The sequence below is a fragment of the Phalacrocorax aristotelis genome, unplaced genomic scaffold (assembly GCF_949628215.1).
Source record: "Phalacrocorax aristotelis unplaced genomic scaffold, bGulAri2.1 scaffold_84, whole genome shotgun sequence".
Taxonomy (NCBI): domain Eukaryota; kingdom Metazoa; phylum Chordata; class Aves; order Suliformes; family Phalacrocoracidae; genus Phalacrocorax; species Phalacrocorax aristotelis.
Window position 1 is genome coordinate 30,429 of NW_027441219.1, and position 71,105 is coordinate 101,533.

Consider the following 71,105-nt stretch of genomic DNA (forward strand, 5'->3'; position numbering starts at 1 on the left):
AGAGAGGGAAGAAATAAAACATCGCAGCAAGGAGCTGGACAGAGAGAGATGAGGACAAACAAATAGCACGGGTCTACGTGACAGAGAACGTGGAATTAGAACACAGAGAGAGGGAGCCGGACAGAGAGAGAGGCCGAGAGAAAAACCTAGACGGGCTACAGCGGGCAGAGGCAGGGATTAAAACCTAGGGACAGGGAGCTGGACAGAGAGAGACGGAGGTCACAGGGAACAGCGGTGGCTGCAGGAAGAACAGGAATCCACAAATAGGGAAAGGGAGCTCGACAGAGAAGAACTCAGAAAGGCAAGAACAGTAGCAGGGTGCAGAGCAGAGCAGACGAATGAAAAAGCGCGGGGGGAGCGTTGAGGCAGACAGAGAGAGATTAAGAAAAAAGTCACGGGCTACGTGGCAAAGCAGGAGGAATTCAGAAACGGGGATGGCAACCAAGGGAGAGTGAGCTGGTGAAGGACAACGGGCATTCCAAGTGAGGGACGGGGAGCTGGGAAAAGCGAGGCAGAGAAAAACAGAATCACAGAGAGAATCACACAAAGCCAAAAAAGAAGAAACTGAACAACAGGAACAGGTGTAACCAAAGCGATGAAATCAGCCAACCAGAGACGGTGTTCCATTACGGGAACATGGAGCGTACGAATCAGCGCACCTGTTGATCTGCATTTTAGTCCCTAGGCGATCGTTAACGTCAGCAGAACAACAGACAACGTGCTTCTGTCAGAAAAGGATGACAAAACGCGGTTTCGTGGAGCGGACTGAGAAAACTAGCCAAGACTGCCAAGATTAACAGCCAAGAAGGTAAAAGGACAATCAGTAGACAGGACAATAATGAATGTGTATGAATACCTAAAATTTTGATCTACAAATTGAACGGGAAAGGTGCGTGAGGTACGCACGCCAGGAGGAGCGATCCCCCGTGCGTCTGGCGCCGTGAATAAACAACGCCTGCTCTTTAATACTAAATTGGTCTTGAGGAGTTGTTTCCGATTTTACCGCGTTTTTCGGTAACACAGGGAGTCAGACCAAGAGGGCCAGAGAAAGACAAAATACCGACAGGCTACAGGACAGAGCAGGAGGAATAAAAAAATAAAAACGGAGCCAGAGCCAGGCAGAGAGAGGCGGAGAAAGAACAAGTAGCCACAGGCTACAGGACAGAGAGAGGGAGGACTGAAAAGACGGGGAGGCAGGGAGCCACTCAGAGCGAGATGGAGAAAGAAGGTGCGGGGGGGGCCCAAAAGAAAAAAAAAAATAATTTTGCAGCAGGTAAGGAAAGAGAGGGGGCCGGGGGAGAGACAGGGAGGGCCCAGGACGCACAAGAGAGGCAACGGGGCCCCACTGGCCCAGGACTCACCGCGACTCTCGCTCTCAGCGCTGCTGGCACAATTTAGCCGTTCACATGCTTCTTTCCCCTCCTCTCCTCCCTGCCTCTTCTGCAGCTCCAGACTCTAGGCCGACCTCCACCTGAAGAGAACACGGGGGTGTCTTACAGCTCTTACGAGATGAGGCTTCCTCGGCACGTAGCCTAGCTCGCTCGTGCACTACACGCCCGTACCCAACTCCGGGTTACCGCGTACGGACCCTGCGGTGCACGTTGGTGGCCTGGCCCGGCCCGCTGCGGGCTATGAAGGGGGATCCTTCCTCCCCCACCTGCATGGACAGGCTCTCTCTTGCCTGCAGCAGGAAGGCAGCTGGCAGCCAGAGCGCCTTCAGTTTCTTCTGCTTTACCTTTCGTTGGCGTCTCCAGCTTCAGCCGAGGCAGCTCCTGTCCACAGCCGGGAAGGGCTCTGTGTGTCCCTTTTCGCCCCGGCGCCGCGAGGATGGCAAAGCCGGGCAGAGAGAAGCCACGCAAGCCTGAGACGGCCGCAGTCGACGGCGTCCCCGGGGGAAGGACAGACAACCACGTCCTCAGCACGGTCTCTGGGAGAGGGAAAGAAGAAACAGCGACCGTCATTACCGTCGATCGACCCTGACCAAAGCCTCTCCTTGCGCAGGGGCTTCCGGACACAGCGCCCCTTCCCCGCGCTACTGCTAAGGGCCCCTGCGCCGAGGGGGAATCCAGTGCGCTTGAGGGCCGGCTCGCTGCCTTCACGACAGGGCCTGGGGGCGGCCAAGGGCTACGCAGCACGCTTCAGGGGAGGTGCCGGGGCTGGGGGCAGGCGCACGGGGCAAGGGGGGGCCAGGGGAGGCTGAGCGGGAGCTCCGGCGAGCCGGGGAGGCGGCCATCATCTGCGCCCTGGGCAGGGGGAAAAGGTCCTCCTCCTTTCCCTCTTCCCTTCTGTCAGCTCCCGGGGAACTCACCGCTTCTCGGGGAGCGGCCGCACCCGCAAGCCCCCAGAAATCAACACGAATCCAACCCCAAAAATACACCGCGCCTACCGTACGCGGCACGGCCGCCCGGCACCCGAGCGCCGGAAGACCGCGCCTCCCGCCACGCCCCGGCGAACCACGTGACAGCGCCGGCAGCCACTGCGCCAGGACTACACCTCCCGGCATGCTCTGCGCCACAACACGGCCGCCCGGCAGCCGAGCGCCGCAAGGACTACACCTCCCGGCATGCTCTGCGCCACAACACGGCCGCCCGGCAGCTGCGCGCCGCAAGGACTACACCTCCCGGCATGCTCTGCGCCACAACACGGCCGCCCGGCAGCCGCGCGCCGCAAGGACTACACCTCCCGGCATGCTCTGCGCCACAACACGGCCGCCCGGCAGCCGCGCGCCCCAAGGACTACACCTCCCGGCATGCTCTGCGCCACAACACGGCCGCACGGCCACCCGGCAGGCGCACCACCACAGCTCCCGGCACGCCGCCAGCCCGCCCTCCCCGCTCTCGGACCCTGCGGGCCACCGTCCCGGCCGCCGATGCACCCGGAAGCCCCACCGAGCCCTCAGCACAGCCTCGCTCTCCCCACCGCCCGCTCCGACCCGGCGCTGCCCCGCCGCAGCCCTCCTCGGGGCTTGACCCGGGACGCAGCGCTCCACCACCCAGCCCCCGCTCACCTCCTCCCTCGCTACAGTCGCAGCCCACTGACGCTCGGCCACAGCTCCGCTCCGCCCTCGGCTCACACTGGCCCCCCGGAGCCGGGCACCACCCCTTTTCCAGGGAGGAGCCGGCACCGTCAGCCCCACCGCCCGCACCTGGGGCTCCTCCATCCAGACCCCGCCATCAGCTGAGGCGCAGCAGCAACGGGGGGCGCCCTCCCCTCACCCCCACAGTGCACCACCTCCTCCCCTGGGCTCCATCACAGCCCCTTGCCCCACGCAAAGGCAGCGCAAACGCAGCCCTGAGGGCAAAGGAGAGGGCAGGTGTTTGTGCAGGCGCGCACGTAACAAGTCCCAGGAGCCATTCGTGGGTCAGGGTCCCCAACGCTCCCCCCCTGCCCCAAGGCCACCTCGGCCGCCGTTGCCGCAGCCGCACGGAGCTGGTGTTGGCTGCGATAGTGCTCATTTTCTCCACAGTAGCTAGGAAGGGATACGTTTTGGATTTATGCTCAAAACACCGTTAATAATGTAGAGATGTTTTGGTTCTTGCTGAGCACTGCTTCCACAGTCAGGGCCTCTTCTGGTTCTCTCAGTGCCCCACCAGCAGGTAGGCTGGGAGAGGACACAGCTGGGAAAGCTTTCCCAGCTAACTGACCAAAGGGATATTCCATACCATTTGACATCATGCTCAGCACACGCAGCTGGGGGAAGAAGGGGGAGTCCTTGGGGGGGGGGGGGGAGGGAGGGCGGGGGCTACGGCATTTCTCTCCCTAAGTAACCATTACACATGACAGAGCCCTGCTTTCCCAGAGGTGGCTCAACACCTGCCCGCCGAAAAGGAGGAGTGAATTAATTCCTTGCTTTGCTTCCACGCACAGCTTTTGCTTTACCTATTAAACAGCCTTGATCTCAACCCATGATTTTTCTCACTCTTACCCTTCCAGCTCTCTCCCCCAGCCCACTGAGGGTGGAGTGAGCAAGCAGCTCCCTGGTGCAGAATAGCCAGCTGGGGCTAAGCCACAGCACGCGCTTGTCCCGGTTTGGCAGGGAACGGACCGTCCGTCGCCTGGCTCCTGGGGCGACGGGCTGCTGGGCAGAGGGGGAGGCCACCAAAGGTGAGGAGCAGGGCACGGGACAGTAGGAAGAGAGAAGAGAAGAGCGGCATCCGGCTGGACGGGGCGGGGGGGACGTGTGTGCGTGTAGTGAGAAGGCACGAGGCAGGGAACAGGACGGCCAGAGGAGGACAGGGAGCCTGACGGAGGTGGAGATAAAAGCAGCAGAGAGAGGGGAAGAGAGGCAGCAGAAAGAGGGAAGAGCAGGACACAGACCAACAAAGAAGGAAGAGGAGCAGGCTGGAGACGCACAAAGAACCTGGGGCAGGCAGCACGACAGCGAGGGAGGAAAGAAGAATAGGGGCAGGAAGCTGGACCGAGCGCGATGGAGAAAGACAAGATAAGCGACAAGAACAGGGCAGAAAGGGAAGAATGAAGCCACGGGGACAGGGAGCCGAGACAGCCAATGACGGAGGGAAGGGGCCGGGGAGGGAACACCACAAAACAAACCACGGGGCTACGTGGTACAGAGCATGAGAAGGCAGAGAATTAACAATTAGGGACAGGGAGCCAGAAAAACAACAACAAAACAACACCCAAAACAAAGGGAGATGGGGAGCAAAAGGAATCGCAATGCGTACAGAAAGAAGAGAGAAACAATTCTAAAAGAGGGTCACGGGGAAGCCAGAGACAGCAAGATGGAGAAAGGACAAAAGCTACAGGCTACAGGGCAGAGAGGGAAGAATTAATGGATAGACACAGAGAGCTGGGCAGAAAGAGGTGGAGAAAGGCTGACGATCACACGGCCAACAGGGAAGAGAGAAGAGAGGGAGGAATTTTAAAAACAGGGGCAAGAAGCCAGAGAGAGGGAAAGAGAGGCAACACTAAAATGGGGACAAGCCACAGGGCGGCGAGGAGGGAACCGATGAATAAGAACAGGAGACCAAAGAGAACACAACGTAGAATGGAAAAAAGGAACAGCGGCCCAACAGGGAAGGAGGAATTAAAGATCAGGCACTGGGAGGCAGACAGAGACAAACGAAGAAACAAGTGGGAAAAAAAAAAACAAAAACCAAAAACACAACAACAGCAACGGGCTACAAAGACAGAGAGAGAGGGAAGAAAGAAAACATAGCAGCAAGGAGCTGGACAGAGAGAGATGAGGACAAACAAATAGCACGGGTCTACGTGACAGAGAACGTGGAATTAGAACACAGAGAGAGGGAGCCGGACAGAGAGAGAGGCCGAGAGAAACATCTAGACGGGCTACAGCGGGCAGAGGCAGGAATTAAAACCTAGGGACAGGGAGCTGGACAGAGAGAGACGGAGGTCACAGGGAACAGCGGCGGGTGCAGGAAGAACAGGAATCCACAAATAGGGAAAGGGAGCTGGACAGAGAAGAACTCAGAAAGGCAAGAACAGTAGCAGGGTACAGAGCAGACGAATTAAAAAGCGCGGCGGGAGCGTTGAGGCAGACAGAGAGATTAAGAAAAAAGCCACGGGCTACGTGGCAAAGCAGGAGGAATTCAGAAACGGGGATGGCAACCAAGGGAGAGTGAGCTGGTGAAGGACAACGGGCATTCCAAGTGAGGGACGGGGAGCTGGGAAAAGCGAGGCAGAGAAAAACAGAATCACAGAGAGAATCAAACAAAGCCAAAAAAGAAGAAACTGAACAACAGGAACAGGTGTAACCAAAGCGATGAAATCAACCAACCAGAGACGGTGTTCCATTACGGGAACGTGGAGCGTACGAATCGGTGTGTCTGTCGATCTGCATTTTAGTCCCTAGGCGATCGTTAATGTCAACAGAACAACAGACAACGTGCTTCTGTCAGAAAAGGACGACAAAACGCGGTTTCGTGGAGCGGACTGAGAAAACTAGCCAAGAAGGTAAAAAGGTAATTCCGGCAGGGGGAGATCACGACCACCGACTCACAGACCACCACCGACCCAAGTAATACCACCTACTCAGAAGAGAACAACGGAAGAGGACAACCGAGCCTGCGCAGCGATTTACATACGGAACGAGCAAGTTTGTACCGATCAGCAGACAGGGCAATAATGAATATATATGAATACGTAAAATTTTGATCTACAAATTGTACGGGAAAGGTGTGTGAGGTACGCACGCCAGGAGGAGCGATCCCCCATGCATCTGGCGCCGTGAATAAAGAATGCCTGCTCTTTAATACTAAATTGGCGTTGAGGAGTCGTTTCCGATTTTACCGCGTTTTTCGGTAACACAGGGAGTCAGACCAAGAGGGCCAGAGAAAGACAAAATACCGACAGGCTACAGGACAGAGCAGGAGGAATAAAAAAACGGAGCCAGAGCCAGGCAGAGAGAGGCGGAGATAGAAAAAGGAGCCACAGGCTACAGGACAGAGAGAGGGAGGACTGAAAAAGACGGGGAGGCAGGGAGCCACTCAGAGCGAGATGGAGAAAGAAGGTGCGGGGGGGGCCCAAAAGAAAAAATAAAATTTTGCAGCAGGTAAGGAAAGAGAGGGGGCCGGGGGAGAGACAGGGAGGGCCCAGGACGCACAAGAGAGGCAACGGGGCCCCACTGGCCCAGGACTCACCGCGACTCTCGCTCTCAGCGCTGCTGGCACAATTTAGCCGTTCACATGCTTCTTTCCCCTTCTCTCCTCCCTGCCTCTTCTGCAGCTCCAGACTCTAGGCCGTCCTCCACCTGAAGAGAACACATGGGTGTCTTACAGCTCTTACGAGATGAGGCTTCCTCGGCACGTAGCCTAGCTCGCTCGTGCTGGAGCTGGGAGCAGGCGCACTGGGCAAGGGGGGCCAGGGGAGGCTGAGGGCGAGCTCTGGTGAGCTGGAGAGTCGGCCATCTTCTGCACCCTGGGCAGGGGGAAAAGGTCATCATCCTCCTCCTCCTTTCCTTCTTCCCTTCTATCAGCTCCCGAGTAACTCCTAGGGCTGCCCTCACCCACTCGCCTTTAGCATACCAGAAGCCTGCCTCGGCGGGTCGTTTGAAGCTTCCCATCCCACCAGCCCCAGTAGTGCAGGCACACAAGGAGACACCCCTGCACCCACCAAAGGCGCTCGCTCACCTCGCCGGCAGCCCTAGGCCTCACCCGACACAGGGAATCGTGTCCGACACACCACCACGCTGCAGCAGGAGCGGAGGAGGCCTTTCCTTACCAGGAAGCAGCAACGAGCACGGCGGCATCACCTCGCAGGCACCGCAGCATCGCAGGGCTGTTACCTGCGGAGAGAGCAATGGGGATCACAGGGACGCCACCGCGCGTGCGCGGCTCCCGGGCTCAGTACCCAATTCTGGTCGCTGGGCAGCAGCATTATCTGAATTACTCTTCTCGATTAATACCATCCAGAAACCATAACTTGGCTGCATCCACAGAGCTTCTATTCCTCTGCACCTTTCCCCCTCGCAGCCCCAGCAGCACCATTCATTGCCTCTGCACCAAACAGCAAAGCGTCTCGAGCATTTGTCCTTTCCTCTCGACCGCTTAAAAACGTCTGGTGCTTGCTACTGTCCATGCCACTGCCCCCCGCATGCCCGAGGGAGGAGAAGCAGCACAGCAAACCTGGGGAACAAGGTTGGGTTCCCCACCCCCGCAGAATAAGCCCCAGGAACTGCTGGTAGGCATGTGGCATCAGGGTTGTGATAGGGTTTTGTTTTGGTTTTCTTTTTTTCCCCGCCTTCTTTACATAATGTAATAATTGGGGTTGCTTTTCCAAACTACTGAGTTCTGTGGGGACTTTTTGTGCTTTTACCCTACAAAAAATGGTCATTTTCACTTTCGGTTTTGTGCATGAGAATGGTTGGTGGGTGCTTTTAGGTGGTTGTTCCTTCCCCACCACCACCCTTTTTTTCCTTTCCAGCTGCACAAATCCAGCTGGAGTTGGCTTTCCCAGAAGCCCCAAGTTGTTTTCTTTCCACCAGAATTCTTTCTGTTTTTTCACCCCCCATTGCAGACCCAGAGTAAGGGGTTTGAGGTATTTTTGTGCCCAGGCAGCAGCTCCCAGGCTGCATAAGCAGCCCCACAGGGGGAAGTCCCCGTTTGAGGGAATCGGCCCCAAATTGGGATGGGAAAGTGAAGAGAAGGAGAAAAAACCCTGAATAACCTGAAAAAGAACACCTACTCCAGCCCACCAAGCACCGGTCACCTTGCCTGACTCACCTCCAGGGCCCAGATCACGCTCGGCTCATCGCTTAGCACCCTCGGATCACAAAAAAAAAAAAAAGAGTAAAACCCATAATGGAGCCCTATAGCCATCAGTCACATCTTCCCTCCAGTACTACACAGACTCACCTTCTTACAGCGCTCCCCTGGGCCCTCCTCCGTTGCCCTGCACGACTCATCCATCTGCACCTGGAAAAACAGCGTTACTGAACAAGTCACCTGGAGGCACAGCAACAGCTTAACCATTCCACAGCTCCTGCGCCCACGTAGGAATACCATCTAGAGCCCAACTACAGCCTGCCGTTAAAGGAAATGCATTAAATCAAACGTTAAGCCCTCGCACGTGCAAGCCGGAACAGCAAAAACACGGCACGCTCGCGCACCCAGGGCGCAGCCCGACGGAGGTCCACGCGCACCTCGCCGGTTTGATGCAGAGCCACCCAGCATCCCTGCGAGCACAGCTGCAGGCGCAACAGCAGTTTCACCTACACCCATCTCGGCGCGCAGCGCTTCTGAAGCTTTAAACTGAAAGCCCTACCTTGACGCTTGGCCACACTAGAAGCGAGCCGTAGCTAGAACTCCACAGAAACACAGCAACACAAATTGCGCACCCACAGCGGCGACAGCTTCGCAGCTATTTAGACCTGGAACAACAGAGAAAAGTAAAACAGCTTCATCACCCGCACAGGAAAAGCGGCAGACGGAGACAAAGGGTCAGCATTCATAGCCCTTACAGAACACAGGCGTTCTCTCTCCTTCCATTCCTAAACCCATCTCTTAGGTCTAAATATCGCAGCCCTGCTGTGGCAATAGCGAGAGCAGGGAACAAGAGCCCTGCCGCCGGCCGTTTGTGCGGCAGGACACAAAAACAGAGGGACATGTTTTGCCACGCACAACCCTGAATCTCCTGAAAATTTATGTTTACTAAAAATAGCCATTGGGAACATATTCCCAAAAACATTCGGCAATGAAACTTTTATGTGTTTGACACCCGCACATTTTTTGGGAACTTGCTATTTGCTTCCTGGTTTTGCTGGTCTTCCCTCAGAAGTTCTACCTGCAGCCAAGTTATTCATTCCTACCCGCCCGACCGGTTCAAGCATTCACCTTCCTGGTATTACCAGCACATTGACACAGGCGAGCAACTTAACTGCTCTTCTAAAACTATCCAAATGACAATTACAGCCCTGAAAGAGGAGTGGAAGAGAAGAAAAGGAGAGATCAGGCAGCAAAAGTGCTCTGCAGGCTGCTGCCGGCCAACACTGCACTCTTTTGTTAAAGCCACCCCGCCCCCCCAAACGCAAACAAAAAAACCCCATGACTGTGGAATGCGTTTTTTTTCTTTTCAGCAGTCCTTTTGGAGCTCATCCCTGTCTCAGCATCTTGTCTTGTCAGAGCATGAAGTGCAGATGATCTGTATCCCGATGACATTTGCATGGGATGAATACATTTTCAGAAATAGACCAGATCCGTGAGACTCCTGTCACCTTTGTGGTTTTAACAATCGTAACTCAATTTTATTGACTGACACACTTATGAGAAAACTAATTAACTTTGAAACTTAGCCTCTCCTCGGGGAAAAAACATGTTAGACACCAAGTGAAACCGATTCAGAGCTCCGAACCACGATGGAGCCGACAGAGCTGTTGTGACTTAGTTTGTATGATTAATTAATTGGTTAATAACTATTCTAAGCAGCGCAGAAAGAAGAGCTGGACCCAAAGAGGGTGCGCTGCGCTGGATCCAAAAAGCACCCTTCCTCCAGAGACCCGCCTCAGGTGGCGAGTTCGCTCTGGTGCATGCCGGCCTCCCGAACTTCGGGGTCCGATGTGACCGGACCCCCACCTCCGGGGAGGGTCCTCGTACCCTGCCCAACCCCTGCTTTCCCCTGCAGCCCCCAATGCCCCCACCCCCCAGCCTGCACAAGCAGCCAAACCGGCTGCTGCTTTTGGCCCCCAAACCAGCTCACTTTGGGACCGGTTCTGAGCCAAAAAGCCCAGCTGCTGAGCCTGTTCTCAAGTCCCAAAAATGCAGCACTTGACCTCTGCTCCTCAGCCCAAAACCACACGACTTAGTCCCCTCGCTCAGGCCCTCAAAACGCACGACTCGATCTGTTTCAGGGCCCCGGCATCAGCCACAGGAGCCTGCTCTCAAGGCCCAGGAACAGAAGAGCTGTGCTCTCCCCGTTCAGGGACCAAACCAGCTGAGCCTGGCTGCGTCCCGGCCCCCTCCGCAGTCCCCACGGGCAACGCTCAGGGGCGCGGAGAGCGCAGCCACCCCACAGCCCTGCACCCCCACGGCCCACGCGGGCACTGTCGGGGAGGCCTTGGGAACTGAACTGCGCGGGCCCGGCCCCGCACCCCAGCGGGGCAGCCCAGCGCCGGCCCGGCAGCGCTTTCTTCCTGCTCTCGCAGGCCGCGTTTCCCCGGCAGCGCCGGGCCCGCACCCCAACCCCACAGGGGGCCGGGCCCAGCCCGCCTCCAGCAAACCGCGGCGGCAGCAGCCAGGGTCCTTGCCTGCCTCGCGGGCAAGGGGGGACCCGCCCGGCACCACAGGAGCCCCCGCCGGGGTCGCCGCCGCCGCCCGACCCCGACGAGGAGCAGCCGAGAGCCGGGTGGGGCTGCCCCTACTTCCCCACGGCCGGGCACGGGCTCGGCCCCAAAACACAACCACCGACCCACGAAAGCGCTCGGCCCGGGGCCACTGCTGCCCGCAACCCCCCCCCGGGGACTCCGCGGACCGGGAGACCCCACAGCCGAAACCCACCGACCCACAGCGCGCCCGGCCACGCGGCTCCTCACCTGCCCCCCGGCGCGGCTCCGGCTGCCCCACGGCCCGGCACGGAGCCGAACCCGGCCACCGGACCATCCGCCGCCCCCCCAACGCTCCGGGACGGTTCTCGTCCCTTTTCGCTCTGACGCCTCGAGCCGAGCCGGCCCCGCTCCTCCGAGCTACCGGCGGTGCCCGCTCGGCTGCTCGGGGCCAGGCCCTGTTCTCGCCCAGCCGCGAGAAGCCGCTCCGGGGTCTCCTCGGTGCGTCCAGCCCCGTGCCGTGCCGGAGCGGGGAGAGCCGGGTACGAGCGCGGAGCCCTGGGGCAGGGGTTGCCCCAGTGCCGCCGACTGTGTGGGGGTGTGTCGTCCCCCCCCGCCCCACGCGGGGGGCGCACACACGGTACACCCGCGGGGCAGGGGCATCCCCGGGGAGCCGTGCAGCCGGGCTGCGCCGTAGGAGGGAAGGGTGATGTTGGTTTCCCATTTTCCCCGCAGCCTGATCCTCCCCCTCCCCCGTACTGAGTCGCCCCCTCCCCGCGCGTTACAGCCCGCGAAAAAGCTTTTAACAACCCGATCAACAACACTCCCTTTATCCCTCTTCCAGCAGCAGCAGCGAGAGATTAAGCCAACTGCAGCACAGAGGAAGAAGGCAAGGAGAGCCTTTTCAAGCAAGGGCAGGACAAAAATGCACGGCGTGGACAGGCACAGGAGAGGCTGCATTATCTGGAAAGCACAACACCTCCCCAATGGCAGAAAATAAGGAACGAATCGTTTCCAAGGAGCTGCAGCAGACGAATCACCTTTTTCTTTATTGCTCTCCTGCCCTTTGTTATCCAAAGCGATAGGCTTCACCACCGGGCAGAAAATATCTGCCTAGATTTACACGGACAACCAGAAACAATCAAGCCACCCAGGAAAAAGTTCACAGCAGAGGTATAACACATCAGCAGCTAAAACATTTGTTACGCAGGCACAACTAGGCACTAAACAAAGGCTTTCCAACACTGGAGGTCTAGAACAGGTAGACATTAGCACAGAAGCACAAGGGGCTCTGTCACCCTGCACAAATCTCCCCGTGCCTACACACGTACACGTTCAGAAGTTATTTATCAGAAAACGCCCAACTGAGCCATTTGCCACAGTCACCAGACTCACGACGTGATAACACGACATGACACACGAGGTGGGCTCAGAGTTTTAAGGCAAAAATACCTCCCCCGCCCCCCACCCGAGATCTTTCAGGCTCCAGACCTGCCATCTCCCCGCACCAAACCTACCCGGCCAAAGGGTTTCAGGTGGCCCAAAACACAGTACACAGAAAATAGACGGGGAAAGCCCTACATTGTGCAAAAGCGAACGATGCCCGACCAGGGCTTCTCTGCGGGGCCCGGGCCCGGCACGGAGCCGCCCCCCCCCACCCCGGGGTCGGGCCCGGGCCCGGGCCCGGCACGGAGCCGCCCCCCCCCACCCCGGGGTCGGGCCCGGGCCCGGGCCCGGCACGGAGCCGCCCCCCCCCACCGCGGGGTCGGGCCCGGGCCCGGGCCCGGCACGGAGCCGCCCCCCCCCCACCGCGGGGTCGGGCCCGGGCCCGGCACGGAGCCGCCCCACCCCCACCCGGGCCCGGCAGGGAGCCGCCCCACCCCCACCCGGGCCCGGGCCCGGCCCGGAGCCGCCCCCCCCCACCCCCACCCCGGCCCGGAGCGGCCCGGGCCCGGGCCCGGCCCGGAGCCGCCCCCCCCACCCCCACCCCGGCCCGGAGCGGCCCGGGCCCGGGCCCGGCCCGGCGCCGCCCCCCCCCACCCCCACCCCGGCCCGGAGCGGCCCGGGCCCGGGCCCGGCCCGGCGCCGCCCCCCCCCCCCCACCCCGGCCCGGAGCGGCCCGGGCCCGGGCCCGGCACGGAGCCGCCCCCCCCCCCCCACCCCGGCCCGGAGCGGCCCGGGGTCGGGCCCGGCACGGAGCCGCCCCCCCCCACCCCGGCCCCGGCCCCGGGCCCGGCACGGAGCCGCCCCCCCCCACCCCGGCCCCGGGCCCGGGCCCGGCACGGAGCCGCCCCCCCCCCACCCCGGCCCCGGGCCCGGGCCCGGCACGGAGCCTCCACCGCTGCCCGAACTCACTCACCAGCGCTCTCCGGCCCCTGGCCACGGCCGCGCTGCTCTCCCAGGCGGCTGCCGCAGGCGAGGGTCGGGCGCTGCCAGGCCTCCAGGAGTCCTGAGGAGCTGGCGGCCACCGCAGGGGATGGCTGCCTGCGGTCGGACTGCCGCGGTGCTCCCCGCCCAGCTCCGAGCAGTCTCCGCCGGCCACGGGCTTCCCACGCCGGGCCGCAGAGGGGCCCCGGCACCGCAAAGAGACACCTCGCGGCGCAGCCGCCCCACGCACCCCCCCCCACCTCCGCTCCGCCGCGCTGCGCCACCGGAAGCCGGAGCCCCGCGGGGCGGCCCTTAGAGGGCGGCCGGAAGGACCGGCCCCCACCGGCCCCTCCCCCGCGCCGGACCGCCCCCGCGCCCAGCCGTTGAGCGCCAGCGCCCCCTGCTGGCCGGGCCGCGCTCAGCTCGCGAGGGCGCCGTGGGCCGGGCGGGGGGGGACGCGCCGGCTCGGGGCCAGCTCCTTTCGGGGCGAGCGAGCGGCGGGAAACCCCTGCGGGCCCCGGTCACGGCCGGGCGGAGCCGCGCGCCCTCCCAGAGCTGCTCAACGGGGCTGCCCCTCGTGACACATACCGAGCCGTCCGCGACGGGAGCGGGCAGAGGAGGAAGGGGCCGGCGGCCGCGGGGCCCTGGCCGCAGGCACGGCGAGGGGTGGGGGGCTGGGGCCCGTGGGGCCGCCCTGCTGGGTCACTGCCCTGCGCCGCACCGCGCTGGGGGCTGGGGCCCGACCGGCGCCGGGGGACCGGGGGCAGCCACGAGCAGAGGGCCTGAGCTTAGCCACGGCCAGCAGAACACCCCGAAGCGTGAGACGCTGCAAGGCCAAGGTGGTCCTTGGCAATGGGGGCGCCTGGGCTCGGCCTCCGCCTTACCCGTCCTGGGTCTGCGTGGCGTTCCAGGGGAATGGTGTTTTCCTTGTGCGGAAGGTGGGCTGGCCGGTCGGCCGTGCCCCGGCCGTTACCGATCCTGCCAAAGGCGCTCGCACGCTCTGGCCCATTACTGCTGCGGTGCCGCGCTGTAGCAGAAAGAAGAGGTGTTGTGTTATCTCACAAAAAGCCTCCTATGGTCAGTTGAAGAAATAACCTCTTTCCGTGGCACTGACTCTTTTCGTACAGTCCATAGCCGGCTTTCGGCTTTTGTCTTTACAGCATTCAGTTTGCTTTCTGCCAAGCTTTCTACCTGCTGTGAAACATTTGGATGGTTTTTTCTTTTTGGTTTTTTTTTCCCCTACTTGCTCCACAACTCCCACACCAACCACCCAGCGCGGCTCGCCTTTCAGCCCCCAGACCGAGGAGCCTTGCCCTGGGACGGCCCTTACATGTCAGCAGAGTTGTTCCAGCTCTCACCCTGTCCCTACCCAGCTGAGGACGTCTGTGTCCGTGGGAGGCACCCAGAAACTCCCCCTGCTGCGTGGCAGTCCCCTGCCCCGTCAGAGAAAACTGCGGCAATATCGGCTAAGTTTAAAAGCGTCGGCAGGAGGTGCAGAATACGTAAATAAAGCGGCGGTTGGCTGCCGGGTATGGGTGCAATATAAATACATTTTGTTTATAGGCCTTCGTGCCTATTCAGCGTTGAACGGCACCGCAGCCCACCCAGCCCGGGGCTCGGAGAAGGGTCTCTCCAAGGGCACAACCTAAGGCAGCGCAGGAAGCCCAGCTGCCACGCTCCCAGTCGCTACGGGACGCTCGCTTACAGTTACACTAACGAGGGTACGGATGAGGCTGGAACTAGCAGAAATGCTGACTCTTCTGGCCTTTTATTCGTGGAAGGTACAGCGCGCGAGCCTCGGCGGCTCACAGGAGAAGCGTGCAGTGCTGCCTGACTCTCATTCTCAGCTCACGTACTACTGCCAAAGCTCCTGCCCTGTGCTGTGCCAGATGCCGGCTGGCGTGAGCACCTGGGCTCCTGAGGGACCCCCTTGTCCTGAGAGCCAGAAGTACTCACTTCCCTTTGCATGAGGCCTGTAGGAGATATACCCTGCAATTTTAAAAATCTGTATCAAACGTGGCAGACTCAAAAGAGGGCATTTTTAAAAAGGCAGGTTTGTTTTCTTTTTTAACTTTACGATCTACAGCCTAGCAAAGAGCTCCCTTTCAGTGTCAGTCGCTTGGCTTTCTCCCCTACTGACGAGGTCCCAGCCGCCCGGTGAGATCTCGCTGGAGATATTCTCAGTTTCCCTCGAGTACGTGGCTGCCCTGGCCCGAGGCCAGCGAAGAAGCTGACTTTGCCCGTGCCTGAATCAGCAACACGTCCAGCAGGCGACTTGCAGAGCCCAGGGAACCCTCGTAAAGAGGTTTGGGGGTGGGGCGCGCCACATCTGCGGCATCGGCCGTGGGAAAGGACCGGCGCAGTAAAACAGGTGGGTGAAACCGCGGCGCGCGCCAATACGTGCTGCTGCCTGGGGCATCGCTTTGCTGCGGGTCAAGTCAGATGCTCTCTGTAAGAGTCAGTCAGGGTAAAGGCAGCAGCAGATTTCTTTTCTGCTCATTTTAACAAAGGCTGGACGGAGCCCATAGAGGAAGGCACTACGCGTCTTGCTGGGTTTGTTTCCCTGCCTTCTCGTAAGCTGTCGCGGAAACTTGCACGAGGAAAGCCTGTGCAAGCTGATGATGACAGCCACACACGGTTGAAGAGGGAGCAGATGGTGAGAGCAGAGGTACGCGCTCAGGCTGTGCGCTGGAAGCTAATGCTAATGCTGCAAAATAAAGAGTGGATTTTCTTTTTTGGGTTTAGGTGAGCGCTAAACATTACACGTGCGTGTGTGCGTGTGTCTCTCGCAGGTTTTTGTCATACACCCCACCCTCCCACCCCAAAAAAACAACCCACACATGCCACGCGTTAAACAGTGGTTTTCCATTGTACTTAGACGTGCTTACATAGGTGTGTTGGTTTGTTACTTTTTTTAATGCAGAAACAGCAATACGATAGATTTAATACAGCTAGCAGTTAGACGGGTGTAGCTTTAGAGCGTCGGCTGTTTACAAAGCAACTGCACACCTTCTTTAACTCACAGTTTAAACAAATGAACTTGCAGTGCATCACACGTGCTTTGTACAGTCACGTTCCACACGGCAGGTCAGATGCTTCACCCTGCCTTGTCCTTGTTCCCCCGACTCCGACGGGACCGCCGAGGCCATCCTGGGGACAGCGCCGCTTTCTAGCAGCTGGGTTGCTTGCCTGGACGCCCCACAGACAAACAGTCATTTCCCCACTGAACCTCTTCTCAAATATTTTCCTACCCCTGCAGGCCCCACGTCCTTTGGTTCATATTTCCTTTTTTCCGGGCTTTATGCACAGGACCGATGATTTCCAGAAATAGAAACAGAGGCTGATTCAGTCCAGGCTAAACATTCTCTGACCTAAACCAAACTGCCTTCGAAGAGATAGCTGTACTGTGGGCACCACCTCGGGAACAGAAGTTGCCCTGTCATAAAAAAAAAAAAAAAAAAAAGAAGGAAAACAAGGCATTTCAGGCTGAGGAGGCTGAACGGTGTGCTGGGGGCGGTGGAGAGTTGGAAAGAAACAGTTCAGACGATCAGAGCGAGCTTAGCGTTGCAAAGCGTGCCATTATTTTTAATTTGGCAGTCAGAAGAAAATAGATTCCGACACTGATTTCCTGTGTGCTGCGGGAGTTCTCGCCTCAGCATTCCTGTGCACCATTTTACTTTTGTGTCCCGTCTGCTTTGCTTTTGCGCTGTAGCTCTCCGGTTCTAGCTACGCTTCCCACCACCCCCGTTACTCTTTGACAAGCCCAGCTCTCACTGTGCTTCCCTTCCCGTATGCGCGTGCAGGGAAAAGCCCGCGCGTCTGCCACTACAGGACACGCTCTGGGAGGCAGGAGAGATGACGACGCTCCCTGACAGAGGACACAGCTGAGGGGCGGTCCGCCGGGGCTGGGGAGATGGCAGCACCTTCCCTCAGCTGCCCCATCCGAGCACGGGTGCAGGTGAACACTGAGGAGAGACAAGCAGGCAGGAGCCGCAGAGCGAGAGAGAAAATAAAATTCACGGGTGGGTGCTACTTACGTCTCATTTTTAGCGCAAGGGATGAATTCTCAGCACATTCTTGGAGCTGCCCCTTTGGGACTCACGGAGAAGAGGGAGGTTGGCCACGCGGTGCAGCCCAGCTCTGCTTCCCCTAAATGGTTTTACTGTTCAGGTGTTGCCCTAATCTGGCCGGTACCCCTGCAAAGAGTTTGGGATTTCTGCTGCCTCTCCGGGCCAGCCGCAGACCCTGACTTCATCGCAGCGAATGACCCTGCACTCCTCAGAGCGGTTGCCGAGTCACATCCCGCTGCCTTCCCTGCAGAACTGGAGACCCTTTTTCAGCCCTTGCCCCCTCTTCTCTCAGCTCGTTGCCCATCCCTTTTTCAGGGCCGGCACCGATCCCGCCTCCAGCTCGCCCTGTCTCCACCTGCGAGCGCCCAACAGGAGCTAAATGTCTCCTCAAGGACGCACGGAAGAGACGCGCAGGCAACCCAGCACAGACCCCCTGCAAACATCTTCTTTCCATTTTCTTTCCTCTCCTGACACGAAGAGATGACTTAGGAAAAGCGTACTGCTCGCATTTCACCTGCACTGCTTCTACTTTCACTTTCGCTCTCCTTGGCAGTAATTAATAGCGGTGGTTGGGGAGGGCTGGGGCATTCCCCCAAAGCGGCTGCAGTTACATCCGGGCGGTTGTGGCACTCCATTAGCTTTGTCATTTTAAATCTAAATCTTCTGGAATTGTTAGTTCTCGTCAGGAATCACCCGCACCTGCAAATTTTCTTAATGCCTACGCTTGAACCCAGCCACTGTTTAACAGCTCACCTTTATTTCTGTTCATTTAAGAATCTAAAGCTTCGTTTACTGCTTGGGTTGGAAGCAGGAGCTGTCGCTGCCTCTGAACTTTCTAACAGCCCTGTTACAATTTCAGTATTACCCACTCCCAATTTAGCTTTCCAGTTCAATTTTCATTGTAGATTCTAAAACTGTCCTTATTTTGTTTCTGATCAGGAGTCATTAATGCCTGCAGTTGATGTAATAACGGCTGTATTTAGATTGAGCTATTAATGACTCGCAACTCTATTTATGGCATAAAAAAGGACTGCCTTTATTTTTTTTTTAATTACAGATTAGGAATAATGACTGCCTGGTTTGCTCAGTAATAGGTGCGATTAAATTTAGTCACGACTCCTCCCTAAATAAAATGTATTTATTTGCACTCTAACAATTTAACCTTCCCTTTACCGGCCAGGGGCACCGACAAGTGCCCGTGCGTACCTCCGCTCCCCCTGCGCCGGCTCCCCAGGGAACAGCCTCTTACCCTGACCAGAGCCTGCAGCGGCCCGTTGTCGTCCCAGCTCCTTGCCCTCGAGAAAGCGGCCGCCTGAAGCGGCAGCAGATCCGCTGCTGCCCAAAGGGGACGGAAATGGCGCGGGGTAAATGATAATATGAAATGATAAATGAATGAAATGATCTCACAAGGGGGAAGAAAACCAGCAAAGCAAAAAACAAACCCCAAACAGAACACCATACCACTAAACCGTCTCACCGCCCCCTCAGCGCCCGAAACAACATCCCGGGAGAAAAAAAGCAAAGCAGGCCACAAGGGACCTTTCTAGTACAGATGCTGCCAAAGAGTGCCAAGCTCTGGAATCCTTACCTCAGGCAACGCCTCCGCTTCTCTAAACGCCAGAGCACGCCTGCCCGGGGGGCTGAGACAGCCCCAAAGCTGCGACCGCCCGAGGGAACACGGGAGCACCGACGGCAGAGAAGCCCAGGGGCAGCAAGAGCTGCCCGAGCCCCGGCTGGGGCTCTTCGACCCCCGGGCCCCGCCCCCGCCCTTCCCACAGCGCCCCGCAAAAGGGGCGGGCCGAGCCCCCCCGAGGGATGAAGGCTCGCAGGGTGGCAGCAGAGAGCAAAGTGCACCGCACAGCACCAAAGTGGGTGGGTGGGGCCAGGTGGGTCGGACATCAGACGGCCCGCCTGCCCATCGCCGGGGGCAGGGCCCGTTGCTAAGAGCGTGGCGAGGGGTATCAGGACCGCCCTCAACGGGCTATCGCAAGGGGTCAACACCTGTCGCTAGGGGCTGTGCCTACACGGTTCCGGCCCCCACGGTGACGTCACCACGTAGCGTGCGGGGGGTCACTAAGTGGCGTGGAGAAGTGAGCGCGGCAAAATGTCGCTACAGCCCGTGCACGGCTGCTGGCTGCAGTACCGCAGTTTGGTCGCACGGTGGCAGCAGAGAGCTAAAAGGTCGCCACTGCGCATGCGCGGCTGCCCACCTGCGGTACGAGGGTTTGGGCGCTCGGTGGAAGTAGGGGGCAGAAAATAAAGCGCCACCGCGCATACGGAACTGCCTGGCTGCAGTACCGGCATCTGCTTGCACGGTGGGAGCAGCGACCAGAGGAAAACTTCAGCCTGGGGAACGGGCAGCTTCCCGTCTGCAGTACCCGGTTTTGATCGACCGGTGACTGCCGCGATCGGGTAAGGGGCGGGTGGAAATCTCTACCAGGGTAGCGCAGCTCCCGCCTGCAGTCCCGGGGTTCGGTCGCTTGGTGGAAGCAGCGAGCAGAATACAAAGGGTGGCCACTGCGCATGCGCGGCTGCCCACCTGCAGTACCGCGGTCTGATCGCACGGTGGCAGCAGAGAGCAGAAAGAGACGCCACTGCGCATGCGCGGCTGCCCACCTGCAGTACCGCGGTTTGGTCGCACGGTGGCAGCAGAGAGCATGAAGAGACGCCACTGCGCATGCGCGGCTACCCACCTGCAGTACCGCGGTCTGGTCGCACGGTGGCAGCAGAGAGCAAAAGGGCGCCACTGCGCATGCGCAGCCGCCCACCTGCAGTACCGCGGTTTGGTCGCACGGTGGCAGCAGAGAGCAAAAAGGCGCCACTGCGCATGCGCGGCTGCCCACCTGCAGTACCGCGGTTTGGTCGCACGGTGGCAGCAGAGAGCAAAAAGGCGCCACTGCGCATGCGCGGCTGCTCACCTGCAGTACCGCGGTCTGATCGCACGGTGGCAGCAGAGAGACAAAAGGCGCCACTGCGCATGCGCGGCTGCCCACCTGAAGTACCCGGGCTTGATCGCACGGTGGCAGCAGAGAGCCAAAAGGCGCCACTGCGCATGCGCGGCTGCCCAGCTGCAGTACCGCGGTCTGATCGCACGGTGGTAGCAGCGAGCAGGAAGAGACGCCATTGCGCATGCGCGGCTGCCCACCTGCACTACGAGGGCTTGGGCGGGCGGTGGAAGCAGGTGCAGAAAGTAAAGCGCCACAGTGCATACAGAACTGCCTGGCTGCAGTACCGGCATCTGCTTGCACGGTGGCAGCAGCGACCAGCGAAAAAACTTCACCCTCGGGAACGGGCGGCTGCCCGTCTGCAGTACCCGGTTTTGAGCGCTCGGTGACTGCCGCGAGCAGGGTAGCGCAGCTCCCCCCCGTGCTGTTCCGCGGTTCGGTCGCTCGGTGGCAGCAGCGAGCACAAAAAGGCGCCAGTGCGCATGCGCGGCTGCCCACCTGCAGTACCGCGGTCTGGTCGCTCGGTGGCAGCAGAGAGCAGAAAAGGCGCCACTGCGCATGCGCGGCTGCCCACGTGCAGTACCCCGGTCTGGTCGCACGGTGGTAGCAGAGAGCACAAAGGCGCCACTGCGCATGCGCGGCCGCCCACCTGCAGTACCGCGGTTTGATCGCAAGGTGGCAGCAGCGAGCACAAAAAGGCGCTACTGCGCATGCGCGCCTGCCCACCTGCAGTACCGCGGTCTGATCGCACGGTGGCAGCAGAGAGACGAAAAGGCGCCACTGCGCATGCGCGGCTGCCCACCTGCAGTACCGCGGTTTGATCGCACGGTGGCAGCAGAGAGCAAAAAGGTGCCACTGCGCATGCGCGGCTGCTCACCTGCAGTACCGCGGTCTGATCGCACGGTGGCAGCAGAGAGCAAAAAGGCCCACTGCGCATGCGCGGCCGCCCACCTGCAGTACCGCTCTTTGGTCGCACGGTGGCAGCAGAGAGCAGAAAAGACGCCACTGCGCATGCGTGGCTGCCCACCTGCACTGCGAGCGTTTGGGCGGTCGGTGGAAGCAGGGGCAGAAAGTAAAGCGCCACTGTGCATACGGAACTGCCTGGCTGCAGTACCGGAATCTGCTTGCACGGTGGCAGCAGCGACCAGCGGAAAAACTTCACCCTCGGGAACGGGCGGCTGCCCGTCTGCAGTGCCCGGTTTTGATCGCTCGGTGACTGCCGCGAGCAGGGTAGCGCAGCTCCCCCCGTGCTGTTCCGCGGTTCGGTCGCTCGGTGGCAGCAGCGAGCACAAAAAGGCGCCAGTGCGCATGCGCGGCCGCCCACCTGCAGTACCGCTGTTTGGTCGCACGGTGGCAGCAGAGAGCACAAAAGGCGCCACTGCGCATGCGCGGCCGCCCACCTGCAGTACCGCTCTTTGGTCGCACGGTGGCAGCAGCGAGCACAAAAAGGCGCCACTGCGCATGCGCGGCTGCCCACCTGCACTGCGAGCGTTTGGGCGGTCGGTGGAAGCAGGGGCAGAAAGTAAAGCGCCACTGTGCATACGGAACTGCCTGGCTGCAGTACCGGAATCTGCTTGCACGGTGGCAGCAGCGACCAGCGAAAAAACTTCACCCTCGGGAACGGGCGGCTGCCCGTCTGCAGTACCCGGTTTTGAGCGCTCGGTGACTGCCGCGAGCAGGGTAGCGCAGCTGGCCCCCGCTGTTCCGCGGTTCGGTCGCTCGGTGGCAGCAGCGAGCAGTGACACATCGTCGCCACTGCGCATGCGTCTGTTCCGGGTGCGGTACCGCACTTTGGCCGCACGGTGTCAGCAGGGTCCACCATCGCCACTCCGCATGCGCGATTCCCGGCTGCCGTAGCACAGCACGGCGGCACCGGCACGACGTCCGTCACTCTTCTCTGGGGCAAGACCCGCGCCGGCTCTGGGTCACGTTCGCCGGGATAACGGAACTGTTACTGCGTGCGCAGAGCTCATGTTTCTCTGCACCTTCCCCACTCCCGCAGCCCCAGCAGTGTCAGTCATTGCCTCCGCACCGCCCACCACCAAAGTGCCTCGAGCATTTTAGTCCTTCCGTCTCGACTGCTTTAAAAATCAGGTGGCCGTTACCGTCCTCCCTCCTGCCCCACTCACCCCCACCCCACGCCCTAGGGAGGAGAAGCAGCACAAACGACCTGGGGAGAAAGGTCCCCTTTCCCACCCCCCACCCCCCCGGAGTGAGCCCCATCAGTTGCTGTAGGCCTGCGGCATCAGGGCTGTGACAGGGAGAGCAGCAAGTCAACAGGTCCTAGAGGGTTAAAGAAGAAAATCAATCAGGGGAACACAGCTGCCCTTCCGAAGGCAGGCTGCCTGGGGTGAGGGGGGCAGCTGTGCGTCAGGGCACGGGGCAGCCAGGCAGACCAGGTGCCAGTGGCTGACCTGCAAAGGACTTGTGCGCTGCTGAGCCTTGGGCTTCGTTGGCTTGGCAGCGCCTCGCCTCGCCTCTGCACTGCCAGCACCCTGCTCTGCTCATCCTGCGTAAGCACAAGGCTTCAGCGAGCACAGAACAGGAGGCCAGGGAGAGGGAGGACGTCACCGGGGGAAAAAAGAGTCATGCGGGGGGGCCATGTCAGGGGAAAGCGTTTGGGAGGGCACAGACACACGCAGAGGGAGGGCGGGGGAGGAGGCGGACACCGCTGGACAGGGGCATGTCTGGGCAGACACGCCACGGGGAACATGCATGGGGATGACTGACACCAGGGGGTCCCCCCAGGATAATCCACAACGGGCAACTCACCTGGGCTAACCTGCAGCAGATGATCCGCTCCAGATAACTGACCCGCTCCGGCGAATCCATTCCAGATAAGCCCCAGCAATGCCCCTCAAACTGCCGGTGTTTCACCCCAAATTTTCCCCAGTTTAGGGTTTTCGGTGGGTTTATTTAGTTTTGGTGATTTCCGGTTGGATGGTTTGGCTTTTTTTGTTGTTGTTCGGGTTACTTTGGTTTTGTTCGTTTGGGGTTTTTTTTTTTTTTGCTTTTCCATAAGGTAAAAGTTGGGATTGCTTTTCCAAACGGTTCACTTCCGGGTTTTTTTCACCCTTTCCACAACATTGAAATTGGCGATTTTTTGCTTTTGTGCATGAGAATGGTTAGCAGGGTTCCGCCCCCCCACCCCCGCTTTTTTTACCCCCCTCCTTTCCAACTGCACAAACCCAGCAGGAGTGGGCTTTCCCAAGAGCCCCGAATTGTTTTCTTTCCCCCAAACCTGTTTGGGGTTTTTCACCCCCCATTGCAGACCCAGACTCAGGGGCTTTGGAGTGTGTGTCTGCCCTGGCAGCAGCTCCCAGGCTGCCTACGCAGCCCCAGAGGGGAAAGTCCCCATTTGGGGGAATCGGCCCCAAATCGGGATGGGAGAAGGAGAACGGGGAAGGGGCAGCATTTGAAAGCGCTTTTGTGCCTTCAGTTGATTGGGGGGTGGGCTGTGTGTCTAATTTTTAAATCTTCTCTATAAACATCTCTATCAACGTGGTTTCTTTGCATTTTAAAACCTTACATAGCATAGACATTTGCACTATGTGTCTACTTACACATCCTTACGGAGTACATCTATATTTTATATATACTATCTGTTTTACATTTACATACAACATCTGTTTAGACTTAGCTATTATATTTACACTTACACCTATTTAGGCTATTTACACTTACACAGAATATCTCTTTACACATACCTGTTTAGACTTCCATATTAACACGTACATAAAACAGCTATTTAGGCTAGCTATCTGCTTACTTACCCTTTGACACTTCAATCTTTTTCGACTTCTCTATTTAGACATCTACTTACAGTTATACCTCGGCTTATTTCACTCTATATAACCTCTATTTAGATTACACATCTACTTAGACTATGTAACACACACTAAGCGTAGATGCTCGCTCTAGTCAGACTTTCTTCTGCTTTGAATTCCTTCATCTATCCTTTTCACTTTAAACTCCTTTATTTTTTGATCTAGATATATAGACGGTCGAGTTACTTTTGTGTTTTAAAACCCTGCATCTCGATGCAGAATTTTTGTATCCCGAAATCCGTTATATAATATAGGAGAGATAAGTTCTTATCTCAAAATCCCTTTATGCATCTATAAATTAATATTACACATGTCAATATATATAAGAGGTTTTTGTAATAGCCCCCCTGAATTTTCAGGCATTTTGGGGCTGTAACCCCCCTTTTTGGGGGGGAACCCCTACATGACGCCCCCACTCACCTGTTCCTCTGACGCATTATCAGCTCCCCCAGTGACACCGGGGCACCCCACATGACATCATCACACCCCCCCCAGGACTCCCCCAATTTTATTCACCCCCAAGAAGGGCACTAAACAAGGGAACCTGCTCCAACCTGCAGCTCATTACTTTAATAGTGCCATTTACAAAGGTACACGCACACCCCTCCCACACCCCCCAGAAAAGGGGGAGCTCTGCTAAAATCTAAAAGGTGGGGCAGCCCCCCAAACAGCTGCAGCCCCCCCAGCCCCTGTCCGCAGGCTGGCGGCTGCCCCACGGCAGAGCAGGAGCGTGCCAGAGGACGGTGTCACGTCTCTCTCGGGCTCCGCTCGGACATGTTCCCGCACTGGGACGGGCTCCCCGGGGTGACAAACAGCCCCGGTCCCTGGGGGCCCCGACTCTCCCCACCGGGCAGCCCTCGCGGCCGCACCTGCGGGGCACCCGCTGGAGACAGAGCCAGGAGCCTCCAGGCCGAGGGATGGCCCCTTACCTTCACCACGCTTAACGACCGGCAGGCATCTCTTGAGCATCACGAGACACTTAGACGACATCTGAAAAACAGAAATCCCAAACTATATTTCAGCACGTTAATAAAATAGCACAGAAGAAAATGGAGGAGCTCAGTCAGCATAAGGGGTAGGAAGGAAATTGAGCCGCAGCAAGATTCCAGGCAAACGGGTCACGTCAAAACACAACACATCCTTTAAAAGCTAGAGTGATTGGAACGCTTGAAAACGGTATTAAGACTAACCGATACCATTTTGAACAGATCCTTCGCGTAACACTGAACGCTCTGGCTGGTGCTGGAAAACGTCTCATCCCTTCCTTACGGCACCGCTGCGGGGAGATAACCCCGTGAGGCTGCGGGGCAAAGTTGTACCGGAACCGGAACCTCCGCTTACAGACCCACCGCAGCAGCTACAGCCCTCGCCCTGCCGCCGCACGTCTTGCTGCCTGGCTCCACGAAGCCTGAAGTGAAGCGTGTCAAACTTGAAAGAGTAACGTAAAAAATTAAGAATAAATCTCAGTAATTCACTTTGTGCTGAGAAGGCGGGCGCGTGTTTACGCACATCCAATATGAGCGTCTAGGCTCTAAAAGCTTTCCATTTTCCTTCTGCGTTCATTCAACTCGCACAGCCGTTCACGCCCGCCATAAGATTATCTATCTCCAAAATACACAGCAGCAACGTGACTGGGGGGTTTTGGCGTGTTACGGAGTCGGGAGGGACGTCCGCCCGGCTGCCCCGCCCAAGAGATGCTGCTGAACTGCCAGGGAAACGCGCGTCGAAAGCGAGACTGAAATAAAGTACTTAAGAGCGCTCCCTCAAAATACCGGCAGGAAACACCCCCCCACAACATTCAGTCGCCCCTCATTAAATATTTACAACAAATACCTACCTGCTTAAGTACACCTAACAAATCGTACCCTACATCTGCTTGGCAGTTACAGCTGAAAGAGCGCAAGTCACGTCGTAAATCAGACGATGTTAGCTTTTTTTTAAACTTTCATTTATGACAGAAGAATCGGTGAGTGAAGAGATCCCCGATACAGTTTTACTTTTTTGGGGGGGGGGGAAAAATAATACCACAACAAAAAACCACACAAATCAAATCCCCAGTGTTGCAATACACGGGGCTACCAAGAAGGACCGGCAGACCTGCTAATGCGTTCGGCTGTACCGAAGCATGCAGGCGAACCGCATTTTATGGTATCTCGACTGTTACAACTGAGAACCCAAGCACTACCAATGCCATCAACCTTTGGAGTATGTGCTGTGCTTGGATCTCCGCAAGGACCATGGATTTTTTTGTCTTTAAAAAAAAGCAATACTTTGCAAGTCTTGTGCTGATGAGTTCTGCTGACAAAGACACTGTCTCTAAGATGCACTCTGATGGCAAGTTCATAGAATGCAACCTCACTGAATAAGAAATATCTCAATTCTTCAAAATCTCTTCCTAACAAAAGTCACACTGTGGGGCTTTCAGATGGGTCAGATTATGCATCCTTTCACAACAAGAAACACACCAGCTAACCAGGATATTCTTGCAGTGGCCAGGTGCCTCTTCATCATGTAAAAAAGGAAAAAACCCAGAGCCAGCAATAAGTATCACACAGGTCAACACAGATCTCTTCCAGAGCACCCCCCTCATCAAAACGAACATGCCCATCGGCTCACCTGCTCTGCACAGATTCCAGCATCACACCCCGCTTCCGTCATCGCTTGTGGCACCAAACGTATCAACACACAGTAAACTACCGTTACGCTCGTGAGAAATCACCGCCCCGTGACTTCCTCATTACTACCCAGCTCACTTCTAATGCTCATACGCCGTTCCAAAGACGGCCCACGTGTTACCTACAAAACTGAAGAGCTCGACGACGGACCACAGCATTCTCTGGTCTTAGATGCTGGCCGCTGCCCCACCTTCTCAGACCTCTCATAGGCGTGCGGCAGCAGCACTCCGAGCCTGCCAGCGGCACCTGCAAAAAGCCAAGCGAAAAGGCACCTCCTGAGATGCTGCCCGATGCCACAGCCTGCCCGCACCGATCCCCGTCTCGCACCCCTTTCCCTCGACAGCCTCCCACCCGGCCTACGTCACTTGCAGCTGAACACGGCACCTCGCCCGCCGTCCGTAACACCCAAACGACACGCGTTGCTTATAACTTCACCAGCAACACAACACCTCAGAAAAGAGCTGCTACTTCAGCCCACCAATCACCACTCGCCTTGCTCGACTTGCCTCCTTTGCTCATTGCTACGCTACTTCAAAACCAAAACAAAAGACAAACGCAAGGAGCAATGGAGTCACAGAGGCATCGGTCACATCTTCCCTCTATATACACCACGCACCGACTCACCCGCTTACATCGGTCCCCCCTCAGTTCCCCTCCGTCGCCCTGCACGACTCGTCCCTCGGCATCTCCAAAACCAATACGAAACAAGTCGCCTGGTTGCACAGCAGTACCTTAACTGTTCCTGAACACCGACTATAACCTGCCATTAAAAACAAACATATGACATCAAACATGAAGCCCTACGCACGTACAAGCTTGAACACCCTGCAGAGGTAATCTGCTCAGCTGAACTCTAGCTGCCTCTCCCAGATAGCCACGGTCACGGCCTCCGAGCCCACAAAACGTCACGGTGATTACGGTCCTTGCCTGCTGAGGAGGGCCACTCCATCCGAGATGACGGTACCACCTTTCCCCCAACAGCCTTAGCACAGCAAGAGATGAACCCTAAGCTCTCATCGCTGTGCCACCTACCCGACTCTACACGGCCAGCAAGGCGGCTCCGAGCCAAACTCACAAAACGCACACACCAACGCTATGAGAAACACTACAAACCGCGCGCCTCCAAGACGAGAGAACGCTCTCGGCAAACACAGAGACAACTGGACGGAAGAGCTCGTCCAGCAACAAGACCTGCAGAACCCTGACAGGGATGCAAGGAGGCCCTAACGAGATCCAAAATGATTAGAAGAGCGTCAGGGCCCGTGACAAGAAGTTCCTTTCAAAACTGAGAGGGAGGAGGCACAAGAAGCCCAGCTACAAGACCTAAGAACGTAAGGATGCAGGGAAGAAATCACGCTCCCTGAAAACAGACAGCGACAGAGCAGAGCTGTTCACGCATCTGGGAACGACGCCGCAGACGACAACTGCCCAGAAACTCCTCAAACATCAGAGCGATCCACGCTTTAAACTGTAACGCAAAAAGAAGCACCCGATGGGCGCCGGCCCCACAATTAGGACCTTGCCAGCCCCTAGGGATAGCGCTGTGCTCCTGAGAGCAAAGAGAACAAAGTCACCAGCCCCATGCGCCCCCTCACTGCGACCCAGCTCGCCTGAAATGCTCCTCAAATAGCCTTCGGTCGCATCTTCCCTTTAATCCCGCACACGGACCCGCTGCCTTAGTGTGCTCTACTCAGCTCTGCTCCATCACCCTGCACAGCTCCATCTTCATCCTCTGCAAGAACAGCATGATAGAACAAGTCACCTGGACGCACAGCAACAGCTTAACCATTCCACAGGTCTTGCTTCCACGTAGGAATACCATCTAGAGCCCAACTACTGCATGCCATTAAAGGAAATACCTTCAATCAAATGTTAAGCCCCACGCACGTACAAGCTTGAACAGCTGAGAGGTGCCCTCTGCTCAGCTAGCACTCTAGCTGCCTCTCCCAGGCAGCTACGGTCATCCCCTCGGCACCCACAAAACACCCCGGAAATTACCATCCTCGCCCGCTGCCAACGGCCACTCGCTCCGACGAGGGTTGTACGGGCGTTGCCAAAACAGTCTATGCATATTAACATTAACCATATACTCTTATTGCTATTCTTTCCTCCGCTCTACCATTGCTACACCCCCAGGCGGAGCAGCTCTGACACAGGCATCGACATGCACGGACCGACACCGCTCACAAATACTACAAGCGACGCGATCGAGGCACCTAAGAAAACTCTCACCGAGACGACGGACTTCCGGCCCAGAGATGCCACCGGGCGAGAAGATCTATACGGCAGCGAGGAAGAAGCTATAGCATCCGCAGAGAAGTCACCTACCATCATCACCTGCAATAAAACCATATACCCACAACTAGGACGACGTACGAGCGACAAGCCACTCTTAAAGACCTCAGAACGTTCAGGTGCAGGGAACAGGTCCCAGAAAAGGGCTCTGCGTATTCAGACTGCTCCTCAGCAGCAGTATCGAGGCCGCCTTAATCACCGCTGCAAAAAGATGACCTTCTATAAAGGTCTAATATTTCAGACACAAGACAAATCTATGCAGTAGACTTAAAATGCGAGAAAGGAAGCTCTCGGTTACCATTATGCCGATGAGCCAGGGCTTGCAAAACCCTCAATATTGCTACCTAGGTGCCTGCTCAGCACGGAGAACAACAGACACATCGAGACCCGAGTACAGTAAGGAACAAAGACAGACTACAAAATCCACACAACAGCACAAGCACAGGCAGGAACTCCCCCTGCCTGGCAGATGCTTCTGTTTTGCAGAAAGGACACCACAACCTCTCTCGGCCCAAACGTGTCCGGTCTCTGAACGGTACCCTCCGCTGATTTTACAACCCCTGCCTGCCCCACCTGCGCTTCCCCCAACCGACCGGCCACCCGCACAAAGACCGCATCGGCCCCTCAGCTTCCCTTCCAAATCTGGGGGCTCAAAAGCCATCCTTTAAAAAGGCCACACAGGCTACGTAGGATGGGGCTGCGGTCACACGGATACTCTTCATCTCCAAACGTGCGGTGCCATCACTCAGCATCGCACCACTCAACGCCGGCCACTTCCGCAACAACAGCCTCCTCGGAAGCGCCGTGAACTTCCGCTCCCCCACGCTCTAATGAGGCTGGATGTCGTGGCCGCCGCCACCTACGGTGCCTAGAGAACCAGAGAGACAAGGCGACCCCTGCGCCTGGAAGCGGCCGCCCGCTCACAAACAATTCCACACCTCAAAAATAACAGCTGCTACGGCTCCCTGTTCATCGCTCACCTTGCCCAACGAGCTCGGGGCAGACATCCCGCTTTGCATATAGTTTTGTGAGTCCCTTCATTAACTAGTCACATAGGTGCTCACACTGCACGACCCCTCCGTTGTCACGTGCTGACCTACCTTCTCACGATGCTCTGTTCGCCCCCTCCCTTCCGTGTCCGGCTCCCTACCGCGCATCTGCACCAACAGCCACATTCCAGACTCATCCTTTCCCCTACCGTGCCAACACGGCTCCGCTCACCTCCCAATCCGTGCCTCCCGGGTCAGTGGCCACGTCAGGTGCCTGCTCGCATTCTCGGTCCGTCCCCGATGGCTGGGGAACCGTCACCTTCAATGCCGGGCCCACTTCTGGGGAAATACGGAGAGGCACACAGATGTTGGACACTGCTTTCCAAAATCAAGAGCTCACCACGCAAAACAAACTAACAAATCCTTTTGACCGACTTGTTCGGCAACACAGAGACCCCAAAGGCAGAAATCCCAGACGAGTGACCTCACAGCCCGCCCCGTCACAGCACACGACGCCATCTGCTCGCCTTTGCCGTCACGCCTCGCTCGACTGTCCTGCTTAACCCTCGACCTGTTACTTAAACTGCAAGAAAAAGTCAAACCACGCAACACACAAAAATCACAGTTCGTGTCAGATGACTCAAGCACAGGCGGACACCGATAGGGCAAATGCCAAAAGCAATACGGGAAGCAAACAGGCGTGGCTGGTGTAGCGACACACTCTCCTTTTGTAGGTAACTCACTCCTGAGCGACTCCATGAACAGCCGCGTGGAGAACCTCTCGGCAGACAGCACGCTCGAGTGGCCGTGCTGACACATACGGGGAAGGAGACTGGGCTACCGGAGGCTGCTTGCACACAGAACACGACCATTAGCTAACACTTAAACACCCCTTTCCCAACCATTCCCCGGTACCAAGACTTCAAAAACCCCTCCTCTCCTCCTGAACTGTCAGGGAAGGAACCTCACTCCTTCCCGACAGCTCCTGCCCTGTATTTGCACCCCTAAAGCCCCTCTGTCAGCCGCTCCTCGGGAGCCGCCCTTCCCACCTCTGCCCCGCGTTCTGCGAGCACCTCCCACCTTCCGGCTTCCCGCAGACTCCGTGCTCTCTACAGGCCCACAAAATAACAGAAGCCCTGATGCTTATAATCTACAAGGGACCTGCCGCAAGCTGCAAAGGTTCTCGGGACAACGTGGTACTCTGCGGGCGATCGGGAAAGGCGACGAGCAGTCCCGTACACCGACACACACTATGCGTTACGTCCCTGCTGCTTTCTGAAGGAAGGCTAGAGCTCCATATACAGATGTGTACAACACACTCACCCTAACCCCTACCGCAGCATCTCACCATCAGTCCTATTGAGAGATAACGTCAACAACTTGCACAACACAGGCAAAACTGGTGGAAAAAATATAAGGTTCTACCTTCAGTCAAGTCAAAATTCCTGGAAAACAAGACAAAACAAACAAAAAACCTACCACACACAAAAAAACCCAACAAACCACAAACAAAAAAACCCAGACAAAACCATAACACCCCCACAAAACCAAATAATCCAAAACACACTATTAGACCATCTTGCTACCCCTGAACACCCAACAAAAACTTACTGACCCAAGGGAAAACAAAAGCTCGTACAAGTGTACTTCCTAATATATATCTGCTGCTCAACTTTGACTGCTCCTTAATCTCTTACCTCAACCAGAAACCTCCCCATCTCTGAATGTCAAAACACACCTACCCAAAGAGCTTAGACAGCTCAAAACCTGCAACCAACTCAAGGAACAGTACCAGAGAAGCCCAGGAGCAGAATGAGCCTCCTGAAAAAAGGCTGGGGCTCATCTACCCCAGCGGAATGGCAAAGCAGAACGAAATCTTTTAAGAACCCCTTCTCAAAAAATATCTCTGGTTATAAAGTAAATCATTTATTGTAAAGCCATCAACCATTCGGAGTCACCTCAACGCTCTCTCTCGCTCAGTCCTTTAACAGAACTAGATCAGTCTCAAAGGACAAAAAACACGAAAAGAAACGTGGAAATACACAAGCGTATCGGGAACCGTATGAAGCAGCTAAATTAACACCTCAGTAGCTGGGGCAAAACTAAATTGTAAAGGACAACAAAAAAACACCCCAGGAGACACATGGATTAAAACAGATGAAGGCTCTCTCTTCTCGCAGAAGCTCAAGAAGAGACCTGAGCCAACGGTACACAGCTCTGGGGTATCGGATACCGAAAAGAAACATACTCGAGACAGAAAACAGACTGCTGTGGAGCACAAAGGTGGCTTTGGCAAAGGTTCTGCCGGGACAAGAGTCACAGTTACAGGGAACGGACAGCGGCCGGCAGGGGAAACGCCGTCGGCGTGGAGGGGCCAGCGGGGGAAATGCCGCCCTCAGCTAACGCTGCGCTATCAAGCCTTAAGCGAAAACTGCAGAGTAGTTACAGGAGACGGGCATAAGATGGATGCTGAATATCACTTGATGGTCACAAAATCTCATGGGGATGGGCACCACGTAGCCTCACGGACACCCCTTAGACCCAAACGCTTAACGAAAGACGCTTCTTGCCAAAACACAAGCTCGACGAGGAAAAGCCAAAGCTGATGCGGGGGCAACTACTAAAATCTCAGTACGTGAGCAGGCATTACTTAAGATGGTGCGGTGGTTCTGCTGGGTCCGTCCAACCTGAGCAACGGGTTCTAACGCCTGTCCAGCAGCGTCCATGGTCTCTCTCACGGCCTCCCACATCAGAAACCTCCCCTGCCCAGGACCGCGTTTTGCATGTTCCACCCCTCCCCATCCCCGCAATGAAAATCAAACACAACAAATAAGCAGTCTACTTCATCTTCTTGGCCTCCAAAAGAAGCTTCCTTCCTCTGCTGAGCGTCGACACCAACATCCTCGTGCCGTTCCTCAAAAGCAAGCTGGTCCTCGGGTGCCCGTACTGCCAAAAGAAGACAAAACGATTATGCTCTTATAACGAGCTCCATCATCCTCTCCTCCTTCAGGAAATCGAGTCCCGATTGCTACATACCAGAAGTTTGTGCAGTAGATGGCCGAGGCCAGCCCCGTAAATGAAGCACTCTGTGACCCTGCTTTCTCTTTTGGCCACAGCACCCGCCACTGGGGAGCCCCAAACCCCTTCGTGACTCCCTACGAAAACCAGATACAACTAGTTCAAAACATCTGGCAGGTGAGAGATGACCGACAAACACGTACAGCCCACCTTACCCTCAAACCAGCCAGAGAGCTGACTTCCTCCCCCACTGAACTCTCATCTTCGACAAATTCACCAAACAGAACAATGTTTACACTGAACAGAACAAAACCCTTACCCTCTGACACTCTGAAACGGGTTTGTGCACCCACAAAATATATATATTCATGCTACCGACCCACGTACCACACTTCCTCAGGGTCAGCCCCACAAAGACAGGAGAACGCCCAATGCTCTCTCCATGGATACCCCGATGCTCCGCTCCCTTCTTTGCTGCTCCTGTCACGGGAAAACGCTGGGAATAAAAAAAGGTTCAGAGAAGCAAAACAATAAACAATAGGGAGAGGGACCAGCGCAAAGGAATAGAGAGAGGAAGAGACGAACAGGAAGGACAGACAACCCCATCCTGAGCACAGCCTCTGGGAGAGGGAAAGAGGAAACAGCAACCGTTATTACCGCAGATCAACCCTGACCAAAGCCTCCTTCCACAGGGGCTTCTGGACACACCGCTCCTTCCCCGCGCTACTGCTACGGGCCCCTGCGCCGAGGGGGAATCCAGTGCAGGCAGAGAGAGGCAGAGAAAAGTAGCCACAGGCTACAGGACAGAGAGAGGGAGGACTGAAAAGACAGGGAGGCAGGGAGCCACTCAGAGCGAGATGGAGAAAGAAGGTGCGGGGGGGTGCAAAAAAAAAAAAAAAAAAAAACAAACAAAAAAAAATTTTGCAGCAGGTAAGGAAAGAGACGGGGCCGGGGGAGAGACAGGGAGGGCCCAGGACGCACAAGAGAGGCAACGGGGCCCCACTGGCCCAGGACTCACCGCGACTCTCGCTCTCAGCGCTGCTGGCACAATTTAGCCGTTCACATGCTTCTTTCCCCTCCTCTCCTCCCTGCCTCTTCTGCAGCTCCAGACTCTAGGCCGACCTCCACCTAAAGAGGATACGTGGGTGTCTTACCGCTCTTACGAGATGAGGCTTCCTCGGCACGTAGCCTAGCTCGCTCGTGCACTACACGCCCGTACCCAACTCCGGGTTACGCGTACGGACCCTGCGGTGCACGTTGGTGGCCTGGCCCGGCCCGCTGCGGGCTATGAAGGGGGATCCTTCCTCCCTCACCTGCAGGGACAGGCTCTCTCTTGCCTGCAGCAGGAAGGCAGCTGGCAGCCAGAGCGCCTTCAGTTTCTTCTGCTTTACCTTTCGTTGGCGTCTCCAGCTTCAGCCGAGGCAGCTCCTGTCCACAGCCGGGAAGGGCTCTGTGTGTCCCTTTTCGCCCCGGCGCCGCGAGGATGGCAAAGCCGGGCAGAGAGAAGCCACGCAAGCCTGAGACGGCCGCAGTCGACGGCGTCCCCGGGGGAAGGACAGACAACCACGTCCTCAGCACGGTCTCTGGGAGAGGGAAAGAAGAAACAGCGACCGTCATTACCGTCGATCGACCCTGACCAAAGCCCCTCCTTGCGCAGGGGCTTCTGGACACAGCGCCCCTTCCCCGCGCTACTGCTACGGGCCCCTGCACCGAGGGGGAATCCAGTGCGCTTGAGGGCCGGCTCGCTGCCTTCACGACAGGGCCTGGGGGCGGCCAAGGGCTACGCAGCACGCTTCAGGGGAGGTGCCGGGGCTGGGGGCAGGCGCACGGGGCAAGGGGGGGGCAAGGGGAGGCTGAGCGGGAGGCTGAGCGGGAGCTCCGGCGAGCCGGGGAGGCGGCCATCATCTGCGCCCTGGGCAGGGGGAAAAGGTCCTCCTCCTTTCCCTCTTCCCTTCTGTCAGCTCCCGGGGAACTCACCGCTTCTCGGGGAGCGGCCGCACCTGCAAGCCCCCAGAAATCAACATGAATCCAACCCCAAAAATACACCGCGCCTACCGTACGCGGCACGGCCGCCCGGCACCCGAGCGCCGGAAGACCGCGCCTCCCGCCACGCCCCGGCGAACCACGTGACAGGGCCGGCAGCCACTGCGCCAGGACTACACCTCCCGGCATGCTCTGCGCCACAACACGGCCGCCCGGCAGCCGCGCGCCGCAAGGACTACACCTCCCGGCACGCTCTGCAGCACAACACGGCCGCACGGCCAGCCTCCAGGCGCACCACCACAGCTCCCGGCACGCCGCCAGCCCGCCCTCCCCGCTCTCGGACCCTGCGGGCCACCGTCCCGGCCGCCGATGCACCCGGAAGCCCCACCGAGCCCTCAGCACAGCCTCGCTCTCCCCACCGCCCGCTCCGACCCAGCGCTGCCCCGCCGCAGCCCTCCTCGGGGCTTGACCCGGGACGCAGCGCTCCACCACCCAGCCCCCGCTCACCTCCTCCCTCGCTACAGTCGCAGCCCACTGACGCTCGGCCACAGCTCCGCTCCGCTCCGCCCTCGGCTCACACTGGCCCCCCAGAGCCGGGCACCACCCCTTTTCCAGGGAGGAGCCGGCACCATCAGCCCCACCGCCCGCACCTGGGGCTCCTCCATCCAGACCCCGCCATCAGCTGAGGCGCAGCAGCAACGGGGGGCCCCCTCCCCTCACCCCCACAGTGCACCACCTCCTCCCTGGGCTCCATCACAGCCCCTTGCCCCACGCAAAGGCAGCGCAAACGCAGCCCTGAGGGCAAAGGAGAGGGCAGGTGTTTGTGCAGGCGCGCACGTAACAAGTCCCAGGAGCCATTCGTGGGTCAGGGTCCCCAACGCTCCCCCTGCCCCAAGGCCACCTCGGCCGCCGTTGCCGCAGCCGCACGGAGCTGGTGTTGGCTGCGATAGTGCTCATTTTCTCCACAGTAGCTAGGAAGGGATACATTTTGGATTTATGCTCAAAACACCGTTAATAATGTAGAGATGTTTTGGTTCTTGCTGAGCACTGCTTCCACAGTCAGGGCCTCTTCTGGTTCTCTCAGTGCCCCACCAGCAAGTAGGCTGGGAGAGGACACAGCTGGGAAAGCTTTCCCAGCTAACTGACCAAAGGGATATTCCATACCATTTGACATCACGCTCAGCACACGCAGCTGGGGGAAGAAGGGGGAGTCCTTGGGGGCTACGGCATTTCTCTTCCTAAGTAACCGTTACACATGACAGAGCCCTGCTTTCCCAGAGGTGGCTCAACACCTGCCCGCCGAAAAGGAGGAGTGAATTAATTCCTTGCTTTGCTTCCACGCACAGCTTTTGCTTTACCTATTAAACAGCCTTGATCTCAACCCATGATTTTTCTCACTCTTACCCTTCCAGCTCTCTCCCCCAGCCCACTGAGGGTGGAGCGAGCAAGCAGCTCCCTGGTGCAGAATAGCCAGCTGGGGCTAAGCCACGGCACGCGCTTGTCCCGGTTTGGCAGGGAACGGACCGTCCGTCGCCTGGCTCCTGGGGCGACGGGCTGCTGGGCAGAGGGGGAGGCCACCAAAGGTGAGGAGCAGGGCACGGGACAGTAGGAAGAGAGAAGAGAAGAGCGGCATCCGGCTGGACGGGCGGGGGGGACGTGTGTGCGTGTAGTGAGAAGGCACGAGGCAGGGAACAGGACGGCCAGAGAAGGACAGGGAGCCTGACGGAGGTGGAGATAAAAGCAGCAGAGAGAGGGGAAGAGAGGCAGCAGAAAGAGGGAAGAGCAGGACACAGACCAACAAAGAAGGAAGAGGAGCAGGCTGGAGACGCACAAAGAACCTGGGGCAGGCAGCACGACAGCGAGGGAGGAAAGAAGAATAGGGGCAGGAAGCTGGACCGAGCGCGATGGAGAAAGACAAGATAAGCGACAAGAACAGGGCAGAAAGGGAAGAATGAAGCCACGGGGACAGGGAGCCGAGACGGCCAGTGACGGAGGGAAGGGGCCGGGGAGGGAACACCACAAAACAAACCACGGGGCTACGTGGTACAGAGCACGAGAAGGCAGAGAATTAAGAATTAGGGACAGGGAGCCAGAAAAACAACAACAAAACAACACCCAAAACAAAGGGAGATGGGGAGCAAAAGGAATCGCAATGCGTACAGAAAGAAGAGAGAAACAATTCTAAAAGAGGGTCACGGGGAAGCCAGAGACAGCAAGATGGAGAAAGGACAAAAGCTACAGGCTACAGGGCAGAGAGGGAAGAATTAATGAATAGACACAGAGAGCTGGGCAGAAAGAGGTGGAGAAAGGCTGACGATCACACGGCCAACAGGGAAGAGAGAAGAGAGGGAGGAATTTTAAAAACAGGGGCAAGAAGCCAGAGAGAGGGAGAGAGAGGCAACACTAAAATGGGGACAAGCCACAGGGCGGCGAGGAGGGAACCGATGAATAAGAACAGGAGACCAAAGAGAACACAACGTAGAATGGAAAAAAGGAACAGCGGCCCAACAGGGAAGGAGGAATTAAAGATCAGGCACTGGGAGGCAGACAGAGACACATGAAGAAACAAGTGGGAAAAAAAAAACAAAACCAAAAACACAACAACAGCAATGGGCTACAAAGACAGAGAGAGAGGGAAGAAAGAAAACATAGCAGCAAGGAGCTGGACAGAGAGAGATGAGGACAAACAAATAGCACGGGTCTACGTGACAGAGAACGTGGAATTAGAACACAGAGAGAGGGAGCCGGACAGAGAGAGAGGCCGAGAGAAAAATCTAGACGGGCTACAGCGGGCAGAGGCAGGAATTAAAACCTAGGGACAGGGAGCTGGACAGAGAGAGACGGAGGTCACAGGGAACAGCGGCGGGTGCAGGAAGAACAGGAATTCATGAACAGGGAAAGGGAGCTGGACAGAGAAGAACTCAGAAAGGCAAGAACAGTAGCAGGGTGCAGAGCAGAGCAGACGAATGAAAAAGCGCGGGGGGAGCGTTGAGGCAGACAGAGAGATTAAGAAAAAAGCCACGGGCTACGTGGCAAAGCAGGAGGAATTCAGAAACGGGGATGGCAACCAAGGGAGAGTGAGCTGGTGAAGGACAACGGGCATTCCAAGTGAGGGACGGGGAGCTGGGAAAAGCGAGGCAGAGAAAAACAGAATCACAGAGAGAATCACACAAAGCCAAAAAAGAAGAAACTGAACAACAGGAACAGGTGTAACCAAAGCGATGAAATCAGCCAACCAGAGACGGTGTTCCATTACGGGAACATGGAGCGTACGAATCAGCGCACCTGTCGATCTGCATTTTAGTCCCTAGGCGATCGTTAACGTCAGCAGAACAACAGACAACGTGCTTCTGTCAGAAAAGGACGACAAAACGCGGTTTCGTGGAGCGGACTGAGAGAACTAGCCAAGACTGCCAAGATTAACAGCCAAGAAGGTAAAAGGCAATTCTGGCAGGGGGAGATCGCGACCACCGACTCACGGACCACCACCGAGCCTGCGCAGCGATTTACATACGGAACGAGCAAGTTTGTACCGATCAGCAGACAGGACAATAATGAATACGTATGAATACGTAAAATTTTGATCTACAAATTGAACGGGAAAGGTGCGTGAGGTACGCACGCCAGGAGGAGCGATCCCCCGTGCATCCGGCGCCGTGAATGAAGAATGCCTGCTCTTTAATACTAAATTGGTCTTGAGGAGTTGTTTCCGATTTTACCGCGTTTTTCGGTAACACAGGGAGTCAGACCGAGAGAGCCAGAGAAAGACAAAAATACCGACAGGCTACAGGACAGAGCAGGAGGAGTAAAAAAATAAAAACGGAGCCAGAGCCAGGCAGAGAGAGGCGGAGAAAGAACAAGTAGCCACAGGCTACAGGACAGAGAGAGGGAGGACTGAAAAGACGGGGAGGCAGGGAGCCACTCAGAGCGAGACGGAGAAAGAAGGTGCGGGGGGGGCGCAAAAAAAAAATAATTTTGCAGCAGGTAAGGAAAGAGAGGGGGCCAGGGGAGAGACAGGGAGGGCCCAGGACGTACAAGAGAGGCAACGGGGCCCCACTGGCCCAGGACTCACCGCGACTCTCGCTCTCAGCGCTGCTGGCACAATTTAGCCGTTCACATGCTTCTTTCCCCTCCTCTCCTCCCTGCCTCTTCTGCAGCTCCAGACTCTAGGCCGACCTCCACCTGAAGAGAACACGGGGGTGTCTTACAGCTCTTACGAGATGAGGCTTCCTAGGCACGTAGCCTAGCTCGCTCGTGCACTACACGCCCGTACCGAACTGCGGGTTCCAACTGTGGGAAGAAGGGGGAGTCCTTGGGGGCTACGGCATTTCTCTTCCTAACTAACCGTTACACATGACAGAGCCCTGCTTTCCCAGAAACAGCTCAACACCTGCCCGCCGAAAAGGAGGAGCGAATTAATTCCTTGCTTTGCTTCCACGCACAGCTTTTGCTTTACCTATTAAACCGTCTTGATCTCAACCCATGATTTTTCTCACTTTTACCCTTCCAGCTCTCTCCCCCAGCCCACTGAGGGTGGAGCGAGCAAGCAGCTCCCTGGTGCAGAGTTGCCAGCTGAGGCTAAGCCACGGCACGCGCTTGTCCCGGTTTGGCAGGGAACGGACCGTCCGTCGCCTGGCTCCTGGAGCGACGGGCTGCTGGGCAGAGGGGGAGGCCACCAAAGGTGAGGAGCAGGGCACAGGACAGTAGGAGGAGAGAAGAGCAGCATCCGGCTGGACGGGGGCGGGGGGGGCGTGTGTGCGTGTAGTGAGAAGGCACGAGGCAGGGAACAGGACGGCCAGAGGAGGACAGGGAGCCTGACGGAGGTGGAGATAAAAGCAGCAGAGAGAGGGGAAGAGCAGGACACAGACCAACAAAGAAGGATGAGGAGCAGGCTGGAGACGCACAAAGAACCTGGGGCAGGCAGCACGACAGCGAGGGAGGAAAGAAGAACAGGGGCAGGAAGCTGGACCGAGCGAGATGGAGACAGACAAGATAAGCGACAAGAACAGGGCAGAAAGGGAAGAATGAAGCCACGGGGACAGGGAGCCGAGACGGCCAACGACGGAGGGAAGGGGCCGGGGAGGGAACACCACAAAACAAACCATGGGGCTACGTGGTACAGAGCATGAGAAGGCAGAGAATTAACAATTAGGGACAGGGAGCCAGAAAAACAACAAAAAAAACACCAAAACAAAGGGAGATGGAGAGCAAAAGGAATCGCAATGCGTACAGAGAGAAGAGAGAAACAATTCTAAAAGAGGGTCACGGGGAAGCCAGAGACAGCAAGATGGAGAAAGGACAGAAGCTACAGGCTACAGGGCAGAGAGGGAAGAATTAATGAATAGACGCAGAGAGCTGGGCAGAAAGAGGTGGAGAAAGGCTGAAGATCACACGGCCAACAGGGAAGAGAGAAGAGAGGGAGGAATTTTAAAAACAGGGGCAAGAAGCCAGAGAGAGGGAGAGAGAGGCAACAATAAATGGGGACAAGCCACAGGGCAGCGAGGAGGGAATCGATGAATAAGAACAGCAGACCAAAGAGAACACAATGTAGAATGGAAAAAAGGAACAGCGGCCTACAGGGAAGGAGGAATTAAAGATCAGGCACTGGGAGGCAGACAGAGACACATGAAGAAACAAGTGGGAAAAAAAAAAAAAAAAACAACAACGGCAACGGGCTACAAAGACAGACAGAGAGGGAAGAAATAAAACGTCGCAGCAAGGAGCTGGACAGAGAGAGATGAGGACAAACAAATAGCACGGGTCTACGTGACAGAGAACGTGGAATTAGAACACAGAGAGAGGGAGCCGGACAGAGAGAGAGGCCGAGAGAAAAACCTAGACGGGCTACAGCGGGCAGAGGCAGGGATTAAAACCTAGGGACAGGGAGCTGGACAGAGAGAGACGGAGGTCACAGGGAACAGCGGTGGCTGCAGGAAGAACAGGAATCCACAAATAGGGAAAGGGAGCTCGACAGAGAAGAACTCAGAAAGGCAAGAACAGTAGCAGGGTGCAGAGCAGAGCAGACGAATGAAAAAGCGCGGGGGGAGCGTTGAGGCAGACAGAGAGAGATTAAGAAAAAAGTCACGGGCTACGTGGCAAAGCAGGAGGAATTCAGAAACGGGGATGGCAACCAAGGGAGAGTGAGCTGGTGAAGGACAACGGGCATTCCAAGTGAGGGACGGGGAGCTGGGAAAAGCGAGGCAGAGAAAAACAGAATCACAGAGAGAATCACACAAAGCCAAAAAAGAAGAAACTGAACAACAGGAACAGGTGTAACCAAAGCGATGAAATCAGCCAACCAGAGACGGTGTTCCATTACGGGAACATGGAGCGTACGAATCAGCGCACCTGTCGATCTGCATTTTAGTCCCTAGGCGATCGTTAACGTCAGCAGAACAACAGACAACGTGCTTCTGTCAGAAAAGGACGACAAAACGCGGTTTCGTGGAGCGGACTGAGAGAACTAGCCAAGACTGCCAAGATTAACAGCCAAGAAGGTAAAAGGCAATTCTGGCAGGGGGAGATCGCGACCACCGACTCACGGACCACCACCGAGCCTGCGCAGCGATTTACATACGGAACGAGCAAGTTTGTACCGATCAGCAGACAGGACAATAATGAATACGTATGAATACGTAAAATTTTGATCTACAAATTGAACGGGAAAGGTGCGTGAGGTACGCACGCCAGGAGGAGCGATCCCCCGTGCATCCGGCGCCGTGAATAAAGAATGCCTGCTCTTTAATACTAAATTGGTCTTGAGGAGTTGTTTCCGATTTTACCGCGTTTTTCGGTAACACAGGGAGTCAGACCGAGAGAGCCAGAGAAAGACAAAAATACCGACAGGCTACAGGACAGAGCAGGAGGAGTAAAAAAATAAAAACGGAGCCAGAGCCAGGCAGAGAGAGGCGGAGAAAGAACAAGTAGCCACAGGCTACAGGACAGAGAGAGGGAGGACTGAAAAGACGGGGAGGCAGGGAGCCACTCAGAGCGAGACGGAGAAAGAAGGTGCGGGGGGGGCGCAAAAAAAAAATAATTTTGCAGCAGGTAAGGAAAGAGAGGGGGCCGGGGGAGAGACAGGGAGGGCCCAGGACGTACAAGAGAGGCAACGGGGCCCCACTGGCCCAGGACTCACCGCGACTCTCGCTCTCAGCGCTGCTGGCACAATTTAGCCGTTCACATGCTTCTTTCCCCTCCTCTCCTCCCTGCCTCTTCTGCAGCTCCAGACTCTAGGCCGACCTCCACCTGAAGAGAACACGGGGGTGTCTTACAGCTCTTACGAGATGAGGCTTCCTAGGCACGTAGCCTAGCTCGCTCGTGCACTACACGCCCGTACCGAACTGCGGGTTCCAACTGTGGGAAGAAGGGGGAGTCCTTGGGGGCTACGGCATTTCTCTTCCTAACTAACCGTTACACATGACAGAGCCCTGCTTTCCCAGAAACAGCTCAACACCTGCCCGCCGAAAAGGAGGAGCGAATTAATTCCTTGCTTTGCTTCCACGCACAGCTTTTGCTTTACCTATTAAACCGTCTTGATCTCAACCCATGATTTTTCTCACTTTTACCCTTCCAGCTCTCTCCCCCAGCCCACTGAGGGTGGAGCGAGCAAGCAGCTCCCTGGTGCAGAGTTGCCAGCTGAGGCTAAGCCACGGCACGCGCTTGTCCCGGTTTGGCAGGGAACGGACCGTCCGTCGCCTGGCTCCTGGAGCGACGGGCTGCTGGGCAGAGGGGGAGGCCACCAAAGGTGACGAGCAGGGCACAGGACAGTAGGAGGAGAGAAGAGCAGCATCCGGCTGGACGGGGGCGGGGGGGGCGTGTGTGCGTGTAGTGAGAAGGCACGAGGCAGGGAACAGGACGGCCAGAGGAGGACAGGGAGCCTGACGGAGGTGGAGATAAAAGCAGCAGAGAGAGGGGAAGAGCAGGACACAGACCAACAAAGAAGGATGAGGAGCAGGCTGGAGACGCACAAAGAACCTGGGGCAGGCAGCACGACAGCGAGGGAGGAAAGAAGAACAGGGGCAGGAAGCTGGACCGAGCGAGATGGAGACAGACAAGATAAGCGACAAGAACAGGGCAGAAAGGGAAGAATGAAGCCACGGGGACAGGGAGCCGAGACGGCCAACGACGGAGGGAAGGGGCCGGGGAGGGAACACCACAAAACAAACCATGGGGCTACGTGGTACAGAGCATGAGAAGGCAGAGAATTAACAATTAGGGACAGGGAGCCAGAAAAACAACAAAAAAAACACCAAAACAAAGGGAGATGGAGAGCAAAAGGAATCGCAATGCGTACAGAGAGAAGAGAGAAACAATTCTAAAAGAGGGTCACGGGGAAGCCAGAGACAGCAAGATGGAGAAAGGACAGAAGCTACAGGCTACAGGGCAGAGAGGGAAGAATTAATGAATAGACGCAGAGAGCTGGGCAGAAAGAGGTGGAGAAAGGCTGAAGATCACACGGCCAACAGGGAAGAGAGAAGAGAGGGAGGAATTTTAAAAACAGGGGCAAGAAGCCAGAGAGAGGGAGAGAGAGGCAACAATAAATGGGGACAAGCCACAGGGCAGCGAGGAGGGAATCGATGAATAAGAACAGCAGACCAAAGAGAACACAATGTAGAATGGAAAAAAGGAACAGCGGCCTACAGGGAAGGAGGAATTAAAGATCAGGCACTGGGAGGCAGACAGAGACACATGAAGAAACAAGTGGGAAAAAAAAAAAAAAAACAACAACGGCAACGGGCTACAAAGACAGACAGAGAGGGAAGAAATAAAACGTCGCAGCAAGGAGCTGGACAGAGAGAGATGAGGACAAACAAATAGCACGGGTCTACGTGACAGAGAACGTGGAATTAGAACACAGAGAGAGGGAGCCGGACAGAGAGAGAGGCCGAGAGAAAAACCTAGACGGGCTACAGCGGGCAGAGGCAGGGATTAAAACCTAGGGACAGGGAGCTGGACAGAGAGAGACGGAGGTCACAGGGAACAGCGGCGGGTGCAGGAAGAACAGGAATTCACAAATAGGGAAAGGGAGCTCGACAGAGAAGAACTCAGAAAGGCAAGAACAGTAGCAGGGTGCAGAGCAGAGCAGACGAATGAAAAAGCGCGGGGGGAGCGTTGAGGCAGACAGAGAGAGATTAAGAAAAAAGTCACGGGCTACGTGGCAAAGCAGGAGGAATTCAGAAACGGGGATGGCAACCAAGGGAGAGTGAGCTGGTGAAGGACAACGGGCATTCCAAGTGAGGGACGGGGAGCTGGGAAAAGCGAGGCAGAGAAAAACAGAATCACAGAGAGAATCACACAAAGCCAAAAAAGAAGAAACTGAACAACAGGAACAGGTGTAACCAAAGCGATGAAATCAGCCAACCAGAGACGGTGTTCCATTACGGGAACATGGAGCGTACGAATCAGCGCACCTGTCGATCTGCATTTTAGTCCCTAGGCGATCGTTAACGTCAGCAGAACAACAGACAACGTGCTTCTGTCAGAAAAGGACGACAAAACGCGGTTTCGTGGAGCGGACTGAGAGAACTAGCCAAGACTGCCAAGATTAACAGCCAAGAAGGTAAAAGGCAATTCTGGCAGGGGGAGATCGCGACCACCGACTCACGGACCACCACCGAGCCTGCGCAGCGATTTACATACGGAACGAGCAAGTTTGTACCGATCAGCAGACAGGACAATAATGAATACGTATGAATACGTAAAATTTTGATCTACAAATTGAACGGGAAAGGTGCGTGAGGTACGCACGCCAGGAGGAGCGATCCCCCGTGCATCCGGCGCCGTGAATAAAGAATGCCTGCTCTTTAATACTAAATTGGTCTTGAGGAGTTGTTTCCGATTTTACCGCGTTTTTCGGTAACACAGGGAGTCAGACCGAGAGAGCCAGAGAAAGACAAAAATACCGACAGGCTACAGGACAGAGCAGGAGGAGTAAAAAAATAAAAACGGAGCCAGAGCCAGGCAGAGAGAGGCGGAGAAAGAACAAGTAGCCACAGGCTACAGGACAGAGAGAGGGAGGACTGAAAAGACGGGGAGGCAGGGAGCCACTCAGAGCGAGACGGAGAAAGAAGGTGCGGGGGGGGGCGCAAAAAAAAAATAATTTTGCAGCAGGTAAGGAAAGAGAGGGGGCCGGGGGAGAGACAGGGAGGGCCCAGGACGTACAAGAGAGGCAACGGGGCCCCACTGGCCCAGGACTCACCGCGACTCTCGCTCTCAGCGCTGCTGGCACAATTTAGCCGTTCACATGCTTCTTTCCCCTCCTCTCCTCCCTGCCTCTTCTGCAGCTCCAGACTCTAGGCCGACCTCCACCTGAAGAGAACACGGGGGTGTCTTACAGCTCTTACGAGATGAGGCTTCCTAGGCACGTAGCCTAGCTCGCTCGTGCACTACACGCCCGTACCGAACTGCGGGTTCCAACTGTGGGAAGAAGGGGGAGTCCTTGGGGGCTACGGCATTTCTCTTCCTAACTAACCGTTACACATGACAGAGCCCTGCTTTCCCAGAAACAGCTCAACACCTGCCCGCCGAAAAGGAGGAGCGAATTAATTCCTTGCTTTGCTTCCACGCACAGCTTTTGCTTTACCTATTAAACCGTCTTGATCTCAACCCATGATTTTTCTCACTTTTACCCTTCCAGCTCTCTCCCCCAGCCCACTGAGGGTGGAGCGAGCAAGCAGCTCCCTGGTGCAGAGTTGCCAGCTGAGGCTAAGCCACGGCACGCGCTTGTCCCGGTTTGGCAGGGAACGGACCGTCCGTCGCCTGGCTCCTGGAGCGACGGGCTGCTGGGCAGAGGGGGAGGCCACCAAAGGTGACGAGCAGGGCACAGGACAGTAGGAGGAGAGAAGAGCAGCATCCGGCTGGACGGGGGCGGGGGGGGCGTGTGTGCGTGTAGTGAGAAGGCACGAGGCAGGGAACAGGACGGCCAGAGGAGGACAGGGAGCCTGACGGAGGTGGAGATAAAAGCAGCAGAGAGAGGGGAAGAGCAGGACACAGACCAACAAAGAAGGATGAGGAGCAGGCTGGAGACGCACAAAGAACCTGGGGCAGGCAGCACGACAGCGAGGGAGGAAAGAAGAACAGGGGCAGGAAGCTGGACCGAGCGAGATGGAGACAGACAAGATAAGCGACAAGAACAGGGCAGAAAGGGAAGAATGAAGCCACGGGGACAGGGAGCCGAGACGGCCAACGACGGAGGGAAGGGGCCGGGGAGGGAACACCACAAAACAAACCATGGGGCTACGTGGTACAGAGCATGAGAAGGCAGAGAATTAACAATTAGGGACAGGGAGCCAGAAAAACAACAAAAAAAACACCAAAACAAAGGGAGATGGAGAGCAAAAGGAATCGCAATGCGTACAGAGAGAAGAGAGAAACAATTCTAAAAGAGGGTCACGGGGAAGCCAGAGACAGCAAGATGGAGAAAGGACAGAAGCTACAGGCTACAGGGCAGAGAGGGAAGAATTAATGAATAGACACAGAGAGCTGGGCAGAAAGAGGTGGAGAAAGGCTGAAGATCACACGGCCAACAGGGAAGAGAGAAGAGAGGGAGGAATTTTAAAAACAGGGGCAAGAAGCCAGAGAGAGGGAGAGAGAGGCAACAATAAATGGGGACAAGCCACAGGGCAGCGAGGAGGGAATCGATGAATAAGAACAGCAGACCAAAGAGAACACAATGTAGAATGGAAAAAAGGAACAGCGGCCTACAGGGAAGGAGGAATTAAAGATCAGGCACTGGGAGGCAGACAGAGACACATGAAGAAACAAGTGGGGAAAAAAAAAAAACCAACAACGGCAACGGGCTACAAAGACAGACAGAGAGGGAAGAAATAAAACGTCGCAGCAAGGAGCTGGACAGAGAGAGATGAGGACAAACAAATAGCACGGGTCTACGTGACAGAGAACGTGGAATTAGAACACAGAGAGAGGGAGCCGGACAGAGAGAGAGGCCGAGAGAAAAACCTAGACGGGCTACAGCGGGCAGAGGCAGGGATTAAAACCTAGGGACAGGGAGCTGGACAGAGAGAGACGGAGGTCACAGGGAACAGCGGTGGCTGCAGGAAGAACAGGAATCCACAAATAGGGAAAGGGAGCTCGACAGAGAAGAACTCAGAAAGGCAAGAACAGTAGCAGGGTGCAGAGCAGAGCAGACGAATGAAAAAGCGCGGGGGGAGCGTTGAGGCAGACAGAGAGAGATTAAGAAAAAAGTCACGGGCTACGTGGCAAAGCAGGAGGAATTCAGAAACGGGGATGGCAACCAAGGGAGAGTGAGCTGGTGAAGGACAACGGGCATTCCAAGTGAGGGACGGGGAGCTGGGAAAAGCGAGGCAGAGAAAAACAGAATCACAGAGAGAATCACACAAAGCCAAAAAAGAAGAAACTGAACAACAGGAACAGGTGTAACCAAAGCGATGAAATCAGCCAACCAGAGACGGTGTTCCATTACGGGAACATGGAGCGTACGAATCAGCGCACCTGTTGATCTGCATTTTAGTCCCTAGGCGATCGTTAACGTCAGCAGAACAACAGACAACGTGCTTCTGTCAGAAAAGGACGACAAAACGCGGTTTCGTGGAGCGGACTGAGAGAACTAGCCAAGACTGCCAAGATCAACAGCCAAGAAGGTAAAAGGCAATTCTGGCAGGGGGAGATCGCGACCACCGACTCACGGACCACCACCGAGCCTGCGCAGCGATTTACATACGGAACGAGCAAGTTTGTACCGATCAGCAGACAGGACAATAATGAATACGTATGAATACGTAAAATTTTGATCTACAAATTGAACGGGAAAGGTGCGTGAGGTACGCACGCCAGGAGGAGCGATCCCCCGTGCATCCGGCGCCGTGAATAAAGAATGCCTGCTCTTTAATACTAAATTGGTCTTGAGGAGTTGTTTCCGATTTTACCGCGTTTTTCGGTAACACAGGGAGTCAGACCGAGAGAGCCAGAGAAAGACAAAAATACCGACAGGCTACAGGACAGAGCAGGAGGAGTAAAAAAATAAAAACGGAGCCAGAGCCAGGCAGAGAGAGGCGGAGAAAGAACAAGTAGCCACAGGCTACAGGACAGAGAGAGGGAGGACTGAAAAGACGGGGAGGCAGGGAGCCACTCAGAGCGAGACGGAGAAAGAAGGTGCGGGGGGGGCGCAAAAAAAAAATAATTTTGCAGCAGGTAAGGAAAGAGAGGGGGCCGGGGGAGAGACAGGGAGGGCCCAGGACGTACAAGAGAGGCAACGGGGCCCCAGTGGCCCAGGACTCACCGCGACTCTCGCTCTCAGCGCTGCTGGCACAATTTAGCCGTTCACATGCTTCTTTCCCCTCCTCTCCTCCCTGCCTCTTCTGCAGCTCCAGACTCTAGGCCGACCTCCACCTGAAGAGAACACGGGGGTGTCTTACAGCTCTTACGAGATGAGGCTTCCTAGGCACGTAGCCTAGCTCGCTCGTGCACTACACGCCCGTACCGAACTGCGGGTTCCAACTGTGGGAAGAAGGGGGAGTCCTTGGGGGCTACGGCATTTCTCTCCCTAAGTAACCGTTACACATGACAGAGCCCTGCTTTCCCAGAAACAGCTCAACACCTGCCCGCCGAAAAGGAGGAGCGAATTAATTCCTTGCTTTGCTTCCACGCACAGCTTTTGCTTTACCTATTAAACCGTCTTGATCTCAACCCATGATTTTTCTCACTTTTACCCTTCCAGCTCTCTCCCCCAGCCCACTGAGGGTGGAGCGAGCAAGCAGCTCCCTGGTGCAGAGTTGCCAGCTGAGGCTAAGCCACGGCACGCGCTTGTCCCGGTTTGGCAGGGAACGGACCGTCCGTCGCCTGGCTCCTGGAGCGACGGGCTGCTGGGCAGAGGGGGAGGCCACCAAAGGTGAGGAGCAGGGCACAGGACAGTAGGAGGAGAGAAGAGCAGCATCCGGCTGGACGGGGGCGGGGGGGGCGTGTGTGCGTGTAGTGAGAAGGCACGAGGCAGGGAACAGGACGGCCAGAGGAGGACAGGGAGCCTGACGGAGGTGGAGATAAAAGCAGCAGAGAGAGGGGAAGAGCAGGACACAGACCAACAAAGAAGGATGAGGAGCAGGCTGGAGACGCACAAAGAACCTGGGGCAGGCAGCACGACAGCGAGGGAGGAAAGAAGAACAGGGGCAGGAAGCTGGACCGAGCGAGATGGAGACAGACAAGATAAGCGACAAGAACAGGGCAGAAAGGGAAGAATGAAGCCACGGGGACAGGGAGCCGAGACGGCCAACGACGGAGGGAAGGGGCCGGGGAGGGAACACCACAAAACAAACCATGGGGCTACGTGGTACAGAGCATGAGAAGGCAGAGAATTAACAATTAGGGACAGGGAGCCAGAAAAACAACAAAAAAAACACCAAAACAAAGGGAGATGGAGAGCAAAAGGAATCGCAATGCGTACAGAGAGAAGAGAGAAACAATTCTAAAAGAGGGTCACGGGGAAGCCAGAGACAGCAAGATGGAGAAAGGACAGAAGCTACAGGCTACAGGGCAGAGAGGGAAGAATTAATGAATAGATGCAGAGAGCTGGGCAGAAAGAGGTGGAGAAAGGCTGAAGATCACACGGCCAACAGGGAAGAGAGAAGAGAGGGAGGAATTTTAAAAACAGGGGCAAGAAGCCAGAGAGAGGGAGAGAGAGGCAACAATAAATGGGGACAAGCCACAGGGCAGCGAGGAGGGAATCGATGAATAAGAACAGCAGACCAAAGAGAACACAATGTAGAATGGAAAAAAGGAACAGCGGCCTACAGGGAAGGAGGAATTAAAGATCAGGCACTGGGAGGCAGACAGAGACACATGAAGAAACAAGTGGGAAAAAAAAAAAAACCAACAACGGCAACGGGCTACAAAGACAGACAGAGAGGGAAGAAATAAAACGTCGCAGCAAGGAGCTGGACAGAGAGAGATGAGGACAAACAAATAGCACGGGTCTACGTGACAGAGAACGTGGAATTAGAACACAGAGAGAGGGAGCCGGACAGAGAGAGAGGCCGAGAGAAAAACCTAGACGGGCTACAGCGGGCAGAGGCAGGGATTAAAACCTAGGGACAGGGAGCTGGACAGAGAGAGACGGAGGTCACAGGGAACAGCGGTGGCTGCAGGAAGAACAGGAATCCACAAATAGGGAAAGGGAGCTCGACAGAGAAGAACTCAGAAAGGCAAGAACAGTAGCAGGGTGCAGAGCAGAGCAGACGAATGAAAAAGCGCGGGGGGAGCGTTGAGGCAGACAGAGAGAGATTAAGAAAAAAGTCACGGGCTACGTGGCAAAGCAGGAGGAATTCAGAAACGGGGATGGCAACCAAGGGAGAGTGAGCTGGTGAAGGACAACGGGCATTCCAAGTGAGGGACGGGGAGCTGGGAAAAGCGAGGCAGAGAAAAACAGAATCACAGAGAGAATCACACAAAGCCAAAAAAGAAGAAACTGAACAACAGGAACAGGTGTAACCAAAGCGATGAAATCAGCCAACCAGAGACGGTGTTCCATTACGGGAACATGGAGCGTACGAATCAGCGCACCTGTTGATCTGCATTTTAGTCCCTAGGCGATCGTTAACGTCAGCAGAACAACAGACAACGTGCTTCTGTCAGAAAAGGACGACAAAACGCGGTTTCGTGGAGCGGACTGAGAGAACTAGCCAAGACTGCCAAGATCAACAGCCAAGAAGGTAAAAGGCAATTCTGGCAGGGGGAGATCGCGACCACCGACTCACGGACCACCACCGAGCCTGCGCAGCGATTTACATACGGAACGAGCAAGTTTGTACCGATCAGCAGACAGGACAATAATGAATACGTATGAATACGTAAAATTTTGATCTACAAATTGAACGGGAAAGGTGCGTGAGGTACGCACGCCAGGAGGAGCGATCCCCCGTGCATCCGGCGCCGTGAATAAAGAATGCCTGCTCTTTAATACTAAATTGGTCTTGAGGAGTTGTTTCCGATTTTACCGCGTTTTTCGGTAACACAGGGAGTCAGACCGAGAGAGCCAGAGAAAGACAAAAATACCGACAGGCTACAGGACAGAGCAGGAGGAGTAAAAAAATAAAAACGGAGCCAGAGCCAGGCAGAGAGAGGCGGAGAAAGAACAAGTAGCCACAGGCTACAGGACAGAGAGAGGGAGGACTGAAAAGACGGGGAGGCAGGGAGCCACTCAGAGCGAGACGGAGAAAGAAGGTGCGGGGGGGGCGCAAAAAAAAAATAATTTTGCAGCAGGTAAGGAAAGAGAGGGGGCCGGGGGAGAGACAGGGAGGGCCCAGGACGTACAAGAGAGGCAACGGGGCCCCACTGGCCCAGGACTCACCGCGACTCTCGCTCTCAGCGCTGCTGGCACAATTTAGCCGTTCACATGCTTCTTTCCCCTCCTCTCCTCCCTGCCTCTTCTGCAGCTCCAGACTCTAGGCCGACCTCCACCTGAAGAGAACACGGGGGTGTCTTACAGCTCTTACGAGATGAGGCTTCCTAGGCACGTAGCCTAGCTCGCTCGTGCACTACACGCCCGTACCGAACTGCGGGTTCCAACTGTGGGAAGAAGGGGGAGTCCTTGGGGGCTACGGCATTTCTCTTCCTAACTAACCGTTACACATGACAGAGCCCTGCTTTCCCAGAAACAGCTCAACACCTGCCCGCCGAAAAGGAGGAGCGAATTAATTCCTTGCTTTGCTTCCACGCACAGCTTTTGCTTTACCTATTAAACCGTCTTGATCTCAACCCATGATTTTTCTCACTTTTACCCTTCCAGCTCTCTCCCCCAGCCCACTGAGGGTGGAGCGAGCAAGCAGCTCCCTGGTGCAGAGTTGCCAGCTGAGGCTAAGCCACGGCACGCGCTTGTCCCGGTTTGGCAGGGAACGGACCGTCCGTCGCCTGGCTCCTGGAGCGACGGGCTGCTGGGCAGAGGGGGAGGCCACCAAAGGTGAGGAGCAGGGCACAGGACAGTAGGAGGAGAGAAGAGCAGCATCCGGCTGGACGGGGGCGGGGGGGGCGTGTGTGCGTGTAGTGAGAAGGCACGAGGCAGGGAACAGGACGGCCAGAGGAGGACAGGGAGCCTGACGGAGGTGGAGATAAAAGCAGCAGAGAGAGGGGAAGAGCAGGACACAGACCAACAAAGAAGGATGAGGAGCAGGCTGGAGACGCACAAAGAACCTGGGGCAGGCAGCACGACAGCGAGGGAGGAAAGAAGAACAGGGGCAGGAAGCTGGACCGAGCGAGATGGAGACAGACAAGATAAGCGACAAGAACAGGGCAGAAAGGGAAGAATGAAGCCACGGGGACAGGGAGCCGAGACGGCCAACGACGGAGGGAAGGGGCCGGGGAGGGAACACCACAAAACAAACCATGGGGCTACGTGGTACAGAGCATGAGAAGGCAGAGAATTAACAATTAGGGACAGGGAGCCAGAAAAACAACAAAAAAAACACCAAAACAAAGGGAGATGGAGAGCAAAAGGAATCGCAATGCGTACAGAGAGAAGAGAGAAACAATTCTAAAAGAGGGTCACGGGGAAGCCAGAGACAGCAAGATGGAGAAAGGACAGAAGCTACAGGCTACAGGGCAGAGAGGGAAGAATTAATGAATAGATGCAGAGAGCTGGGCAGAAAGAGGTGGAGAAAGGCTGAAGATCACACGGCCAACAGGGAAGAGAGAAGAGAGGGAGGAATTTTAAAAACAGGGGCAAGAAGCCAGAGAGAGGGAGAGAGAGGCAACAATAAATGGGGACAAGCCACAGGGCAGCGAGGAGGGAATCGATGAATAAGAACAGCAGACCAAAGAGAACACAATGTAGAATGGAAAAAAGGAACAGCGGCCTACAGGGAAGGAGGAATTAAAGATCAGGCACTGGGAGGCAGACAGAGACACATGAAGAAACAAGTGGGAAAAAAAAAAAAACCAACAACGGCAACGGGCTACAAAGACAGACAGAGAGGGAAGAAATAAAACGTCGCAGCAAGGAGCTGGACAGAGAGAGATGAGGACAAACAAATAGCACGGGTCTACGTGACAGAGAACGTGGAATTAGAACACAGAGAGAGGGAGCCGGACAGAGAGAGAGGCCGAGAGAAAAACCTAGACGGGCTACAGCGGGCAGAGGCAGGGATTAAAACCTAGGGACAGGGAGCTGGACAGAGAGAGACGGAGGTCACAGGGAACAGCGGTGGCTGCAGGAAGAACAGGAATCCACAAATAGGGAAAGGGAGCTCGACAGAGAAGAACTCAGAAAGGCAAGAACAGTAGCAGGGTGCAGAGCAGAGCAGACGAATGAAAAAGCGCGGGGGGAGCGTTGAGGCAGACAGAGAGAGATTAAGAAAAAAGTCACGGGCTACGTGGCAAAGCAGGAGGAATTCAGAAACGGGGATGGCAACCAAGGGAGAGTGAGCTGGTGAAGGACAACGGGCATTCCAAGTGAGGGACGGGGAGCTGGGAAAAGCGAGGCAGAGAAAAACAGAATCACAGAGAGAATCACACAAAGCCAAAAAAGAAGAAACTGAACAACAGGAACAGGTGTAACCAAAGCGATGAAATCAGCCAACCAGAGACGGTGTTCCATTACGGGAACATGGAGCGTACGAATCAGCGCACCTGTTGATCTGCATTTTAGTCCCTAGGCGATCGTTAACGTCAGCAGAACAACAGACAACGTGCTTCTGTCAGAAAAGGACGACAAAACGCGGTTTCGTGGAGCGGACTGAGAGAACTAGCCAAGACTGCCAAGATCAACAGCCAAGAAGGTAAAAGGCAATTCTGGCAGGGGGAGATCGCGACCACCGACTCACGGACCACCACCGAGCCTGCGCAGCGATTTACATACGGAACGAGCAAGTTTGTACCGATCAGCAGACAGGACAATAATGAATACGTATGAATACGTAAAATTTTGATCTACAAATTGAACGGGAAAGGTGCGTGAGGTACGCACGCCAGGAGGAGCGATCCCCCGTGCATCCGGCGCCGTGAATAAAGAATGCCTGCTCTTTAATACTAAATTGGTCTTGAGGAGTTGTTTCCGATTTTACCGCGTTTTTCGGTAACACAGGGAGTCAGACCGAGAGAGCCAGAGAAAGACAAAAATACCGACAGGCTACAGGACAGAGCAGGAGGAGTAAAAAAATAAAAACGGAGCCAGAGCCAGGCAGAGAGAGGCGGAGAAAGAACAAGTAGCCACAGGCTACAGGACAGAGAGAGGGAGGACTGAAAAGACGGGGCGGCAGGGAGCCACTCAGAGCGAGACGGAGAAAGAAGGTGCGGGGGGGGCGCAAAAAAAAAATAATTTTGCAGCAGGTAAGGAAAGAGAGGGGGCCGGGGGAGAGACAGGGAGGGCCCAGGACGTACAAGAGAGGCAACGGGGCCCCACTGGCCCAGGACTCACCGCGACTCTCGCTCTCAGCGCTGCTGGCACAATTTAGCCGTTCACATGCTTCTTTCCCCTCCTCTCCTCCCTGCCTCTTCTGCAGCTCCAGACTCTAGGCCGACCTCCACCTGAAGAGAACACGGGGGTGTCTTACAGCTCTTACGAGATGAGGCTTCCTAGGCACGTAGCCTAGCTCGCTCGTGCACTACACGCCCGTACCGAACTGCGGGTTCCAACTGTGGGAAGAAGGGGGAGTCCTTGGGGGCTACGGCATTTCTCTTCCTAACTAACCGTTACACATGACGGAGCCCTGCTTTCCCAGAAACAGCTCAACACCTGCCCGCCGAAAAGGAGGAGCGAATTAATTCCTTGCTTTGCTTCCACGCACAGCTTTTGCTTTACCTATTAAACCGTCTTGATCTCAACCCATGATTTTTCTCACTTTTACCCTTCCAGCTCTCTCCCCCAGCCCACTGAGGGTGGAGCGAGCAAGCAGCTCCCTGGTGCAGAGTTGCCAGCTGAGGCTAAGCCACGGCACGCGCTTGTCCCGGTTTGGCAGGGAACGGACCGTCCGTCGCCTGGCTCCTGGAGCGACGGGCTGCTGGGCAGAGGGGGAGGCCACCAAAGGTGACGAGCAGGGCACAGGACAGTAGGAGGAGAGAAGAGCAGCATCCGGCTGGACGGGGGCGGGGGGGGCGTGTGTGCGTGTAGTGAGAAGGCACGAGGCAGGGAACAGGACGGCCAGAGGAGGACAGGGAGCCTGACGGAGGTGGAGATAAAAGCAGCAGAGAGAGGGGAAGAGCAGGACACAGACCAACAAAGAAGGATGAGGAGCAGGCTGGAGACGCACAAAGAACCTGGGGCAGGCAGCACGACAGCGAGGGAGGAAAGAAGAACAGGGGCAGGAAGCTGGACCGAGCGAGATGGAGACAGACAAGATAAGCGACAAGAACAGGGCAGAAAGGGAAGAATGAAGCCACGGGGACAGGGAGCCGAGACGGCCAGCGACGGAGGGAAGGGGCCGGGGAGGGAACACCACAAAACAAACCATGGGGCTACGTGGTACAGAGCATGAGAAGGCAGAGAATTAACAATTAGGGACAGGGAGCCAGAAAAACAACAAAAAAAACACCAAAACAAAGGGAGATGGAGAGCAAAAGGAATCGCAATGCGTACAGAGAGAAGAGAGAAACAATTCTAAAAGAGGGTCACGGGGAAGCCAGAGACAGCAAGATGGAGAAAGGACAGAAGCTACAGGCTACAGGGCAGAGAGGGAAGAATTAATGAATAGATGCAGAGAGCTGGGCAGAAAGAGGTGGAGAAAGGCTGAAGATCACACGGCCAACAGGGAAGAGAGAAGAGAGGGAGGAATTTTAAAAACAGGGGCAAGAAGCCAGAGAGAGGGAGAGAGAGGCAACAATAAATGGGGACAAGCCACAGGGCAGCGAGGAGGGAATCGATGAATAAGAACAGCAGACCAAAGAGAACACAATGTAGAATGGAAAAAAGGAACAGCGGCCTACAGGGAAGGAGGAATTAAAGATCAGGCACTGGGAGGCAGACAGAGACACATGAAGAAACAAGTGGGAAAAAAAAAAACCAACAACGGCAACGGGCTACAAAGACAGACAGAGAGGGAAGAAATAAAACGTCGCAGCAAGGAGCTGGACAGAGAGAGATGAGGACAAACAAATAGCACGGGTCTACGTGACAGAGAACGTGGAATTAGAACACAGAGAGAGGGAGCCGGACAGAGAGAGAGGCCGAGAGAAAAACCTAGACGGGCTACAGCGGGCAGAGGCAGGGATTAAAACCTAGGGACAGGGAGCTGGACAGAGAGAGACGGAGGTCACAGGGAACAGCGGTGGCTGCAGGAAGAACAGGAATCCACAAATAGGGAAAGGGAGCTCGACAGAGAAGAACTCAGAAAGGCAAGAACAGTAGCAGGGTGCAGAGCAGAGCAGACGAATGAAAAAGCGCGGGGGGAGCGTTGAGGCAGACAGAGAGAGATTAAGAAAAAAGTCACGGGCTACGTGGCAAAGCAGGAGGAATTCAGAAACGGGGATGGCAACCAAGGGAGAGTGAGCTGGTGAAGGACAACGGGCATTCCAAGTGAGGGACGGGGAGCTGGGAAAAGCGAGGCAGAGAAAAACAGAATCACAGAGAGAATCACACAAAGCCAAAAAAGAAGAAACTGAACAACAGGAACAGGTGTAACCAAAGCGATGAAATCAGCCAACCAGAGACGGTGTTCCATTACGGGAACATGGAGCGTACGAATCAGCGCACCTGTCGATCTGCATTTTAGTCCCTAGGCGATCGTTAACGTCAGCAGAACAACAGACAACGTGCTTCTGTCAGAAAAGGACGACAAAACGCGGTTTCGTGGAGCGGACTGAGAGAACTAGCCAAGACTGCCAAGATCAACAGCCAAGAAGGTAAAAGGCAATTCTGGCAGGGGGAGATCGCGACCACCGACTCACGGACCACCACCGAGCCTGCGCAGCGATTTACATACGGAACGAGCAAGTTTGTACCGATCAGCAGACAGGACAATAATGAATACGTATGAATACGTAAAATTTTGATCTACAAATTGAACGGGAAAGGTGCGTGAGGTACGCACGCCAGGAGGAGCGATCCCCCGTGCATCCGGCGCCGTGAATAAAGAATGCCTGCTCTTTAATACTAAATTGGTCTTGAGGAGTTGTTTCCGATTTTACCGCGTTTTTCGGTAACACAGGGAGTCAGACCGAGAGAGCCAGAGAAAGACAAAAATACCGACAGGCTACAGGACAGAGCAGGAGGAGTAAAAAAATAAAAACGGAGCCAGAGCCAGGCAGAGAGAGGCGGAGAAAGAACAAGTAGCCACAGGCTACAGGACAGAGAGAGGGAGGACTGAAAAGACGGGGAGGCAGGGAGCCACTCAGAGCGAGACGGAGAAAGAAGGTGCGGGGGGAGCGCAAAAAAAAAATAATTTTGCAGCAGGTAAGGAAAGAGAGGGGGCCGGGGGAGAGACAGGGAGGGCCCAGGACGTACAAGAGAGGCAACGGGGCCCCACTGGCCCAGGACTCACCGCGACTCTCGCTCTCAGCGCTGCTGGCACAATTTAGCCGTTCACATGCTTCTTTCCCCTCCTCTCCTCCCTGCCTCTTCTGCAGCTCCAGACTCTAGGCCGACCTCCACCTGAAGAGAACACGGGGGTGTCTTACAGCTCTTACGAGATGAGGCTTCCTAGGCACGTAGCCTAGCTCGCTCGTGCACTACACGCCCGTACCGAACTGCGGGTTCCAACTGTGGGAAGAAGGGGGAGTCCTTGGGGGCTACGGCATTTCTCTTCCTAACTAACCGTTACACATGACAGAGCCCTGCTTTCCCAGAAACAGCTCAACACCTGCCCGCCGAAAAGGAGGAGCGAATTAATTCCTTGCTTTGCTTCCACGCACAGCTTTTGCTTTACCTATTAAACCGTCTTGATCTCAACCCATGATTTTTCTCACTTTTACCCTTCCAGCTCTCTCCCCCAGCCCACTGAGGGTGGAGCGAGCAAGCAGCTCCCTGGTGCAGAGTTGCCAGCTGGGGCTAAGCCACGGCACGCGCTTGTCCCGGTTTGGCAGGGAACGGACCGTCCGTCGCCTGGCTCCTGGAGCGACGGGCTGCTGGGCAGAGGGGGAGGCCACCAAAGGTGACGAGCAGGGCACAGGACAGTAGGAGGAGAGAAGAGCAGCATCCGGCTGGACGGGGGCGGGGGGGGCGTGTGTGCGTGTAGTGAGAAGGCACGAGGCAGGGAACAGGACGGCCAGAGGAGGACAGGGAGCCTGACGGAGGTGGAGATAAAAGCAGCAGAGAGAGGGGAAGAGCAGGACACAGACCAACAAAGAAGGATGAGGAGCAGGCTGGAGACGCACAAAGAACCTGGGGCAGGCAGCACGACAGCGAGGGAGGAAAGAAGAACAGGGGCAGGAAGCTGGACCGAGCGAGATGGAGACAGACAAGATAAGCGACAAGAACAGGGCAGAAAGGGAAGAATGAAGCCACGGGGACAGGGAGCCGAGACGGCCAACGACGGAGGGAAGGGGCCGGGGAGGGAACACCACAAAACAAACCATGGGGCTACGTGGTACAGAGCATGAGAAGGCAGAGAATTAACAATTAGGGACAGGGAGCCAGAAAAACAACAAAAAAAACACCAAAACAAAGGGAGATGGAGAGCAAAAGGAATCGCAATGCGTACAGAGAGAAGAGAGAAACAATTCTAAAAGAGGGTCACGGGGAAGCCAGAGACAGCAAGATGGAGAAAGGACAGAAGCTACAGGCTACAGGGCAGAGAGGGAAGAATTAATGAATAGATGCAGAGAGCTGGGCAGAAAGAGGTGGAGAAAGGCTGAAGATCACACGGCCAACAGGGAAGAGAGAAGAGAGGGAGGAATTTTAAAAACAGGGGCAAGAAGCCAGAGAGAGGGAGAGAGAGGCAACAATAAATGGGGACAAGCCACAGGGCAGCGAGGAGGGAACCGATGAATAAGAACAGCAGACCAAAGAGAACACAATGTAGAATGGAAAAAAGGAACAGCGGCCTACAGGGAAGGAGGAATTAAAGATCAGGCACTGGGAGGCAGACAGAGACACATGAAGAAACAAGTGGGAAAAAAAAAAAACCAACAACGGCAACGGGCTACAAAGACAGACAGAGAGGGAAGAAATAAAACGTCGCAGCAAGGAGCTGGACAGAGAGAGATGAGGACAAACAAATAGCACGGGTCTACGTGACAGAGAACGTGGAATTAGAACACAGAGAGAGGGAGCCGGACAGAGAGAGAGGCCGAGAGAAAAACCTAGACGGGCTACAGCGGGCAGAGGCAGGGATTAAAACCTAGGGACAGGGAGCTGGACAGAGAGAGACGGAGGTCACAGGGAACAGCGGTGGCTGCAGGAAGAACAGGAATCCACAAATAGGGAAAGGGAGCTCGACAGAGAAGAACTCAGAAAGGCAAGAACAGTAGCAGGGTGCAGAGCAGAGCAGACGAATGAAAAAGCGCGGGGGGAGCGTTGAGGCAGACAGAGAGAGATTAAGAAAAAAGTCACGGGCTACGTGGCAAAGCAGGAGGAATTCAGAAACGGGGATGGCAACCAAGGGAGAGTGAGCTGGTGAAGGACAACGGGCATTCCAAGTGAGGGACGGGGAGCTGGGAAAAGCGAGGCAGAGAAAAACAGAATCACAGAGAGAATCACACAAAGCCAAAAAAGAAGAAACTGAACAACAGGAACAGGTGTAACCAAAGCGATGAAATCAGCCAACCAGAGACGGTGTTCCATTACGGGAACATGGAGCGTACGAATCAGCGCACCTGTCGATCTGCATTTTAGTCCCTAGGCGATCGTTAACGTCAGCAGAACAACAGACAACGTGCTTCTGTCAGAAAAGGACGACAAAACGCGGTTTCGTGGAGCGGACTGAGAGAACTAGCCAAGACTGCCAAGATCAACAGCCAAGAAGGTAAAAGGCAATTCTGGCAGGGGGAGATCGCGACCACCGACTCACGGACCACCACCGAGCCTGCGCAGCGATTTACATACGGAACGAGCAAGTTTGTACCGATCAGCAGACAGGACAATAATGAATACGTATGAATACGTAAAATTTTGATCTACAAATTGAACGGGAAAGGTGCGTGAGGTACGCACGCCAGGAGGAGCGATCCCCCGTGCATCCGGCGCCGTGAATAAAGAATGCCTGCTCTTTAATACTAAATTGGTCTTGAGGAGTTGTTTCCGATTTTACCGCGTTTTTCGGTAACACAGGGAGTCAGACCGAGAGAGCCAGAGAAAGACAAAAATACCGACAGGCTACAGGACAGAGCAGGAGGAGTAAAAAAATAAAAACGGAGCCAGAGCCAGGCAGAGAGAGGCGGAGAAAGAACAAGTAGCCACAGGCTACAGGACAGAGAGAGGGAGGACTGAAAAGACGGGGAGGCAGGGAGCCACTCAGAGCGAGACGGAGAAAGAAGGTGCGGGGGGGGCGCAAAAAAAAAATAATTTTGCAGCAGGTAAGGAAAGAGAGGGGGCCGGGGGAGAGACAGGGAGGGCCCAGGACGTACAAGAGAGGCAACGGGGCCCCACTGGCCCAGGACTCACCGCGACTCTCGCTCTCAGCGCTGCTGGCACAATTTAGCCGTTCACATGCTTCTTTCCCCTCCTCTCCTCCCTGCCTCTTCTGCAGCTCCAGACTCTAGGCCGACCTCCACCTGAAGAGAACACGGGGGTGTCTTACAGCTCTTACGAGATGAGGCTTCCTAGGCACGTAGCCTAGCTCGCTCGTGCACTACACGCCCGTACCGAACTGCGGGTTCCAACTGTGGGAAGAAGGGGGAGTCCTTGGGGGCTACGGCATTTCTCTTCCTAACTAACCGTTACACATGACAGAGCCCTGCTTTCCCAGAAACAGCTCAACACCTGCCCGCCGAAAAGGAGGAGCGAATTAATTCCTTGCTTTGCTTCCACGCACAGCTTTTGCTTTACCTATTAAACCGTCTTGATCTCAACCCATGATTTTTCTCACTTTTACCCTTCCAGCTCTCTCCCCCAGCCCACTGAGGGTGGAGCGAGCAAGCAGCTCCCTGGTGCAGAGTTGCCAGCTGAGGCTAAGCCACGGCACGCGCTTGTCCCGGTTTGGCAGGGAACGGACCGTCCGCCGCCTGGCTCCTGGAGCGACGGGCTGCTGGGCAGAGGGGGAGGCCACCAAAGGTGAGGAGCAGGGCACAGGACAGTAGGAGGAGAGAAGAGCAGCATCCGGCTGGACGGGGGCGGGGGGGGCGTGTGTGCGTGTAGTGAGAAGGCACGAGGCAGGGAACAGGATGGCCAGAGGAGGACAGGGAGCCTGACGGAGGTGGAGATAAAAGCAGCAGAGAGAGGGGAAGAGCAGGACACAGACCAACAAAGAAGGATGAGGAGCAGGCTGGAGACGCACAAAGAACCTGGGGCAGGCAGCACGACAGCGAGGGAGGAAAGAAGAACAGGGGCAGGAAGCTGGACCGAGCGAGATGGAGACAGACAAGATAAGCGACAAGAACAGGGCAGAAAGGGAAGAATGAAGCCACGGGGACAGGGAGCCGAGACAGCCAACGACGGAGGGAAGGGGCCGGGGAGGGAACACCACAAAACAAACCATGGGGCTACGTGGTACAGAGCATGAGAAGGCAGAGAATTAACAATTAGGGACAGGGAGCCAGAAAAACAACAAAAAAAACACCAAAACAAAGGGAGATGGAGAGCAAAAGGAATCGCAATGCGTACAGAGAGAAGAGAGAAACAATTCTAAAAGAGGGTCACGGGGAAGCCAGAGACAGCAAGATGGAGAAAGGACAGAAGCTACAGGCTACAGGGCAGAGAGGGAAGAATTAATGAATAGACGCAGAGAGCTGGGCAGAAAGAGGTGGAGAAAGGCTGAAGATCACACGGCCAACAGGGAAGAGAGAAGAGAGGGAGGAATTTTAAAAACAGGGGCAAGAAGCCAGAGAGAGGGAGAGAGAGGCAACAATAAATGGGGACAAGCCACAGGGCAGCGAGGAGGGAATCGATGAATAAGAACAGCAGACCAAAGAGAACACAATGTAGAATGGAAAAAAGGAACAGCGGCCTACAGGGAAGGAGGAATTAAAGATCAGGCACTGGGAGGCAGACAGAGACACATGAAGAAACAAGTGGGAAAAAAAAAAAAAAAAAACAACAACGGCAACGGGCTACAAAGACAGACAGAGAGGGAAGAAATAAAACATCGCAGCAAGGAGCTGGACAGAGAGAGATGAGGACAAACAAATAGCACGGGTCTACGTGACAGAGAACGTGGAATTAGAACACAGAGAGAGGGAGCCGGACAGAGAGAGAGGCCGAGAGAAAAACCTAGACGGGCTACAGCGGGCAGAGGCAGGGATTAAAACCTAGGGACAGGGAGCTGGACAGAGAGAGACGGAGGTCACAGGGAACAGCGGTGGCTGCAGGAAGAACAGGAATCCACAAATAGGGAAAGGGAGCTCGACAGAGAAGAACTCAGAAAGGCAAGAACAGTAGCAGGGTGCAGAGCAGAGCAGACGAATGAAAAAGCGCGGGGGGAGCGTTGAGGCAGACAGAGAGAGATTAAGAAAAAAGTCACGGGCTACGTGGCAAAGCAGGAGGAATTCAGAAACGGGGATGGCAACCAAGGGAGAGTGAGCTGGTGAAGGACAACGGGCATTCCAAGTGAGGGACGGGGAGCTGGGAAAAGCGAGGCAGAGAAAAACAGAATCACAGAGAGAATCACACAAAGCCAAAAAAGAAGAAACTGAACAACAGGAACAGGTGTAACCAAAGCGATGAAATCAGCCAACCAGAGACGGTGTTCCATTACGGGAACATGGAGCGTACGAATCAGCGCACCTGTTGATCTGCATTTTAGTCCCTAGGCGATCGTTAACGTCAGCAGAACAACAGACAACGTGCTTCTGTCAGAAAAGGATGACAAAACGCGGTTTCGTGGAGCGGACTGAGAAAACTAGCCAAGACTGCCAAGATTAACAGCCAAGAAGGTAAAAGGACAATCAGTAGACAGGACAATAATGAATGTGTATGAATACCTAAAATTTTGATCTACAAATTGAACGGGAAAGGTGCGTGAGGTACGCACGCCAGGAGGAGCGATCCCCCGTGCGTCTGGCGCCGTGAATAAACAACGCCTGCTCTTTAATACTAAATTGGCGTTGAGGAGTTGTTTCCGATTTTACCGCGTTTTTCGGTAACACAGGGAGTCAGACCGAGAGGGCCAGAGAAAGACAAAATACCGACAGGCTACAGGACAGAGCAGGAGGAATAAAAAAATAAAAACGGAGCCAGAGCCAGGCAGAGAGAGGCGGAGAAAGAACAAGTAGCCACAGGCTACAGGACAGAGAGAGGGAGGACTGAAAAGACGGGGAGGCAGGGAGCCACTCAGAGCGAGATGGAGAAAGAAGGTGCGGGGGGGGCCCAAAAGAAAAAAAAAAATTTTTACAGCAGGTAAGGAAAGAGAGGGGGCCGGGGGAGAGACAGGGAGGGCCCAGGACGCACAAGAGAGGCAACGGGGCCCCACTGGCCCAGGACTCACCGCGACTCTCGCTCTCAGCGCTGCTGGCACAATTTAGCCGTTCACATGCTTCTTTCCCCTCCTCTCCTCCCTGCCTCTTCTGCAGCTCCAGACTCTAGGCCGACCTCCACCTGAAGAGAACACGGGGGTGTCTTACAGCTCTTACGAGATGAGGCTTCCTCGGCACGTAGCCTAGCTCGCTCGTGCTGGAGCTGGGAGCAGGCGCACTGGGCAAGGGGGGCCAGGGGAGGCTGAGGGGGAGCTCTGGTGAGCTGGAGAGTCGGCCATCTTCTGCACCCTGGGCAGGGGGAAAAGGTCATCATCCTCCTCCTCCTTTCCTTCTTCCCTTCTATCAGCTCCCGAGTAACTCCTAGGGCTGCCCTCACCCACTCGCCTTTAGCATACCAGAAGCCTGCCTCGGCGGGTCGTTTGAAGCTTCCCATCCCACCAGCCCCAGTAGTGCAGGCACACAAGGAGACACCCCTGCACCCACCAAAGGCGCTCGCTCACCTCGCCGGCAGCCCTAGGCCTCACCCGACACAGGGAATCGTGTCCGACACACCACCACGCTGCAGCAGGAGCGGAGGAGGCCTTTCCTTACCAGGAAGCAGCAACGAGCACGGCGGCATCACCTCGCAGGCACCGCAGCATCGCAGGGCTGTTACCTGCGGAGAGAGCAATGGGGATCACAGGGACGCCACCGCGCGTGCGCGGCTCCCGGGCTCAGTACCCAATTCTGGTCGCTGGGCAGCAGCATTATCTGAATTACTCTTCTCGATTAATACCATCCAGAAACCATAACTTGGCTGCATCCACAGAGCTTCTATTCCTCTGCACCTTTCCCCCTCGCAGCCCCAGCAGCACCATTCATTGCCTCTGCACCAAACAGCAAAGCGTCTCGAGCATTTGTCCTTTCCTCTCGACCGCTTAAAAACGTCTGGTGCTTGCTACTGTCCATGCCACTGCCCCCCGCATGCCCGAGGGAGGAGAAGCAGCACAGCAAACCTGGGGAACAAGGTTGGGTTCCCCACCCCCGCAGAATAAGCCCCAGGAACTGCTGGTAGGCATGTGGCATCAGGGTTGTGATAGGGTTTTGTTTTGGTTTTCTTTTTTTCCCCGCCTTCTTTACATAATGTAATAATTGGGGTTGCTTTTCCAAACTACTGAGTTCTGTGGGGACTTTTTGTGCTTTTACCCTACAAAAAATGGTCATTTTCACTTTCGGTTTTGTGCATGAGAATGGTTGGTGGGTGCTTTTAGGTGGTTGTTCCTTCCCCACCACCACCCTTTTTTTCCTTTCCAGCTGCACAAATCCAGCTGGAGTTGGCTTTCCCAGAAGCCCCAAGTTGTTTTCTTTCCACCAGAATTCTTTCTGTTTTTTCACCCCCCATTGCAGACCCAGAGTAAGGGGTTTGAGGTATTTTTGTGCCCAGGCAGCAGCTCCCAGGCTGCATAAGCAGCCCCACAGGGGGAAGTCCCCGTTTGAGGGAATCGGCCCCAAATTGGGATGGGAAAGTGAAGAGAAGGAGAAAAAACCCTGAATAACCTGAAAAAGAACACCTACTCCAGCCCACCAAGCACCGGTCACCTTGCCTGACTCACCTCCAGGGCCCAGATCACGCTCGGCTCATCGCTTAGCACCCTCGGATCACAAAAAAAAAAGAGTAAAACCCATAATGGAGCCCTATAGCCATCAGTCACATCTTCCCTCCAGTACTACACAGACTCACCTTCTTACAGCGCTCCCCTGGGCCCTCCTCCGTTGCCCTGCACGACTCATCCATCTGCACCTGGAAAAACAGTGTTACTGAACAAGTCACCTGGAGGCACAGCAACAGCTTAACCATTCCACAGCTCCTGCGCCCACGTAGGAATACCGTCTAGAGCCCAACTACAGCCTGCCGTTAAAGGAAATGCATTAAATCAAACGTTAAGCCCTCGCACGTGCAAGCCGGAACAGCAAAAACACCACACGCTCGCGCACCCAGGGCGCAGCCCGACGGAGGTCCACGCGCACCTCGCCGGTTTGATGCAGAGCCACCCAGCATCCCTGCGAGCACAGCTGCAGGCGCAACAGCAGTTTCACCTACACCCATCTCGGCGCGCAGCGCTTCTGAAGCTTTAAGCTGAAAGCCCTACCTTGACGCTTGGCCACACTAGAAGCGAGCCGTAGCTAGAACTCCACAGAAACACAGCAACACAAATTGCGCACCCACAGCGGCGACAGCTTCGCAGCTATTTAGACCTGGAACAACAGAGAAAAGTAAAACAGCTTCATCACCCGCACAGGAAAAGCGGCAGACGGAGACAAAGGGTCAGCATTCATAGCCCTTACAGAACACAGGCGTTCTCTCTCCTTCCATTCCTAAACCCATCTCTTAGGTCTAAATATCGCAGCCCTGCTGTGGCAATAGCGAGAGCAGGGAACAAGAGCCCTGCCGCCGGCCGTTTGTGCGGCAGGACACAAAAACAGAGGGACATGTTTTGCCACGCACAACCCTGAATCTCCTGAAAATTTATGTTTACTAAAAATAGCCATTGGGAACATATTCCCAAAAACATTCGGCAATGAAACTTTTATGTGTTTGACACCCGCACATTTTTTGGGAACTTGCTATTTGCTTCCTGGTTTTGCTGGTCTTCCCTCAGAAGTTCTACCTGCAGCCAAGTTATTCATTCCTACCCGCCCGACCGGTTCAAGCATTCACCTTCCTGGTATTACCAGCACATTGACACAGGCGAGCAACTTAACTGCTCTTCTAAAACTATCCAAATGACAATTACAGCCCTGAAAGAGGAGTGGAAGAGAAGAAAAGGAGAGATCAGGCAGCAAAAGTGCTCTGCAGGCTGCTGCCGGCCAACACTGCACTCTTTTGTTAAAGCCACCCCGCCCCCCCAAACGCAACCAAAAAAACCCCATGACTGTGGAATGCGTTTTTTTTCTTTTCAGTAGTCCTTTTGGAGCTCATCCCTGTCTCAGCATCTTGTCTTGTCAGAGCATGAAGTGCAGATGATCTGTATCCCGATGACATTTGCATGGGATGAATACATTTTCAGAAATAGACCAGATCCGTGAGACTCCTGTCACCTTTGTGGTTTTAACAATCGTAACTCAATTTTATTGACTGACACACTTATGAGAAAACTAATTAACTTTGAAACTTAGCCTCTCCTCGGGGAAAAAACATGTTAGACACCAAGTGAAACCGATTCAGAGCTCCGAACCACGATGGAGCCGACAGAGCTGTTGTGACTTAGTTTGTATGATTAATTAATTGGTTAATAACTATTCTAAGCAGCGCAGAAAGAAGAGCTGGACCCAAAGAGGGTGCGCTGCGCTGGATCCAAAAAGCACCCTTCCTCCAGAGACCCGCCTCAGGTGGCGAGTTCGCTCTGGTGCATGCCGGCCTCCCGAACTTCGGGGTCCGATGTGACCGGACCCCCACCTCCGGGGAGGGTCCTCGTACCCTGCCCAACCCCTGCTTTCCCCTGCAGCCCCCAATGCCCCCACCCCCCAGCCTGCACAAGCAGCCAAACCGGCTGCTGCTTTTGGCCCCCAAACCAGCTCACTTTGGGACCGGTTCTGAGCCAAAAAGCCCAGCTGCTGAGCCTGTTCTCAAGTCCCAAAAATGCAGCACTTGACCTCTGCTCCTCAGCCCAAAACCACACGACTTAGTCCCCTCGCTCAGGCCCTCAAAACGCACGACTCGATCTGTTTCAGGGCCCCGGCATCAGCCACAGGAGCCTGCTCTCAAGGCCCAGGAACAGAAGAGCTGTGCTCTCCCCGTTCAGGGACCAAACCAGCTGAGCCTGGCTGCGTCCCGGCCCCCTCCGCAGTCCCCACGGGCAACGCTCAGGGCCGCGGAGAGCGCAGCCACCCCACAGCCCTGCACCCCCACGGCCCACGCGGGCACTGTCGGGGAGGCCTTGGGAACTGAACTGCGCGGGCCCGGCCCCGCACCCCGGCGGGGCAGCCCAGCGCCGGCCCGGCAGCGCTTTCTTCCTGCTCTCGCAGGCCGCGTTTCCCCGGCAGCGCCGGGCCCGCACCCCAACCCCACAGGGGGCCGGGCCCAGCCCGCCTCCAGCAAACCGCGGCGGCAGCAGCCAGGGTCCTTGCCTGCCTCGCGGGCAAGGGGGGACCCGCCCGGCACCACAGGAGCCCCCGCCGGGGTCGCCGCCGCCGCCCGACCCCGACGAGGAGCAGCCGAGAGCCGGGTGGGGCTGCCCCTACTTCCCCACGGCCGGGCACGGGCTCGGCCCCAAAACACAACCACCGACCCACGAAAGCGCTCGGCCCGGGGCCACTGCTGCCCGCAACCCCCCCCCGGGGACTCCGCGGACCGGGAGACCCCACAGCCGAAACCCGCCGACCCACAGCGCGCCCGGCCACGCGGCTCCTCACCTGCCCCCCGGCGCGGCTCCGGCTGCCCCACGGCCCGGCACGGAGCCGAACCCGGCCACCGGACCATCCGCCGCCCCCCCAACGCTCCGGGACGGTTCTCGTCCCTTTTCGCTCTGACGCCTCGAGCCGAGCCGGCCCCGCTCCTCCGAGCTACCGGCGGTGCCCGCTCGGCTGCTCGGGGCCAGGCCCTGTTCTCGCCCAGCCGCGAGAAGCCGCTCCGGGGTCTCCTCGGTGCGTCCAGCCCCGTGCCGTGCCGGAGCGGGGAGAGCCGGGTACGAGCGCGGAGCCCTGGGGCAGGGGTTGCCCCAGTGCCGCCGTGCCGCCGACTGTGTGGGGGTGTGTCGTCCCCCCCCGCCCCACGCGGGGGGCGCACACACGGTACACCCGCGGGGCAGGGGCATCCCCGGGGAGCCGTGCAGCCGGGCTGCGCCGTAGGAGGGAAGGGTGATGTTGGTTTCCCATTTTCCCCGCAGCCTGATCCTCCCCCTCCCCCGTACTGAGTCGCCCCCCCCCCGACCACCCCTTCCCGCGCGTTACAGCCCGCGAAAAAGCTTTTAACAACCCGATCAACAACACTCCCTTTATCCCTCTTCCAGCAGCAGCAGCGAGAGATTAAGCCAACTGCAGCACAGAGGAAGAAGGCAAGGAGAGCCTTTTCAAGCAAGGGCAGGACAAAAATGCACGGCGTGGACAGGCACAGGAGAGGCTGCATTATCTGGAAAGCACAACACCTCCCCAACGGCAGAAAATAAGGAACGAATCGTTTCCAAGGAGCTGCAGCAGACGAATCACCTTTTTCTTTATTGCTCTCCTGCCCTTTGTTATCCAAAGCGATAGGCTTCACCACCGGGCAGAAAGTATCTGCCTAGATTTACACGGACAACCAGAAACAATCAAGCCACCCAGGAAAAAGTTCACAGCAGAGGTATAACACATCAGCAGCTAAAACATTTGTTACGCAGGCACAACTAGGCACTAAACAAAGGCTTTCCAACACTGGAGGTCTAGAACAGGTAGACATTAGCACAGAAGCACAAGGGGCTCTGTCACCCTGCACAAATCTCCCCGTGCCTACACACGCACACGTTCAGAAGTTATTTATCAGAAAACGCCCAACTGAGCCATTTGCCACAGTCACCAGACTCACGACGTGATAACACGACATGACACACGAGGTGGGCTCAGAGTTTTAAGGCAAAAATACCTCCCCCGCCCCCCACCCGAGATCTTTCAGGCTCCAGACCTGCCATCTCCCCGCACCAAACCTACCCGGCCAAAGGGTTTCAGGTGGCCCAAAACACAGTACACAGAAAATAGACGGGGAAAGCCCTACATTGTGCAAAAGCGAACGATGCCCGACCAGGGCTTCTCTGCGGGGCCCGGGCCCGGCACGGAGCCGCCCCCCCCCACCGCGGGGTCGGGCCCGGGCCCGGGCCCGGCACGGAGCCGCCCCCCCCCACCGCGGGGTCGGGCCCGGGCCCGGCACGGAGCCGCCCCACCCCCACCCGGGCCCGGCAGGGAGCCGCCCCACCCCCACCCCGGCCCGGGCCCGGCCCGGAGCCGCCCCCCCCCCCACCCCGGCCCGGAGCGGCCCGGGCCCGGCCCGGAGCCGCCCCCCCCCCACCCCGGCCCGGAGCCGCCCCCCCCCCCCCCCACCCCGGAGCCGCCCCCCCCCCCCACCCACCCCGGCCCGGAGCCGCCCCCCCCCCCCACCCCGGCCCGGAGCGGCCCGGGGCCGGCCCGGAGCCGCCCCCCCCCCCCACCCCGGCCCGGAGCGGCCCGGGCCCGGGCCCGGCACGGAGCCGCCCCCCCCACCCCCACCCCGGCCCGGAGCGGCCCGGGCCCGGGCCCGGCACGGAGCCGCCCCCCCCCCCCCACCCCGGCCCGGAGCGGCCCGGGCCCGGGCCCGGCACGGAGCCGCCCCCCCCCCCACCCCGGCCCGGAGCGGCCCGGGCCCGGGCCCGGCCCGGAGCCGCCCCCCCCCCCACCCCGGCCCGGAGCGGCCCGGGCCCGGGCCCGGCACGGAGCCGCCCCCCCCCCCCACCCCGGCCCGGAGCGGCCCGGGCCCGGGCCCGGCACGGAGCCGCCCCACCCCCCACCCCGGCCCGGAGCGGCCCGGGGTCGGGCCCGGCACGGAGCCGCCCCCCCCCCCACCCCGGCCCGGGCCCGGCCCCGGGCCCGGCACGGAGCCGCCCCCCCCGGCCCCGGCACGGAGCCGCCCCCCCCCACCCCGGCCCCGGCCCCGGGCCCGGCACGGAGCCGCCCCCCCCACCCCGGCCCCGGCCCCGGGCCCGGCACGGAGCCGCCCCCCCCCACCCCGGCCCCGGGCCCGGGCCCGGCACGGAGCCTCCACCGCTGCCCGAACTCACTCACCAGCGCTCTCCGGCCCCTGGCCACGGCCGCGCTGCTCTCCCAGGCGGCTGCCGCAGGCGAGGGTCGGGCGCTGCCAGGCCTCCAGGAGTCCTGAGGAGCTGGCGGCCACCGCAGGGGATGGCTGCCTGCGGTCGGACTGCCGCGGTGCTCCCCGCCCAGCTCCGAGCAGTCTCCGCCGGCCACGGGCTTCCCACGCCGGGCCGCAGAGGGGCCCCGGCACCGCAAAGAGACACCTCGCGGCGCAGCCGCCCCACGCACCGCTCCCACCTCCGCTCCGCCGCGCTGCGCCACCGGAAGCCGGAGCCCCGCGGGGCGGCCCTTAGAGGGCGGCCGGAAGGACCGGCCCCCACCGGCCCCTCCCCCGCGCCGGACCGCCCCCGCGCCCAGCCGTTGAGCGCCAGCGCCCCCTGCTGGCCGGGCCGCGCTCAGCTCGCGAGGGCGCCGTGGGCCGGGCGGGGGGGGACGCGCCGGCTCGGGGCCAGCTCCTTTCGGGGCGAGCGAGCGAGCGGGAAACCCCTGCGGGCCCCGGTCACGGCCGGGCGGAGCCGCGCGCCCTCCCAGAGCTGCTCAACGGGGCTGCCCCTCGTGACACATACCGAGCCGTCCGCGACGGGAGCGGGCAGAGGAGGAAGGGGCCGGCGGCCGCGGGGCCCTGGCCGCAGGCACGGCGAGGGGTGGGGGGCTGGGGCCCGTGGGGCCGCCCTGCTGGGTCACTGCCCTGCGCCGCACCGCGCTGGGGGCTGGGGCCCGACCGGCGCCGGGGGACCGGGGGCAGCCACGAGCAGAGGGCCTGAGCTTAGCCACGGCCAGCAGAACACCCCGAAGCGTGAGACGCTGCAAGGCCAAGGTGGTCCTTGGCAATGGGGGCGCCTGGGCTCGGCCTCCGCCTTACCCGTCCTGGGTCTGCGTGGCGTTCCAGGGGAATGGTGTTTTCCTTGTGCGGAAGGTGGGCTGGCCGGTCGGCCGTGCCCCGGCCGT

The 71,105-nt window shown here is 56.8% G+C and overlaps 1 long non-coding RNA gene across 1 annotated transcript; it reads right to left on the minus strand.

Annotated features, from left to right (window-relative positions):
• Positions 1–24,074: 24,074 nt before the first annotated feature.
• LOC142051121 (uncharacterized) lies at positions 24,075–33,415 on the minus strand. Its single transcript, XR_012658303.1, has 6 exons — positions 33,306–33,415; positions 32,937–33,055; positions 32,743–32,846; positions 30,133–30,239; positions 25,132–26,862; positions 24,075–24,931 (listed from the first exon to the last, which is right to left on the minus strand). It is a non-coding gene; the product is annotated as an uncharacterized LOC142051121 (long non-coding RNA).
• Between the last annotated feature and the right edge of the window lie 37,690 nt (positions 33,416–71,105).